At 53.0% G+C, this 51,301-nt stretch overlaps 2 protein-coding genes across 4 annotated transcripts; both read right to left on the bottom strand.

Annotated features, from left to right (window-relative positions):
• Positions 1–8,077: 8,077 nt before the first annotated feature.
• DHX34 (DExH-box helicase 34) lies at positions 8,078–38,894 on the bottom strand. 3 transcript variants are annotated; one of them, XM_058529702.1, is made up of 17 exons: positions 38,862–38,894; positions 34,562–35,555; positions 32,014–32,325; positions 28,840–29,094; positions 26,525–26,627; positions 24,932–25,149; positions 23,065–23,239; positions 21,014–21,207; positions 20,189–20,290; positions 18,319–18,558; positions 17,651–17,824; positions 17,150–17,267; positions 14,662–14,768; positions 12,185–12,460; positions 11,191–11,367; positions 10,868–11,006; positions 8,078–10,177 (listed from the first exon to the last, which is right to left on the bottom strand). In XM_058529702.1, exons 2-17 carry the CDS (start codon positions 35,333–35,335, stop codon positions 10,044–10,046), a joined length of 3,498 nt encoding a protein of 1,165 aa, XP_058385685.1. In that variant the 5' UTR covers positions 35,336–35,555; positions 38,862–38,894; the 3' UTR covers positions 8,078–10,043. The 3 variants fall into 3 exon arrangements, with proteins under 3 accessions (XP_058385685.1, XP_058385684.1, XP_058385686.1); XM_058529701.1 differs by lacking the exon at positions 38,862–38,894 and adding an exon at positions 35,823–38,768; XM_058529703.1 differs by lacking the exon at positions 38,862–38,894 and adding an exon at positions 36,068–38,768.
• Positions 38,895–42,408: 3,514 nt separating this feature from the next.
• C5AR2 (complement C5a receptor 2) lies at positions 42,409–50,544 on the bottom strand. Its single transcript, XM_058529700.1, has 3 exons — positions 49,366–50,544; positions 47,060–47,262; positions 42,409–45,124 (listed from the first exon to the last, which is right to left on the bottom strand). Exon 3 carries the CDS (start codon positions 45,107–45,109, stop codon positions 44,096–44,098), a length of 1,014 nt encoding a protein of 337 aa, XP_058385683.1. The 5' UTR covers positions 45,110–45,124; positions 47,060–47,262; positions 49,366–50,544; the 3' UTR covers positions 42,409–44,095.
• Positions 50,545–51,301: the final 757 nt, after the last annotated feature.

Raw genomic sequence — 51,301 nt, 5'->3', positions numbered from 1 at the left:
GTCTAGGTCGCGTGTCTCTGCCTGTGTCTGTCACCACCAGACTCTGGTCACTACATGTGTCTGGGTGGGATTGTGTGGCGTAGCGGGTCTTTATAACTGAGCCTCCTTGTGTGTGTCCGTGGCTGTGTCTCCGTAGCATCTTGTGAATTACGTGTCCGTGACAGTCTGACTCCGGGTCATCCAGCTCTGATGCCTCAGGATGTGGGCAGGCGATGAGCCTGGCTCCCTCCAGAGGGCGCTGGGGAGCCATGGAAGGTGTTGGTTTGTAACAGCTTCATTGAGATGTAATTCACATACCATGAAATCCACTCATTTAAAGCGCGCAGTTCAGTGGCTGTAGTATATTCAGAGTTGTGCATCTCTCACCACAACCAACTGTAGGACATTTTCCACACCCCGAAAAGACACCTTCTACCTCTTAGCTGTCACTCCCCATCCCCCACAACCCCCAACCCCAGGCAACCACCAGTCCACCTTCTGGCTCTGTGGATTTGCCTGTTCTGGACATTTCACAGAATTATGTGGTCTTTTGTGTCTGGCTTCTGTCACTCAGCATAATGTTTTCCAGGCTCATCCATGTTGTAGCCTGAATCAGTACTTCATTCCTTTTTATGGCTGTGTAATATTCCACTATCTTGGAAGGATTTTGAGCAGAGAAAAGACAGAGTCAGGTTTGTGCTTTGCCCCTCGGGCTGTCCTGTGGAGGGGGGAATTGAGGGGGTGTTATGGATTGGACTGTGTCCCCCAAAGAGATAGACTGAAGTCCTAATTCCAGCACCTGTGAATATGACTTTATTTGGAAAAAGGGTCTTGGCAGATAACCAAGTTAAGATGAGGTCATTGAGTGGGCTCTAACCCCGTATGACTGTGTCCTTACAAAAAGGAGACATTCAGACCCAGACAAACACACACAGAGAGAGAAGACAGCCCACGTCAAGACGGAGGAAGGGAGTGACGAAGCCAAAAGCCAAGGAACACCAAAGACTGCCAGCAGAGCGCCAGGGGCTGGAAGAGGCCAGGAAGGGTCCCCTACGGGTTTCAGGGGGAGCACGGCCCCGCCGACACCTTTATTTTGGACTTCTGGCCTCCACAAGTGTGATAGAATGAGTTTGTGTTCTGAGTCGCCCGTTCAGTGGTACTTCATTATGGCAGCCGTGGGGAACTGGCACAGGGAGGGGCCCGGCCAGGGCGTGGACGTGGGAGGGAAGGAGCGGGCAGAGCAAGACTACTTAGGAAGATGTGCAGGGAAAGAATATTGGGCACAGAGCCACTTTTTAGAGATGAAGGGGCCATCCAGTTAATATGTGTCACCTAAAGATGGTCAGTGTGCATGTCCCCAACAGCTCACGGCAGGCTGGTAAACGGCAAAACACAGCTGGCTCCCTCAGAGGCGGTTACCTTAGCGTTGGGGGTGGGGAGTGGAGGTGAGGGGCAAGGAGCGAGCCATCAGCTGCTGATACGCCTGAGGTGAGGACCGAAGAATAACGGTTGGAGGTCGCCGTTGACCTTGACCGGAGCAAGTGCAGTGCGGAGTGGGGGGCAGCGGGGGGCTGGGCAGAGGCTGACAGGGAGGAGGTGAGGGGAGCGGAGGTGAGGACGCGATGTAAGTGCTCCACGCAAGCTCCAGGGGCTAGGTACAAGGAAGTTCGTTTCTGCTGAAGCCTGGGGACGACCCCAGGTGTATGGAGTGGTGATCGGCAGACTGCATGGTGGTCCATCCCAGGTGATCCCCGTGGTGGAGTGATGGTCCACCAAAAATGAGATGGATTTCATTAAAGGAAAAAAACCGAAGCACAAAGGACAGGGCTTAGAGGTTGACTGGATGCGGCAGGCAAGAGGGAGGAAAAGTCTAGAACTATACTCAGATTTCTGACTTGGGAACTGACCCGGTCTCTCTCTGATGTCACAGACGAGCACACCGTGGTGGCCTTTCTCATGGCACTGGGGGCGATCGTAGCTACTGTTTGCCGAGCGAGCACCTGTGATGTGCTAAGCAGTTCTGAGCACGTGGATCAACGCACTCAACACTCACCTCAACTGTGTGAGGTGGGAACGGGTATCATCCCATCCACAGGCGGGGAAACACACAGAAAGCGGGGAGGATGGTCTCCTGCCCCCTCCAGCCCTGAGCTGCAGCAACGATCAGCTCCAGGGGTCAGCAAACTATGGCCACAGGCTGACTCCATGGTTGTGCAAGACCTGTCCACTGGACACTCTGAATGTGGCTGAGAGAAGTTAAAGGAGACCTGAAATAATGTGTTAGAGGGAGAGATATACCATATTCATGGATTGGAAGACTTACTGTGGTTGAAATGTCAACATGTCAATTCTCTCTAAATATCTATCGAGTCGGGAGAATCCCAGCTGAAATCCCAGCAGACTTCTGTAGAAATTGACAAGCTGACTCTAAAATGTATACGGAAATGCACGGGACTTAGAATAAACAATTCTGACACGGAACAAAGTTGGAGGATTTACACAGCCTGATTTCGACTTCCTATAATGCTACAGTGATCAAGACAATGTGGTACAGGGACAAGCTTCGACAAACAGATCAATGGAGTAAAGCCTAGAAATGGACCCACGTGGATCTAGTCCATTGATTTTCAACAAGGGTGTCCAGTCGATTCAAAGGGGAATGAATAGTCTTTTCAACAAGGGTGCTGGGACAGCTGGACGCTCACATGTAGACAAATGAACCTTCACTCTAAACTCACATTATCTCGCAAAGTAACTAGACTTAAAGGTAAAATCTAAAACTATAAAACTTCTACAAGAAAACGTAGGAGAAAAACTTCATGACCTTGGGGGTAGGCAACAATTTCGTAGGTAGCGCACCAAAAATACAAATAATAAAAAATAAAATAATAAAAATTTAAATTTAAAAATAATAAATTAATAAGTAACAAATATAAATAGAATCATATAAAAATAAATACAAATATAAAAATGAAATAAATTTAAAGTTATTAAAAATAAAATAAAAATAAAAAGATAAAATAATAAACAATAAAAATAATAAATAAAAATAATTTAAAAGTACAAATAATAAAAGAAAATGATAAATTGAATTTCATCAAAATTAAAAATTTCTGCTCTGCAAACACTGTAAAGAAAATGAAAAAGCAAATACAGACAAAGAAAATATTCACAATACATATATTTTAGAAATATATTTGTATTTAAATATATAAACTATATATTTATTATATAAATAACTCTTTCAAATCAATCAGAAGACTCCTTTATAAGAGGCAAAATATTTAATATAAACTACAAAAAGTAGATAAACAAATGGTTAATAAGCCCATGAAAAGATACTCGACACCCCTAGTCATCACGGAAATGCAACTAGAACTGCGATAAATATCACTAGAACGGCTAAAATAAAAAATACTGACAATGCCAAGTCAGTACATGGCACAGTCAGAGCTCTCATACATTGCTGGTGGGAGGGTAAATTGATAAAACGACTTCGGAAAACAATTTCAAAGAATCTGCTAACACCGAACCCGTGCGTGTCCTGTGACCCAGCAGTTCCACCCTTGGATACCCACCTCCCAGAAATGCACACACGTGTTCACCAAAACCCAGGTCCTGTGTGTTCAGAGCAGCATTATTTGTGCTGGAACCAAGCCAAATGCCCATCGACAAAAGAATAGATAAATGCATTGTGATTAATTCATACAACAGAATGAATAAAGCAGAGCTCCGTGCAACAGAATTTTGAGCAAAAGAAGCCAGACATAAGAAAGTACATTTTTTTGGAAGTTCTAGGATGGGCAACATAGGCAATGGTGTTAGAAGTCAGAATGTTGGGGGCCGGCCCGTGGTCTAATGGTTAAGTTCAGTGCACTCCACTTTGGCGGCCCAGCTTCAGTTCCCAGGTGTGGACCTACACCACTTGTCTGCCATGCTGTGGCAGCGACCCACATACAAAACAGAGGAAGATTGGCACAGATGTTAGCTCAGGGCCAATCTTCCTCAGCAAAGAAAAAAAAAAGAAGTCAGAATGTTGATCTTTCCTGGGGGCGGGGGCGGGGGCAGGAGGAGCACCAGCCAGGCTGCTGGGGGGCTGGTCATGGCTTGTTTCTTCGTCTGGATGCTGGTCACCCAGAGATGTTTCAATTTCTGGGAAAATTCATCAAGCTGTTCAGTTATGATTTGTGTACTTTTTGTATATTACACTGCAAGAAAAAGTTTCAAAAGATTGAATGAATGCACACACACTTTGCATGTTGAACCATCCTGCTAAATTACCTTCCAGAGAAGTTGTGCCGATTCCCCTCAAGGAGGTTGAGAGCAGCCGTTTCCCCACACCACCCAGCAGTCAGCATCAGCAATCTTTTTAATCTGGACCAATCCAGTGGGTGAAAAACCATGTCCCCATGAGGTTTAATTCGCGCAGTTGTGAGAATGCCAAAGCCACAGCCCCACCTGGAGTTTTTGTGCACGTACCAAAACGGACACATTTCCCCAGGTAATGAATGGGTAGTAAGGACGTCCGGTACTGTTAAGGGTCTAGAATTCTCCTTTGAGAGGCTGTGACCCCTGGATCCTCACTTCCCACAGATGCCCTGATGGCCATCTCTGGGCATTAAGAGTCTCCTCCCTTCTTCCAGCAGGTTCCTTCAGACTCACTCCCCAGAATGGATTGATTGGGTCAGAGACCGGGGCATTCTTAAGGCTTTTTTTTTTTTTTTTTTGCTGAGGAAGATTGGCCTTGAGCTAACATTTGTTGCCAATCTTCCTATTTTTGCTTGAGGAGGATTCACCCTGAGCTAACATCTGTGCCCATCTTCCTCCATCTTATATGTGGGTTGCCGCCACAGCATGGCCACCAATGAGTGGTGTAGGTCTGCGCCTGGGAACCAAACCCAGGCTGCCAAAGTGGAGCATGACGAACTTAATCACTAGGCCACTGGCCTGGCCCCTTGCTTAAGGCTTTTTGGCAGACACTGGATGGAAAAGTTTTAAGTGGGTAAAGTCACCATAAACAAAGCCAAAAGACAAGCAACAGACTGGGAGAAACGTTTGTAACATCTACGATGAAGCTTAAGATCCAGAATATATAAAGAGCTGCTGCAAACCAATAAGAAAATGACAAAGAGCCTAGGAAGAACATAGTCAAAAGATCTGAGCCAGCACAGAAGAGCAAATACAAATGGCCTGGAATAATATGCAAAGATGCTCAGGCTCACTGGCAATCAGGGGAAATAAAAATAATGTAAATAGGCACAGCCTGTTTGGAAGGACATTTGAGAGAATCTATCAATGATCTGTAAAAATACACCTTCCCTTCCGTCCCCAGGAATTTATCCTACAGATATACAGATATCTGGAAACAACACATGCACAAGGATACTCATGCCAGCCTTGTTTGTAGGAGCAAAAGATTGGAAACAGCTTCAATGTCTATTCATACTGGCCTGGTTAAACAGATGTTTGGCACATCCGTATAATGAACCACCGTGCAGCCACGCAAAAGAATGAACAGGCTCTGTGCTGACTCAGAAAGAGCTCCAAATTATACTAAGTGGAAAAAAGCAAGTTGCAGAAGCATGTGATCCCATTTTTTGAAAAATCAAAACATTTTATTTCCATATGCACATCATTGAATAGAATTACACACCAGATGCAGTGGAATAATGCATAGCGCATCTGACTAATGGTCATCTCTGCGGGCGGGGGGGTGAATGAAGACGGGAAAGGGTGGGTTTTCTTTTTACATCAATTTTATTTAGGTCTAGTTCACATATAATGAAATGTCAATACATTTTGACAAACACACCTGTGTAGCCACCACCCCAATCAAGATAGAGAGCATTTTCAACACTCCAGAAAGTTCCCTGGTTGCTCTTCTGGTCAATGCCTCGGCCCCAGGCAACCACTGATCTGCTTTCTATCACCATTTATTAGATTTGCCTTTTCTAGACTTTCACATAAATGGAATCACACAGCACGTACTTTGTGGTTTTCCATTGTCTGACTCTGCCACGGGCTCTCCATTCTCTGGATGTTTGGGTGTTTCCAGTTTGGGGCTGTTATGAATAAAATTGCTGTGAACATTCACATATAAGACTTTATGTGGACACGTTTTCATTTCTCTTGGGTAAACACCTAAGAGTGGAATTGCTGTCATATGGTAAGTGGATGTCGTGAAAATTAACACTGGAAAGGGAAACCTTATTTAAAATGCAGTCGGGAGGCCAGAAGGGGGCGCCCTCGCCAGTCTGTGTCAATTACAGGAAGAATCACCAATGACAGACCCCAACAGGAAGAGATGTACATTGCATCCCAACAAGAAATCCACCAGCCCAGCAGTCAGCCGATGAGAAACCATCACCACCCTGCAGTCTCGCTTTCCACTACTGGACTTTTGTTCAAAACAACCCCTCCCCACTTCCTCTTTCTTCTCTATAAAATAACTTCCTCTCCTTTGCTTGCTGGACTGCCTATGGCTTTTGCTCTAGTTTGCTTGTCCTGAATTGTGGTTCCTTTGCTAGTCCCGAATAAACCCATTTTTGCTGGTACAATAACTGGCCGTTTTATTTCCTTTAGGTCAACAATGTTTAAGTTTAAAAGAAACTGCTGGTTTTCCAAAGTAGTTCTATTTTCTCCCTCCCACCAGCAACAGGACAGCTCCAGCAGATCCACTGCGTGGTTGTGCATTTGCGCTTCCCTGATGACTAAGGAAGCTCAGGGTCTTCTCCCCTGCTGATGGGCTATCTGCATATTCTCTTTAGTGACACGTCTGTGTCAGTGTTTGGTCTATTTTCTCTTGGGTCGTCTTTTTCTTCCTGATCTGTAGGAGCTCTTGATATATTCTGGATCCAGTGCTTGTGGAACGTCTGTACCACAAACACCTTCCTCCTATGCGTGCCTCGCCTTTCCATTCTTTTAATGATGTCTTTTGATGAACGGAAGTTAATCTTACTATACTCCGACTTGTCCAGTATTTCTGTAGATTAGCATTCTGGTGTCCTGTTAAAGATATTCAGCAGCTACCTATTGGGCACAAGATCCGTCCCAGGCACCGCTGCTCCCGGCACTGGGGACAGAAGGTGAAACCCCGCCTCCGCACATGCGCAGAGCGGCGCGAGGGGGCTCTGCGAGCGCCGGAATGCCCTCGGGCGTTGTCGCCGCGCTCCAGAGGGCAGAGGGGCTTTACCGCGATGCTAGAGCAGCCGGGGCTTGGGGACCCCTCGCTTGTCCAGGCCCCCTGGACCCACCCTGGATTATATCAGAACATTGGGAGGCCACAGACACTCATCAGTTGGGCAATGGCTGGATAAATTACGCTGTGGAGCTCTACTTGGCTGTTAGAAAGAAAAAGGAAAGCTCTACACACAGCAGAGAATTGCAGTTAAGCGCAGGGACTCGGGAGCCAGACAGTCTGGATTCAAATCTCAGCTCTGCTACATACTCGCTGTGCAACTCTGGGCAGGTGACTCAGCCTCTCTGGGCCTCAGCTACTCCATCTGCAAAATGGAGGGGAACGAGAGTATCTATCCTGCTGGGTTGTTTCAAAGATTAAGTGAAGTGGGCACTACCTGAGCGTTTGCTATTATACCAGAGGGCATGCAGTTTCTCTTGTAAGTTGGACAGAAAGACAGATGGCTAAAAAGAAGTGGAAATTCTGCACTCTGTGCGGAAGACCCCTCCCAAATGTTCTCACCTTTTGACGCCCCCCAATTGCCCTCTGAGGAACAAACCCTAAGGAAGTGGCCGGAAGCTTGGGGAAAAGCATGAGGCAGAGGCAGGCCCGTCAGAGTGCGGTGTGGGATGGCAGGAAGCGTGGTCACGGACGCGGGCCCGGCCCGGCCACTGACCGAGGGCTCGGACGCCTGTGTATAACTGGGCCGGGTTTCTGTTCTGATGCTCTGTGGAAAAAGCCAACACATTGCGCCCCTTTCCACGCCGAGGTCCAGCAAACACACCCCACGCTCGAGGTCTCCTAGGGAGATTCCAGGGGATTCTCTTTCCTTACTTTTTCCAGCTTTTCCAAATTTTCTATAAAGGAGAAAACTTTTTAAAAACAGGAACTCAAAAAATGGACAACATTCCCGCAAAAAGATGTATGCCAAGATATTTCCTATTGTGTTACTGGAAGGGAAAAGAGCAGCACCAGTCCACAGGCAGAAGAGGAAACGGGTTTCGACAATGATTTAAATGGCACACTCAACAACGGGATATTTCACAGCTCTTAGAAAATCGAATTTTGGAAGAATTCATAATGACCTGGAGAAATACGCAAGATTAGCCACAGAAAAGTATGACACGGAGGACAGAATGACAGTGGAACCCTGACGAGTTAAATCACACGTATGAACACGAGGAGAGAAAGGCCTGGGAGGGCGCGGCCCAGGGGTGACGGGGCCTGAGCAGCTGGTGAAGGACGGTGGTGGCATCTTCCTCCTCGTCTGCGCTTCCGTGTCCTCTCATTCCCTCCCTGTTCCTCGCTGCGGGGACACGGGCTGGGCCGGCCCCCACCCTCCTCACAGCAGCTGCGTCTCCCAAACGCCCTTGCAGCTGGATTCTGGTTGAGGAGCAGGTTTCAGCAGTGAGAGTCCCTCCAGAGACGCGACCCCAGCGTCACACCAGGACGGGGCGTCCCTGAACCCAGCGGCAGCCCTGGCTGGGGGGCTCTGTGCTGTCGTCCTGGACGTCCTTCCTGAGGGCCCGGCCCAGAGCCCGCTGCTCCAGCCTCCCGCGGTTTCATAAGCACCCAGTTCCCTGGATTAAATCCCTTCCTGTTTAAAACACCTGGAGTGGTTTCTGCATAGGCTCTAATCCTTGCCCGAGACAGCCATGCGTTGCTTTCACACACAGGAAAAAATACCTATACACGTGGGCTTTCCAAGGTTTCCATAGCAAGACAAAACCTCTGGGAAAACAGGTGAGCTGTGTTCACTGGTCAGAGCAAAGAAATGGTGGAGCAGAGAGGTGCCGAGGTTTACCCAAGGCCACACGGTGTGGAAATTTGCCAAGTACACTTTCTGGGTTTAATATGGCAAGTCACGCTGATTGATTTTCAAATGCTGAACCAACTTTGCATTCCTAAAACAAACCCCACTTGGCTACGACGTGCTGTTCTTTTTACATATTGCTGAATATGAGTTGATAAACCTTTGTGAAAGATGTCGGCGTCTGTGCCCATAGAGGACACCGGTCTGTATCTTCTTTGTGGTGTCGTCTTCATCTGCTTTGGCATTAGGGCCCTGCCGCCCTCATAACACTCCTCCAGAGGCGGCCTCTTCTACACGGCCAGTGAGCCGTCGTCGACTACGTTATTTCGTCCTTCCACGTCTGCTCGAGGCCCCCAGTGAACCAGCCCAGCCTGCTCTCCGTGTCTGTCACTATGAAGTCCTTAACAGACACACACAGTTTATCTATTTATTTCTCGGTGAGCTTTGCTAGTTTGCGTCTTTCAAGACATTTTCCCATGTCGCGGAGTCGTGCGGTTTACGGGCATCCAGTCGTCACAGCGTCCCCCGTCCCTTCCGTGTCTGTAGGGCAGGCGTGGCCGGGAGAACGGAGGGACGCTGAGAACGGCCCACAGACCCCGCGCAGGAACGGCCCGGTGACCATGCCGTGACTGGGCCCTGACGTGCAGCTGTGGGCCCACGCGAACGCTGACACCCCCAGCTCTCAAAGGGACCCCTGTGGACGGGCCCGTGCCGAGTCTCCCTGGTTGGAGGGAAAGCGGAGGCCATGAGGAGACGGAGGAGCGAGCGGCGGCCAGGGAAGTCAGCATCCTGTCCCTGGAATCTGAAGTCCCTGCTGGGCCTCAGCCCCCCACATCCGCCCAGGACGCCTCGGATGGCACGCTGCAGCAGGAGGGATGAGAGCTAGACCAGGGGGGACCAACAAGGGGCAGGAGCAGGCTTAACGGTCCGAGTCAGCACAGGAGACTTTATTCCCACATTCCCTCCCCCTTCCCGTGGGGTGGGGGCCAGACCGTAGTTCTGAGCCCAGGCTGCGGGTTCGGGTGGGAGTCCTGGTCCTGGACTGGGGGCAGGCGGGCTCCCGGCAGGGCTGGCTCACACATGCTGCCTCCGGTGCCGCAGAACCTCCGTGGGCGTGAAGAGAAAGTCCTGCTGGCAGGCCTCGCAGTGGTAGGGCCTCTGCAGAGCAGACGCCTTCTGCGGGGGCTCGGGGGCAGCGTCCTCAGCCCCTGATGGAGAGGAGAAGGGAGGCAGTGAGGGGGCGCTGCACTGCGTGCTCACCCCACCCAAAGCCCGGGCACCTGTGGGGCTCAGACTCCCTTCCAGCCTTTGGGGAATCTGGCTCTGCCTCCTCCAGGAAGCCCTCCTTGATTAATACACACACACACAGGCAAGTCTTGACTCTGTGTCCCAGGGGGTGAGAGAGACGGAGAGGAAAACACAAGGAGAGAGACAGAGACTCAAAGAGACAGACAGACAGGGCCCTGCGGTGGGGACTGTGTGGTCCCGCTGCCCTCTCCCCCACAAGCCCTGGTGTGTGACACTGTGTCAGGGTCTGCCCACTGTGGCGTCCCCTGGGGGACAACAGGGTGGATGTGGCCAAGGCAGAGACGGCTACAGGACAGAGGAAAGAACAAGAGACACAGCCGAGAGAGACAGAGAAACAGACACACAGAGACAGCGATGCAGAGAGACCAAAGAGACAGACAGACGCACAGAAAGGAGAAAGAGCTGCGCTCCAGGCCCCCCTCCTCCCGGGCTCTGGGTTTGTGACAAAGCCCATGTGGCACCAACCAGGGCCAGCGAGTTGAGGCCGTCAGTGCCCAGAGCGCCCAGCGAAAGCCCAGACGCACAGGAAACTGGGGGATGGACGGACAGCCGGGCAGACACGGGCGCCCCGGCCCCCCCGCCGTCCTCACCTGGGGGCCCGTCCCGCGGGGCCTGCGGGCAGGTGTTCTCGTGGGCCATGCGCTCCAAGGGCGTGAGGGGCATGTGCAGGCCACAGTGCGGGCAGGTCCAGAAGGTGCGCAGACAGTCGCTGTACAGGTCTGCGTCGCTCTGCGCGGGAGGCTGCGTCAGGACTGCCCCGCCCCCACCGCCAGCCTGGGACCCCTCCCAGAAGCCCTCAGGGCCCCTTCTGAAACTGCACCCGGGACTAAGCGGGAATGAGGTTGCCGTGGGGGGTCTAAAATCCCACTTTCAGGGGCAGGAGGGTGAGGGGCCAGGTGGGGTCCATGCTCACCGTGAGGCAGTTGTACGTGAGGAAGTCAGTGACTGCGTAGCCGCCTTTGGTGGGGTGGGGGGACAGGGTGGAGCTGCCAAAGAGGCCAGGGAGACTGAGGGCAGCCGTGATGGTCTGGGGTCCCACGTAGAGGTTCTGGACTTCCAGCCCCGTGAGCCGCCGGAGGCTGTAGGGAACCTGAGGAAAAAAGGACAGGAGTTAGGGGAGATAGACTGAGGGAAGCATTATCAGGGCACCTGGATCCAGCTGTGCCTGAAGTCCACCCCTGAACTTTTCTGTTATGGGGGCCAATTGCTTAAGCCAATCACAACATGGTTTTAGACACCCATGACCAGAGGCTTGTCTAAAACATGCCCTAATGCCCTATATCCCATCTTAACTGCCTTCCCCAGGTCCCTTCTCTGCTCCCTGTCACTTGTGGGATCACATCCAGATCTTAGGTCTGGCCTTCAAGTCTGACCACTTTGCCCCTCCCCCTGGCATGTCACCCTGTTCCTCTTTCCCTGGTTCACTGGGTCCCTCCACTCCTCCAGGAAGTCACCCTGGATTGCACCCTTCTCCCCATCCACACATGCTAGAATCAGGATCAATTCTCAGCACCCCACTTAAGAGGTGGGGTTTGGTTTCAAACCTGCTCTGTCCAATTTTTCCCGTCTGTCCTCCACGAATAGAGACCATACAGCTTCCCTCTCACACCCTGCACACCCTTAACTGTTCCTGAGCGGTAACCTGCACTGTGCACACAGTAGGTGCTTAATAAGCCTCTGCTGAGTGAGGGCCACAGGGGTTAGTAGCGTGGCCTCTGGAGACAGGCTCCTGGGGTCAGATCCTGGCTCTAGCCTTTACCCGTGTGTGACCTTGGGTTTGTCATCACCTCTTTGGTTTGAGAACCCCCACATGTGCCCACGTTAAATGAATACGCCTTCTGGAGCCCTAATCCCTGAGGCCGACGCCCCTCTGGCCAAGGCGGCGCAGGCCCCCGGGCGGTGGGCACCTTGGATGCCGTGAACCGCAGCAGCTCCCTGCTCAGGGCCGCCACCTCCTCACGGTTGACGGGAGCCTCGTCGTCCTCGTCCTCCTCCGGCCGCCGGGCCTGCTGGGCCAGCTGCCGGTCCAGAACACTCTCCCAGCGGGCGCGGAGCCGCAGGGCGGCCGCCAGGAGCCCCACAGCGCTCTCGCTACCCGCCAGCTGCAGCTCCAGCCAGCCGTCGGCCACCAGGCGGGAGCAGTCACCGTTGGTGTCCAGGGACCGGCTGAACAGCAGCAGCGACTGGAAGAGAGGGGGCAGGGGACAGGCCGGGGGCGTGAGGGGCACGACGCCACCCGAGGCCCCGCCCGGCTGGGCTCCCGCTCGCCCACCCGTCGTGCGTCTTCCTGTCCCTCCAATGTATCCATCCACCCACCAGCCACCCCCGCAACTAACATTCGCCCCGCGCCAACTCTGTGCCAGGCGCTCTGCCAGGGGCTGGAGACACAACTGTGGACACAACAAAGTCCCTGCCCCGGGGGCTGCCAGTCTACTCGACAGACGAGAGATCACAGAGGAAAGCGCAGAGCGTGCTCTAAGTCAGGGTGGCCACTGCCCGGGCGGGAGGCGGACGGCGGGGACAGGCTGTCTTCACAGGGCTGGGGCCGCACACGTGGAGCCTCGTCGACCCTCACCAGACGGGGCCCCTACCATGGGTGCACGTCCCTCTGTCTCCAGTTCATCCTCAAAACACATACACAAATATTGGACGCTAGTGACTGGGCCGCGTGCTGAAGGGCTGGAGGGTGACAGGCACCGATGGCGGCACCTGACTTTAAAATGCACCCGGAAATTACAGAGAACGCCCACCGATGACGAGGGAGGGAGGGAGGCAGACAGCGCGGCAGAGACGGGATAAAGCAGGAAGACCACGCGTTATCTGCAGGACCTCGGGAGTGGAGGACAAGGGTTCACTAGACACTTCGTTTAACGTTTCTGTTTGAAACTGTCATAATAAGATGTTGGGGCCAGTCCTACGGGACGGGGCGGGGGCAGTGGACGGGGCAGGACTGGCCGCAGGCCGGTGGGGCTGGGCAATGGCACAGGAGGGCTCAACACGCTCTTCTGTCTCCTCCGTGGATGTTTCAGACTCTCCACCAGGAACAGCCGCACAGAGGGCGAGCAAATCTCTGTTTCCTTCCTGAAGTCTGGCTGGCCACCAGCACTCTGTCCCCTGCCCCGCTGTCCCCTCCTGCCAGCACGGATGTGAGCACCTGGCCTTATCTTGTGTTTGTGCTTCTGTTCCCCGTCTGCCTCCCCCACTCACACGAGCCCCCCGAACGCAGGGAGTTCCATCGAGCCCCATCATGACGGCATCCCCAGCATCTAGAACAGTAACTGGTGCGTGGCGCAGGCAGGCACTCAGCGTTTGAACAAATATGTAAATGAGCAAATTAGAGTCCACTTTCACAGCGTTGGTCGACTAAACCTCCCTAGGCTTGGGGAGCCCAAAGGGTCTCTCTTCCCTCTGTGTTCCCTGGGACAGAAGCGAGGGGGTCTGGGGACTGGGGACACCCACCTGATGGGCAGGGGAGGCCTGAGGTGGGGCGTGTGGCCCCGGAGCTCTGGCTCAGCCACTTGTTGCTGCGTGACTTAGGCAAGTGACATGCCCCCCCCCACCACTGAGCCCCGTCTTCTCTATAAAGAGAAGCTCAGGGCTGCAGGAGGACCCCGGAGGCCAGGCCCAGAACCGCGGGGCGGCGGCAGTGAGCTCGCAAGGTGTGCCCACCTCTGCTGTCAGGACTCTTGCTCCCTGGCTACAGACACACAGACAAGCACATCCGCAATCTGAGCGCACCCTTGGCCTCCACCCGGTCCAGCCGTGTCCTCTCTGGCCTCATCTCTGGCCACTCTCCCCCTCACCGACTCTGTTCCAGCTGCTCCCCGTGCACGCCAGGCATGTGTGTGCCTCAGGGCCTTTGCACTGCTGTTCCCTCTGCCTAGGACGCTCTTCTCCCAGAGATCCCTATGGCTCCTACCTCTCTCCCTTCAGGTCTTTGCTCAATTGCGCCTTCTCAAGGAGGCCCACCCTGATCGCCGTATTTCACACTGGACCCTGTCCCCCCCCTCCCCGGCACCCCACCCCATCTCCTATTCCTCCTATTTGCCCCGAACACTGGTGCCCGTGACACCGCATTTAGCGCTGTGCTGTCTCACCCCTACTGTCCGTCCTCCCTGCTGGATGTGAGCCCCAGGAGAGCAGGGAGCAGTCTTGCCTTGTTCACTGCTGTGCTCTCAGCCTTCAACAGCCCCTGGCACCCAGCGGGCACGCAGCAACTGATTGTTGAATGAATCCACGAACGAAAAGACAGCAGCCGACGTGCAGTCTTAGGCTGAGGCCTGCAGCCGCCCGGGGGAAGGCGGCTCCTCCAGGCCCACCCTGGTCTCTGCCCTGGGCACCCGCCACCAACCGCGGGCGCCGGTAGGCGTGGGGCGGGACCTACCTGCAGAGCGGGGACGCGCATGCAGTTCACGAGGTACGGTTTGTTGGTCTCCAGCAGGGAGACGAAGGCGAGGAGCTGGTGCCTGGCGCTCATCTTGTCTTTGTCGTCTGCAAGGGGCAGGAGGACAGCTCAGCGGCCCCCTAATCTCCCATCTGTCCCCCAGGGCTGCCTCTCCCCCACGGCCGTTTACACCTCCATGTCAAGGATACGCTCATGTGTGTTAACAATAAAACGTCTGTGGCTTATTTTTAAAACTTTGCCACGACGCATATGACTTGGGCTATTTCGTGATGTTAACAAATACTGTTGATTTTGTTAGGAGTGATAATGGCATTGTGGTAATGAAAAAAATAGTCATTATTATTATTATCATTACTAAATGATACGATGTCTGGGATCCGCTTCACAAGGCTCCAGCAAAAAGGAAAAAAGCGAGAGGACAGAAAAAACAAGGGCGGCAAATGTGACAGCTGCAGAGCTGGGCAAGGGCACCGAGGGCCGACATATTCTCTCTGGATGGTGTTTGGAAATCTCCAAAATTACAAAATAAAGGAGAAAAACAATGTAATAGGAAGAGGGTAAACTGACTAGGAATTCACAGCAGTTAAAGACCAGAGAGGAAAGGTTCAAATTCTATCTTAGATGTTTAAAACTATAAACCGCGGACAGCTAATTTTCGACAAAGGTGCTAAGAACATGCAATGGAGAAAGGAAAGTCTCTTCAATAAATGGTGTTGGGAAAACTGGACAGCCACATGCAAAAGAATGAAAGTGGACCATGTGCTATCGCCATTCACAAAAATTAACTCAAAATGGATCAAAGACCTGAATGTGAGACCTGAAACTATAAAACTCATAGAAGAAAATATAGGCAACACACTATTTGACACTGGTTTTAAAAGAATCTTTTTGGATGCCATGCCTACCCAGACTAGGGAAACTAAAGAAAAAATAAACAAGTGGGACTTTATCAGATTAAAGAGCTTTTATAAGACAAATGAAACCAGAATCAAGATGAACAGACAACCAACCAGCTGGGAGAGAATATTTGCAAAACATACATCTGACAAGGGGTTGATCTCCATAATATATAAAGAACTCACACAATTGAACAACAAAAAAACAAACAACCCGATCAAAACATGGGCAGAGGAAATGAAGACACTTCTCCAAGGAAGATATACAGATGGCCAATAGGCACATGAAAAGATGTTCAACATCACTAATCATCAGGGAAATGCAAATCAAAACAACACTAAGATACCACCTCATGCCCGTTAGAATGGCTATAATCACCAAGACAAAAACAACAAATGTTGGAGAGGATGCGGAGAAACAGGAACCCTCATACACAGCTGGTGGGAATGCAAATTGGTGCAGCCTCTATGGAAAATGGTATGGAGATTCCTCAAAGAATTAAAAATAGAGATGCCCTATGATCCAGCCATCCCACTACTGGGAATCTATCCAACGCACCTGAAATCAACAATCCAAAGAGGCTTATGCACCCCTATGTTCATTGCAGCATTATTCACCACAGCCAAGAAGTGGAAGCAACCTAAGTGTCCCTCGACTGACGATTGGATTAAGAAAATGTGGTATATATATACAATGGAATACTACTCAGCCATCAAAAAAGACAAAATCGTCCCATTTGCAACAACATGGATGGGCCTGGAGCGTATTATGTTAAGTGAAATAAGCCAGAAAGAGAAAGACAAACACTGTATGATCTCACTCATATGCGGAATATAAACCAACACATGGACAGAGAAAACTGTATTGTGGTTACCAGGGGCAGTGGGGGTGGGGGGTGGGCACAAGGGGTGAAGGGAGTCATATATATGGTGATGGACAAACAAAAATGTACAACCCAAAATTTCACAATGTTAGAAACCATTAAAACATCAATAAAAAAAAAAAAAACTATAAACCGTATCCTTTCGGGTTAATAGTCACCGTTTTCAGAGAGCATGTTACTGTCTCGACAAACAAGGGGAAGGATGAGCTGTGTTGCAGAGCTCAGGCAGAGCTGGCGCTCGGATGCAGGCGTGACGCCCCCGCCGCGGCACAGGCCTGCCCTGCACAGGGCGCCCTCACCTGCGGCGGCTTCTGCAGCCTTCCACGCCCGCAGGGGCTGCAGGAGCTCTCTGGGCCCAGCGAAGCCAGGGGCTCCCGGGGCTCCCGGGCCAGGTCTCCTGACAGCTGCTCTACTCACTATGACCTCAGGCCCTGGGACGGCCACAGTGCTCGGTGGCCAACGCCGTGGGGAGGGTGGGCTCAGCGTGGGGCGGACTCGCCAAGGCCACCCAGCGAGGTCTGGCTTCTGGGAGCTCCCCTCCTGCAGGTCCCACGTCAGCAGCCCCAGCAAAGGGGAATGTGGGGAGGGCAAGGGGGAACTCCAGACGGCGAGGGGTCCCTGAGGTCGCTGTCCCCGCCCCTCACATCCCCCGTGGAGGGGGTTCTCAGCCCCCTGGGCTCCCCGTACCTCGGCCCCCTTCGCCGTTCCCGGCCTCCTGCTCCCGTGTGTGCAGCACCTCGGGGCTGTTGGCGAAGACGCAGGTGGGGTGCAGCACGGTGCCCTGCTTGGCCTGGGTGTGGAAAATCTGGAAAGGCCAAAGGCAGGGGCCAGGTGACAGAGGCCCTCAGACCTGCTCCTCCCACTGCCCGGAATGCTTTCCTCCACTCTCTTGGCCAGACTCCCCCTCTATATCTCAACTCAGAAGGCCCCTCCTCCAGGAAGCCCTCCCTGACTCCTCCCAGGCTGGTCAGGCCCTCCTCTGTGTCCCCTTAGCCTCTGGACGCCCCATCCAGCCCCAATCACTCCGGGTCATCTGTTTGGGGACGGCTCTGTCCCCTCCACTGGACTGGAGCCCCACAGGGGCAGGGCCAGGGATGTTTCGGTCACCATGTCCCCGGCACAGAGCAGGAACTGGGAAGGTGTGCTGAATGAGAACACAGCGGGGACGGGGAGCGGAGGAAGGCCCACCTGATCCGAGTCCTTGCGGCCGCTGTTGAACGGGTCCGGGACGGCGAGCTGCGGGTAGAGGCCCCGCGCCAGCACCAGCTTCAGCAGCGCCGTCTGGTCCCGGGGCAGCGCCGCGGCCGAGCTGGCGGCCGCCTGCAGCTGCTCCAGGTTGTGCCGAAGCTTAAACTTCACATCCTGGGGGAACACGGGCAAAGGGGGGTTCCTGGGGGCCTCCCCACCACCTGAGGGGCTGGTACCAGGATACCCGCACCCAAGGGGTTCTGTGGACTGCAGGGCCAGGTCCTGCCACGGACATCTGTCTCCTGAGGGGAGGGGAGGGTCATGTCCCCTCAGACCCCCGGGGCAGGGCCGTGTCCCCTCAGACCCCTGGCAAAGGGCCATGTGTCCCCTCAGACCCCCAGGGCAGAGCCGCATACCCTCAGACCCCCGGGGTAGGGCCGTGTCCCCTCAGACCCCCAGGGCAGGGCCACGTGTCCCCTCAGACCCCCAGGGCAGGGCCACGTCCCCTCCGACCCCCGGGGAAGGGCCACGTGTCCCCTCAGACCCCCGGGGAAGGGCCACGTGTCCCCTCTGACCCCCGGGGCAGGGCCGTGTCCCCTCAGAGCCTCAGTGCTGGCTGTGTCCCCACTCTGGTCAACTCCGCCCGAGACAGCCCCGCGGCGGCCCACCTGGATGTCCACGCTGTCGCCGGCCCCCCGGGCAGCCGCACTGCCCCGGTCCTCGTCGCTGGAGCCGTCCTGGTCCTCGTGCAGCCGCAGCACCTTGCGCCTGCGCCCCCCGCCCTCCTCGTGCTGGCGCTTCAGCTGGTAGAGCGCCTGGCGCTCCCGGCGCTGCCGTAGGCGGCTGTAGCTGTCCCCTGGCGTGGGGACCTGGGCCCCGGCCAGCAGCCCGTGGTCCTCCAACAGCTCCTGGGAGCGGGGAGGCCGGGTGAGGGACACGGGGCAGGCCAAGTGGGCTCCGGACCAGACATGGGCTCAGGTCTGGGGCCTGCCACCTGCTGGCAAGCAACCCCACCCTTCTGAGCCACAAATTTCCCCAAATGGAAAACGGGGACCTCCCAGTACCTCCTGCCAGGGCCGCTGGAGGCTGAAACTGTGTGAGAACAACCCTGTGCCCACTGCGGGCACAGATGGCTGCTCCATCAGAGAGCTGTCACCGCTGTTGGCCAAGGGAACGCCTGGGCCCGGGACAGGAGGAGAGAGGAGACCAGTGACCACTGCCCAGGTCCTCCCCGCGGGCTCCTGTCACGGCTCTGACCTGCCCCCTCAGGCCTGCCCCAGCCCCTGTGGGTTTTCCCTGTGGTTCTCAGAGCCTGGTCCTCCGACCAGCAGCAGCATCTGGGACACCCGGGAACCGGTCAGAAATGCCAAGTCCCGGGCCCCGTCCCACACGACCGCATCAGAATCTCAGGAGGTGGGGCCGGGAACCTGGACTTCACAGACCCTCCAGGTGATTCGACACACACAGGGACCCCCTGCCCTCCCCCCAGCCCTCACCTCTGTACACAGTCTTCGAGTGACCCTATGATCTGACCTTCTGTTTCTCCGAGCCCCGACCAATGGACGACGTAGGATGTCGTGTGTGTGTGTATGTCTGTGTGTGCGTGTGTGTGTGTCTGTGTGTGACACAGAGAAGAGGGCCCACCTTCCATGAGTTTCTCAGTGTCTGGGGCCCAAGAAAGGTTGAACCACAGTCGGGACATCAGTGGTCCCCAACGTGTGGCCCCCTAAAATGGCATGGGCAGCGCTGGTCGGGTGACGGCCCACTCTGGCCTCAGTTTGCCCATGTGCAACCAAAGGCAGCGGGTTACACCGCGACTCTTGTTATATTTTCATCCCACAGCATCTCCTGACCACTGAAAGGCACGTAGCAGCAGATCTTTCTGTACTCGGCTGGGAAGATGTGCGTGGAATATTAACGACACAAGCAAGTTGCAGAACCACGTGATAATGATAACAGTGAAAAGTGCCAACGCTGGGATGGGACCACCTATGCCAGGCCCTGTCCCAAACACTCCACGGGTATTAGCTCACTTAACCCCAGGAACGCCGTGAGGCAGGTGTTATTTTCATCTTCCCGTTTTCAGAGGGAGAGCCAAGGCCCAGCGAGTGCAGTGACTGGCCCAGGGTCACAGTGTTAGCAGACGGCTGGGCTGGGATTTGCTGCTGGGACATCCGGCTCCAGATGTGGCGTCCCCAGGCATCGCCCCACGCTGCCTCCCAGCACCCAGCCTGCATGGCCGGCTCAGCACCCTGCTCCAGAGAGCAAGGTTCTTCATGAGGATGCGGTATGTGACCGTTGACCCTGTCCACTCCTCCAGGAAGCCCGCCTGGATTTCCACCCCTGTGCCCTGCCCAGGCCGCCCCCACGCCTGGCCGTGTGATGGTGGGGGTGGTGGGTAGGGTGGGACTCTGATCCCTCTGTGGGAGAAGGAGAGAGGCTGTGTTCTGGAACGTGCTCACGCACACTCTCAGCCTGTCTGCCCCCCCCAGCCCCTCGTGTGTTCCTGCCCCGTCTGCCTGGGCAGCCGGCCCTCACCTTGAACTGGCGCCGCAGGTTGGCCATCTCGTACAGCCGGTGCTCCTCGACACCCCGGCGGCGGCACCACTTGCGCGAGTTTCCGCTCTGTTCACACTTCACCTGGCAGAGGGACAGACACCGGAGGGACAGACACCAACGTCAGGGCCTGGCCAGCTGGTGGGGGGCGCTGACCCACCCCCACTCCACCCCAGCATGGGCCCAAACCCCAGCCACTGGGAGGAGGCGAGGCGGGTGGGAGACCCGTCAGCACTCCCTCAGGGACACCTGCTTTCCCCTCCTTCCAGGTCTCAGCCCAACTGCCCCCTCCTACCATCTGCCTCCTCCTACAGGAAGCCCTCCCGGACCACAATGGATCAGACACCCCTCTGGGCTCTCTCAGCCTCTGCGACTCCCCACTGTAGCCCACTCTGGGTGCCACTGTCCAGGGACGGGTCTGTCCCCTCTCATGGGACTGTGGGCCCCAGGAGGGCAGGGCCAGGTCACTGGGTCCCCAGCGCCACTCAGCACAGGGCCAGGCCCAGCACAGGGGCTCAGGAATGTGTGCGGATACACAGACGCCACCCTCGCAGTCCGCGCTTTCTCCAGATGACACTGGTTTCCGTCGGCGCTTTAGAAACCCCGGCTTCCCCCTCAACCCGGGGCCTCTGCACGCGCTGGTCCCGTGAATGGTGGAGACGGGTCCTCCCAGGTGGGCCCAGTCTGTCTGTGGAGGGCTCAGGGCCCCTCCCTGGGGTGGGGGCACGAGGAGGAGTCACAGCCTCAGGAGGCCCTGACCCCGGACAGAACAACAGCCAGACGGGGCAGCCCCGCCGCAGGCCTCACCTGCACCCAGGCGTTGAAGACATTGAAGAGCGTGAAGGGGTCGCCCTGGTCGCTCTCCAGGGGCCGCCGGGCTGCCGCGCACTCCGGGCTGCTCTGGGCGCTGCGGGTGAAGGGCGACTGGACGCTGAGGGCGGCCGCGATGGTGAGCACGGGCTCCGCCAGGTGGAACGTGGAGCCCAGGATCAGCATCTTCCCTGGCAGGGCGACCGCGAGCTGAGCCTCTGGGCACCGGGACAGCCTCCCCAGCCCTCGGGCCCTCGGGGTCTCCTGCCCCGCCCTCCCTCTGCGTCACCCACAGACAGCCTCAGGAGCCAGGCGGACACTCAAACACACGCTGCTTTCCAGGCACGTGACCTTGGGCGAGGCCTCGGTTTCCCCCTCCGTAAATTGGAGACAGCCCAGATTCCCGCCTCCATGGGCACACAGTGGGCACTGTCCAAGTGGTGGCTACTACTGTCGCCATGTCACCTCCTGCCCAGCTCTTCCCTTTACAACCGATTCCCCTGGAACACCCACCCCCCCTCCGCGCTTTCTTCTTCTTCCTGGCACTCATTTTGACCCGCCTGGTATCCGGCTCTCCTGCCTCTACAATGTGGCCTCCCTGGGAGCTGTCACCTGGTCTGCCGGCACACGGCAGGGGACTCCTGTGCCCACCTCGGGGCGAATCTTGTCCTGCCATCTGTGTTTGATTCAAGGTGGAGGCAGGGAAGGAAGAAGAGGGGGGATGGAGAGGAGGGCGGAGGAGGCAGGAGGACAGGGAAGGACGGAGAGAAGGCAGGGAAGTGGAAGGAATCCTGTCCCCAGGCAGTGAGAAGCTGCTCCGTCTGCTAGCGCTCCTCAGCAGCAACCTGGCCTCCCCGGGGCTGCACCTCCTGCGAGCTCAGGCCCCGCCCACCTGCCTCGACCGACCGACCGACCGTGTCTCACATGTCTGACTAATCCTCACTGGTCCCCTTGGCCACCATTCCAGAAAGTTCCTGTGACACATCTAGCCTCGTAAGATAAAGGTGGGCGGGAAAACAAGGCTGTCCCAGGACCCCCAGCTCTGTCACCTGGGGCAAGTCCCCCCACCTCTCTATGCCTCCGTTTCCCCATCCATGAAAGGGGGTAACAGAGCGTCCACCTGCTCTGAGGATGAACTGTGTGTCACCCCGTGAAGCGCTCGGAGCTCTACCTGCACAGAGTAAGGCTGGTGACTGAGCCATCTGGGCCCAGAACCGTCCAGCACTGTATCACCTGTGCCTCCTGCCCCTCAGGTGTCAGCCTGGCTGGCGAGTGCCTCCCAGCTCTGCCCGCTCTGTGACCCTCGTCTGGAGGGTCGTCTGGAAAGCGAGAGGCACTCATTCCCACCCCTCGGGGAGAGGATGCGCCTCACACACTTGGCATCGCGCCTGATCCAGTGAAGATGGAATGATCTAGGTCCATAAAGCCTTTCCCTGACACACAGAAAATGCTCACGGAACGTTCTTTTCCTTCCCAGATCTGATTCCCCTTGCTCTAGCCCTGTTTCCTTCTGAAACAAACAAAAGCAAGCATCTCCACAGCCGTGGACGGCCCTCAGAGTCAGTGGCATCCGGCCCCGCCCGCACTGAAGCTCCTGTGTTGCAATCACAGGGGACTAACGACATTAACACAGGAGGAAGGCTCTGCTGAGCGTCATGCTTGCGAAGTGGTGTCACGGGTGGCACAGCTCAGTGGGAACGTGCTGTGGGCTGTGGATTGTTGGTGGAAACAGAAAGTCTTGAGTCAGGAGAATTAGGCGAAATGAACGCACCTCAGCCATAAGCTCCCGGGGAGGGGCAGGGGTGACTCAGGAATGACCAAGAGGAAGAGGCAGGCAGTTGTGACATCCTTACAACCGCAAGAGAGGGGGCACGAGGGTGGAGCTGGGGACAGGATGTGCAGAGAGAGGCGTCTGTTTTGTTTACTGCTGTCTCCTCATCGCCTGGAATAGGAGCCGCACAGAGGACTTGTGAATCAATGGACAGGCTCGCCTAGGAGTCCCTCAGAGCAAGGGGGTTCCTGTGTGACCACGCCAGGGGGGTCCTCACCAATCACGACGTCCACAGGGAGCTGGGCCAGCAGGGACCCGATGGGCGTGAGCGCCTCCGAGCTGTCCAGGGCCCCCTGGTCCCGGAGGTAGAGGATGGCCGTTTCCAGGCTGGCTGGTGGCGGGGGCTCAATGAAGGGGAAGGTTCGGGGGTCCCCCACGCTCATGCTCTTCATCTGGAATGAGAACCCAACTCCCCGGGGAATGGGGAGCACATGAGGCACTGTGGAGCACCGGGCAGGCTCAGGGGTCACAAACCGGGGATACTTGAAAAAATCCCTCCATACAAATATCAAATCTTTATGTCGTACACATGAAACATAGTGTTATATGTCAACTATATCTCAATAAAACAAAATGCAAAAAACTGTGCCCACTGTACAGAGGCAGGAAAGGAGGGCCACTGTCTGTCTGTCTGTCTACCCAGCATCCCTTCCCCTAGCCCCTGGCCATGGAACGAGCACAAGATCTAAGCTGGACCAACCTCAGTGTCTCAGCCCCTGGTCCTAGCAACTGACTGAGGCATGAGCACGTGACCTGAGCTGGGCCAACCAGAATCCTTCCCTGGGAGTTTGCAAACTGGCGCTGGGAGAGAGAAGTTCCAGCATCCTCTCTGGTTGTGAGGGGTCAGGATGGAAATCCAGGGCTTCTGTGGGTATTGTCTCGATTGCCGGGAAATTAGCCCATCCACGGCAGATGGAGAAATCCTTAGAATTGATTCTAAGCTAGAGCACCCCCGACAATGGATACACAAATCCATAAAACCTCTTTCCTGCATACGATAGTTTGAGCTGGGTTTCTCTCACTTAAACCAAAAGAACCCCGATTAATTCACAGGCCCAGAGGGGCGGCGGGTCGTGGGGAGAGTGAAGTGAAATGCACCATCACCAGGCCTGGCATGGCGTAAGCAAACGGCACCTCTCTAACGAGTGGAGGGAGGAAAGGCTGGCATGGTGGCTGCTGTGATGGTGAGAGCGAAAACAGAGCCGGGGGTCAGCCAAAGTCCCCCAGAGCGGTGACTGCTCGCCCAGCCCTGATCTGGAGGGCACCAGATGTTCTGGCCGTCTACCCGGCCACCAGCCGTTCCACCTCGCTCCCTGCTCACCAAGCCTGGATGGTGTCTGGCAGATCACCCAACACTCACTGAAAGCCCTTTAAACTAGAAGCTCTAGGGTGGGGGAAAGGCATGATTCCTTTTTAACTCTCCAGGTGATGCTAGTGGATAGCTGGGGCCCAGAAGCACTGCTGATCCATTGTCCTGATCCCGGACAACGACAGGTCAGAGTGGACACGGGTGACCCGGGTCTGCTGACAAGACGGGATGGGAGATCAGCCGGGGGAAAGGTTCTGTGGGCTTAAAAATGAGACCCACAAAGAGGGGCAGCTCACTGCTTCTGCCTCTGGAGGCGAAGGAGGCGGCGATGCCCACACCGCCAAGGCCCCGCGGCGTTCACGAGGCGGGCTCCAGGGCCTGACAGCCTCAGACGGAACGCCGGCTGTGCCGCCTGCCAGCTGTGTGGCCTGGGCCCAGCCACTTTCCCGCTCTGTGCATCCGTTTCCTCCACCAAGAGAGGAGTCAAGACATCAAATGGACTGAGAAACCCCAGTTTTAAAAGCCACTTCTTGACGGGTTTCCTGCTACAGCTGAAAGCACCCCGATGGAGTCACGAGGGTCTTCCCAGGACCCTGTGGACCTGGGGAACAGTCCTGCCCTCAACCTGGGATCTGACATGGGGACAGGAGGAGCTCCCCTCGTGGCCTGGCCAGCCCAGCGCTTCCGGGCGCTGACAGCCCGGGACTGTCCTGCCTGCTCCCGGCTCCCCCGGCCCCAGCACTCGGGATCCCGCCCCCTCCTCGCCCGGCCTCACCTGCAGCACCAGCGCGTCCAGGGCGACCCTCCGAATCTCCGGGACGGGGTAGGGGGCGAAGGCGTCGTAGTCCGACTCGGCATAGAGGCGGAAGCAGACGCCGGGGCCCGTGCGGCCCGCCCGGCCCTTGCGCTGCTCGGCACTGGCCTGGCTGATCCAGAACTCCTGCAGCCGTTGCAGCTTGGCCTGCGGGTCGTAGCTCATCTCCTTCACCTTCCCTGGGAGGGGAGAGCGCCTGGGTGCAGGAGCCACGGGGGCCTCCACACCCCTGACCCCCTCTGCACAGTCACTCCTTCGCCCACACCCTCACTTACTCCTTTCTTCCATTAACGCTAACCCAGAGCTTATTCTGGGCCGACCCTGGCGTTCTGTTCATGAACCCTTCCGTTCCCGCACTCGCACACCTCATCTGTTCTCTCAAGCCTTTGCCTACTCAGAGGTTCAGTCACCCAACGAATATTACGAAGCCCCTTCAAGGCACAGGCACCGTACGAGGCACGAGGGACGCAGCCGTGAGCACGGCAAAGCCCCTGGTCTCCCAGGGCTGAACAGACACTATATTTTTGTTTTCGTTGTTGTTGTTGTTGCTGAGGAAGAGTCGTGCTGAGCTAACAGCTGTGCCAACCTTCCTCTTTTTGTATGTGAGCCGCCACCACAGCACGGCCACTGACAGACGAGTGGTGTAGGTCTGTGCCTGGGAAATGAACCCAGGCCACCGGAGCGGAGCCACTAGGCCTCTGGGGCAGGCCTAGACACCATATTTCATCAGGTCTAAGGCCTGTCTTTTCTCACGTTTGATTCCCTCTGAAAATGGGGTGCACCTTAAAATCAGCAGCATGTCAAGGTTTAACGGGCAGCATGTGAAAATGTTCTTAATGGTACAGAACATTATGGAATGTTTATCATCGAGGGTATTTCCCAGTCGGTACAATTAAGGAACTGGTAACATTTACTGAGTTTCACTCTGTGCCAGGCACTGCCCTAAGCACCCAAGTGTATTCCTAACTCATGTAATCCTTCCACCCTGAGGGAGGCACTGTTATTGTTATACGCTGTTATTGTTATATACGCTGTTATCGTATATAACCAGTCACACAGGCAGCAGTGAACCTGGCCAGGCTCGCTCCAGCGTCTCCTAACCACTATGCTATGCTGACTTTCCAGAGAACAGTCTAACTGGGAAGACAGACGATAAACAGATCCACAGATATAAAACACAATGCCCATACTGTGAAGAAAAATGAAGCCTCATAAAGGAAGCAACGGTGGAAGGAGAAGGGGGAGATTGCTCAGATAAAGGAGACAAGGTGAGCCTCTAACAGGGAAACATGCATGCAGGCCCTGAAGTGAGGGGAGGGAGTGAGCCGTGTGGACATCTGGAGAAAGACAGCCCTCAGCAGAGACAATGTAAGTGCAAAGGCCCTGAGGCAGGAGCAAGCCTGGAATGTCTGGGAAGGATGAAGACGTTGGGCTCCACAGCCCTGACCACCACCTACTCCCCGCGTCGGTCTGGAGTTCCCTTGCTACATCCGCACAGCTGCAAACCCCACACTGCTCTCCAGGCGCTCGGGGCAGCTGGGGGGCAGCCCTTACCAGAATCTACTACGAAGCGGATCCCGTCAATGGTGACCGAAGTCTCAGCGATGTTGGTGGAGAGGATGCACTTCCGGACTCCAGCAGGGGCTACATCGAAAACCTGGGGGAGAGTGAGGAGGTGGCCTCAGGGCCCACCTCAGCCCTTACTGACCCGTGTGTCTGGCTGCCCCACGGGCCTCTCACCCCCCATGTCTGAAACAGCCTAGTGCCTCCCACTGAAACCTTCCGTCCTCAAGTCCCCATCTCAGAGATGGCTCATCACCCACCGCATCACCTGGGCTGTCCTGGGTCCCTCCTTCCCCCTTCCCCCTCCCGCCACACCTGAACATCTTGAACATTCCCTCCTCCCCAAACCCACAGCCCCTGCTCCAGTCTAGGCTCCTCCTTTCCACAGCCCCTGCCCCAGTTTCTGTCCTGGTCTCTGGCCTCTAGACTCATCCCCTCCAGTCCATCCCTCACACGCCACAGAGGGATCAGCTACAGCAGACTTCTGCCATCTCAGAACCGTCCATGGCTCCCAGTGCACTTGGGACGACGCCCGGGCACCACACTGGGTCTTCAAGGCTCCCCGTGGTCCAAGCCTGCCCTCCTCTCCAGTCCCATCTCTCTTGACTTCCCCTTCACAATCTGGACCCTAGCCACCCTGCATGCAGTCTCCCAGCCGCCCTGTCTTTCTCTCACCGCAGGCCCTTTGCACACGCCCTTCTACTGGACCCAAGAGACAGTCAAGCACAGCGGTTATGAGTGGGGTCAGTAACTACAGGGCAGCCCATGGGCCCAATCCAGCCTGCCACCTGGTTTTGTGCATACGTCTTCATGGAACCCCGCCTCACCTGGTCAGTCGAGGGCTGCTTTTGTGCTGTAATGGTAAAGCTGAGTAGTTGTGACAAAGACTATATGGTCACAAAACCTGAAAATATGTACTCCGTGGCCCTGGACAGAAAAGTCTGCCAACCTCTGGTTAAGAGCTCTGGGGCCAAGTTACCGAGTTCCACAGCCTGCCTCTGCCACGTACATGAGTCTGCACCAGAGCCCACACCTCTGTTTCTGCATCTGCAGAATGGGGATGACAACGGGACCCAGCAGACAGGCTGCGGCGAGGATTGAAGGAGACGAGGCGGACACAGAGCTCAGAGCCCTGGCCGCACGCGTGAGTGCTCCACACATGCTGGTCGGGACGCTCTTCTCCCTGCCCCCTTCCTAGGCCGAGGCTTTCCCAGGTCTCAGTTTTGCAAGTCCCCTCCTCCAGGAAGCCTTCCCTGAATCCACTCTCAGAGTATCCTAAGCCTTTCTCTTACTGTTTGTAAAACTGTTGATCACTTGTCCATCTCCAACACACCAGCAGCCACCTGAGTGGAAGGACCATAGCTTGGCTCCCACTGTGTCCCAAAGAGCCCCAAAGTGTATAAGGGGAGGCGCTCAGAGGTTGTTTCTTCAATCAATGAACAACTGAGTGTGACCTCAACGGATTTTTCCCAAGGTGACTATGGTAGTTAACCCCCAAGATGGCCCAGTGAGTCTCGCCTCCTGGGACTCACACCCTCTTCCAGTACCTTCCCACCAAACAGGGCAGACTGGGTTCACTAACAGGATTCCGCAGAAACAATGGTGTGTGATCTCCAAGGCTACACCATAGAAGACACTGTGGTTCCTGATTTGGCATCCAGCGGAGAGCCAGCCACCACGTTGTGAGACACTCACGCAGCCCCCTAGAGAGGCCCCCAGCCAACAGCCGGCCATGTGAGTGCACCATCTCAGGATCCTCCAGCCCCAGTCCAGCCTCCAGATGATGCAGCCCCGGCTGACACCTGACTGCACCTCACAAGCAACCCTGAGCCAGAGCCCCCAAATTCCTGATCCACAGAAACTAGGTGAGATGATGCATGTTTATTGTCCTAAGCAGCTAGATTTGGGAGTAATTTGTTACACGGCAAGAAATACCTAATACAGTGACCCAAAGGCCTCTCTCCCAGCACCCTCCATTCCAACCAGGTGGTCTCTTCACCTCTCCCCACGTCCAACTCACAGACTCCCACCTCCACACCTTTGCTCACAGTGGCTCCCCCCCAGGGGACTGCCTTCCTCCCTCTTCTACTCAAACTCTTCCTCGTTCTCCAAAACTCAGCTCTAATGCCTCCTACCCACCAGAGGCTCACCCTGGCACATACTCCCCTCCCCCTAAAAGACGCGAGCAGCCCCCTCGGCAGCCCCCAGCCCTGGGTTTGTGGAATCGCATTCCCCTGACCCCCTTCTCCTCCTCCCCAACACTGTAGCCGCCCACCTGCCCCACTCGGCCTGGCCGCACGGGGTACCTTGTCCTGGTCGGCCACAGAGAGGGCGCTGTGCAGTGGCAGCACCACCCAGCGCTGGGTGTGGCTGGCGTAGGTCTGGGCGGCCTCGAGCACGGCGCTGATCTCTGCCATGCCGCTGAGGAAGACAAGGAGGTCGCCCCGCTCCTCGGGCGGGTACTTGTTGTCGATGGCCTCCAGCACCCTCAGGAAAGGCCGCGGGTCCAGCTTCTCCAACTTGGATGTTGTCGGCTCCACTTCCTGCGGCTGGTACACGACCTGTGAGGAGACAGCCCCAGGGAGGAGGGCACTCTGTCACTCCAGCTCAGAGTGGCGGGGTGGGGAGACCACAGGCTGACAGAGAAGACACGGATCACTCAGGTAGCAGGTGGCGCACACAAATAGGATTTTTTTTTTTTTTTTTTTTTTTTGCTGAGGAAGATTAGCCCTGTGCCACTCTTCCTCTACTTTATATGTGGGCCACCACCACAGCATGGCTGATGAGTGGTGTAGGTCCGTGCCCAGGATCCAAACCCACGAACTCAGGCAGCCGAAGCGGAGCACACGAACTTAACCACCAGGCCACGGGGCCAACCCCAATCAAGTAGGACATTTTGAAGAGGATCTAATAAAAGGGCAAAGTATCGAGGTAACTAGAAGGTTTCCCGGGTGGTGGTAGTGTTCAATGTTTTTAATCTGGGTGCTGGCTCCACACAGGTATTTAATTTGTGAAAATTAATTGAGCTCTACACTTGTGATATACACATTCTTTTGTGTTTGGAGCAAAAAAACTTTAAGGGGTGGAGCCAGGATTAAAACCCTAGAAATCACTTCTCAGAAAGCGTCCTCACTCTTTTTTTATGGCTGCTTAGAAGATGGATGGATGGGCATGTAGAACCAGAAAGCACAAGGCCAGTGCATTTCCTGCTGCTGGAAACTCCGGAACTGTTACCGTTCTTAGTCCAAAAGCACCAGAGGGAGTGGTTATCAAAACCATAAAGGAGAGGGTTGTGGAGAGAGCCATCTCGAAGGCAGCATGACTTCGGTTACAGCTGTGACTTCCTACTGGAGACCTCGAGGGAGGGAGGTGACTCTCCTTTTCCCACTGACCACCCAGAAGCCAGAGGAAACAGGGTCCATTAGTGTCCCCCACACAGGGCAGCCTCCCGGGGAAGACAGGAAGGTGGGGAAGGGGAAAAGGAGATCTGGAAGGGCAAAGAGAAGCAATCTGGCACAGGGCCCTGTCTGTCTGGGAGCAGGATTCCAGTCCTGGCTCCGCCACTCCTGAGTCGTCCCGTGAACAACGGACTTCATGTCTCTGAGCTTCAGTTCCACCCTCATTGGTAGGAATCCCTGGCACAGAACTACCGAGGCTGCTGTGAGGGACTCACGTGAGCTCCTGTATGTTAATTTGTAGCATGTAGTACACACTCAATAAATGTCAGTATGATCATCATCCAGCCAGCCCTGGTGGTCTAGTGGTTAAGATTCAGCACTCTCACTGCCACAGCTGGGGTTCATCTCCCGGTCAGGGAACCACACCACACACCTGTCAGTTGTCAGACTGTGGCGGCTGCATGTTGCTGTGATGCTGAAAGCTATGCCACCAGGATTTCAAATACCAGCAGGGTCACCCATAGTGGACAGGTTTCAGCAGAGCTTCCAGACTAAGACAGACTACGAAGGAGGACCTGGCCATTCGCTTCTGAAAAATTTGGCCATGAAACCCTACAAACAGCAGCAGAGCTTTGTCTGACAAAGTGCCAGAAGGGGAGAGGATGGCACAAAAAGACCAGGGTCGGGGGGCCAGCCTGGTGGCATAGTGGTTAAGGTTGCACACTCCGCTTTGGCAGCCTGGGGTTCACAGGTTCGGATCCCAGGCACAGACCTATACACTGCTCATCAAGCCATGCTGTGACAGTGTCCCACATACAAAATAGAGGAAGATCAAAAAAACAGAGGAAGATCAGCACAGATGTTAGCTCAGGACAATCTTCCTCACCAAAAAAAAAAAACAAACACCGGGCAGGGTTCTGCTCTCCTGTCCACAGAGTCACTAGGAGTCAGAATCGACTCGACAGCACTAGCAACAAATGATCATCGTCACTATTACCACAAAATGTAAGCCACAGCAAACAGGTGGAGAAAAAGCGCAAAGTTCAGGGCAGAAGTTGCCGGGGAAACTGAAGAGATGGGATGCTAAAAAGGATCTCCACCTAGTTGGGGTAGAGCAAATTGTAAGAGGACCTAAAAAGCATTATTTTTCACGAACACCAAATTCCCTTTCCTTTCCCTAAAGGTCTGTCTCTTAATTTCAGCAGTGGCTGTACCTCAGCGGGGGATGCTGACTAAAATGCAGTGGCGGCAGGCCTACCCCCAGGACTGCTGACCACGATGAGATCAGGTGTGCTGAGTGGTGTGGGAGACCCAGTGGTCCCCAGAAAGTCTGCTCTTTTCTTCCCAGGCACACCGTCACCGAGAGACAGAACATTTTCCAGCCTCCCTTGCAGCTAGGAGGGGTTCAGGGATGAGAATAAAGCAACTGAAAGGTCGTGTCCAACTTAAACTGCCTTCCCCAGACTTTGGCTCCTCCCCTCCTCCTGCGAGCTCTGACCACACAGACCAGGACAACTCCCTAGGACAGTGGTTCTTATCGGGGTGGTTCTGCCCCCCAGGGGACGTCTGGCAACATCTGGAGACATTTTGGATTGTCACAACTCGAGGAGGAGAATGCTACTGGCATCTAGTGGGTAGAGCCCAGGAACGCTGCTAAACATCCTAAAACGCACAGGGCAGCCCCACAACCTAGAATTATCCAGCCCCAAATGTCAACAGTGCTGAGTCTGAGAAACCCTGCCCTATGAGACGGGAGAGCAATGAGAGAGGAGGAGCCTGGGTCCCTGAATGACCACATGGAACAGAGCTGCCCACCAGCCTGGACCAGCCAAACCATTATATAAGAGAAAGAAACTTCTTACTTGAGGCTTTATGTTTTGGGGTCTCCTCTAACAAGCACTAAGCACTCTACCCAGCACACTGTAAATGCTCAGAAAATAGCAGCTTTAAAAGAGAGAGAGAAAGAACGTCCTTAATTGAAGAGACAGGACATAGAGCAGCAGGAAAGAGAAGGGCCATGGCCGGGTTGGCCGGAGACCAGGTAGGAGGCATGGGGATGTGGGGGGTGGGGGGAGCACTGACCGTGATGGGGAAGAGCCTTCCCGGCACCTGCACCACGGGGGCCTTGTCGAAGTAGCTGGAGAAGAGCGAGATGTTGATGGTGGCCGACATGAGGATGACCTTGAGGTCAGGCCGCTGGGGCAGCAGGCGCCGCAGGACGCCCAGCAGGAAGTCATTGTGGAGGTGCCGCTCGTGGACCTCATCCACGATCAGGACCTGGTACTGGGGCAGGCTGGGCTCCCGCTGGATCTGCCTCAGGAGCAGCCCCACCGTCAGGAACACAATCTTGGTGGCCGCCGAACGCGTGCTCTCAAAGCGGATCTGGTAGCCGACCTGGGGGGGGGGGGGGTTGGTCAGGAGAGGACCCCGAGACTGGCACCAGCCCCCTACCCTGCCCAAATTGAAAATCCGAGCAAATGCACCCCCCTGCCATCAGACTCTGAAGTCCCACAGGCTTGGGATGGAATCCCACCTCTGTCACTTAGGGCCCTTGACTCTGGGCAAGCAATCCCATCCCTTAGATGCATATTTTCTTCTCCTCGATGCCGTGAGAATTATACGTGCTAATGCACATAAAGTATTTGGCACAGAGTCTAGCACATGATACTAATGAATTAAAACAGTAATAACTAACGTTTATTTGAGTCCTCACTATGTGCCAGGAACTACTTTAAATGCTGTGTGTATAGCAACTCACTTCATCCTCACAACCACCACACAATGTAGGAACTATTATTATCCTCACCTCACAGATGGGGAAACAAGTCACTCTTCCAAGGTGACACAGCTAAAAAGTAGTATTGAGAGGAAACGTGTCTTAACCCCTACCTCACACCATACACACACACACAAATCAGTATCAGATGAATTATACTTCTAAATGTAAAAAGTTTTAGAAAAAAACATAAAACATCTTCATGACCTTAAAGAAGGCAAAGATTTCTTAAACAGAACTCAAAGACTGCCAACCATAAAAAAAAAATGACAGACTGGATTAAATTCAAATGAAAAGACACCATCATCAAAAGACACCACTCAGAAAATGAAAGACAATTCAAGACAAGATTTGCAATACATAAATCCTACAAAGGACTCACCCAGATTCTATAAAGCCCTACGGATCAAGAACAAAAAGACAACACAAAAGACAAATGGGAAAAGACCGGAACAGACACTTCACAAAGGAGGACCTCCAAATGGCCAATAAATACGTGAAAAGGTGCTCAACGTCCTTGGTCACCAGGGAAATGCAAATTAAAATGTGATATCACTACACACCACCAGAAAAGCTAAAATGACAAAAGTTAAACAGATAACATGCACAATATTATAAGCCAATATGACCTCGATAAAATTTAAAAAATATAAAGATTAACGATAACGAGCCCTGCTGACAATGCAGAACATACCACTGGTAGGAGTGGAAATTGGTAGGACCACTTTGCAAAATGGTTCGGCAGTACCTACTAAAGCCAAACACATGTGCAGATCTGATGACCCAGCAGTCCCACTCCTAAATATACACCCAACAGAAACACGTACCAAGACACCAAAAGGTACGTTCTAGAATGTTTACCTTCACACAAGACCCTAAAACGGGAAATCCCCCAAATTCCCATCCACAGTAGAGGGGACAAACACACGTGGTGCCTTCACAATGGAATACCACACAGCGGTGAGAATGAACGGGGTACACCTATATGAGACACTATAGATAAATCTTGCAAAACTAATATTGAGCAACAGAGGCCAGACACGAGAGAAAACACATTTTTTGATTCTACTTATAAAAAGTAAAAAAAAGAGGTAAACACAATCTGTGATATTCTATCTTTAACTCAAGTGTCATAATCTAGCACTAAGAAAAGTGACAACCCTTGGCACCTCAAGGTTGTAACTGGAAGGGGGCACGAGAGGGTTTCTGGGGTGCTGGTAAGTTTTTTAATAGGGGTGCTGGTTACATAAATGTATTCAATTTGTGAAAATGCACTCAGCTGCATACGTATGATATGTGCCTTGTTCTGTGTTTACAGTCTTATAACTTCAAAAACAATTTTTTTGAGTATGTGAGGAAGATTGGCCCTGGGCTAACATCTGTACCAATCTTCCTCTATTTTGTGTATGGGTCACCACCACAGCACGGCTGACAAGTGGTGTAGGTCCACGCCCGGGATCCAAACCCACAAACCTGGGCTGCCAAAGCGAAGCACATGAACTTAACCACTCTGCCACTGGGCCAGCCCCAACAACAATTTTTAAGTGGTAGAGCCTGGATTAGAACCCTAGAAATCATCAGGAAGGAAGTATCCTCATTCTTTTCCTATGGATGCTAAAAAAACAATTTAGGACATTTCCAATTTTTTACTGTGTAAGTGCTATACTGGAGAATGTTAGTGTCTTTGTCATTTGGAACATATTCAGGCCAATCTGTCGATAAATTTCTAGAAGAATCATCACTGGGTCGAAGGGTCAGTGCTTTTGTAACTTTTCTCGATACTACCATATGGGCAAGCAACTTATTCCTCAAGCTCACCCCGGAAAAGCTGGAAACCTGTTACCTCCCGCTCACCTGGGAGCCATACTGACTGAGGCTCTCAAAGCCAACACGCTTGGCCAGGGAGATGCAGGCGATTCTCCGGGGCTGGGTGCACGCCACGTGACTGAAGCCAGCAGCCAGCAGGTACTGGGGCACCTGAGTGGACTTGCCACAGCCCGTGTCACCCGCCACCACCACCACCTGGTGCTCCTTCAGCGTCTGCAGGATGCGGTTCGCATACTGGGCGATGGGAAGCGCTGCCCGCTCGCGCTGTAGCTTGGCCAGCCGCCCGAATGACTGCTTCTGGCCGAAGTCCAGATAGTGCAACAGGGCTCGGCGGAACTCGGACACTCTCTCTGGTGGCAGGCGCCCGCCCAGCCCCCGAGAGCCCCGCGGGTCAGGGCCAAGGATGGAGAGGTTGATGCGGTACCGCGCGTCGTAAGTGCGAGGCAGGTCGGCCAGCGCTGGGATGCTGTGCTTAGGATGCTCGGCATCCCTCTCCTCCTTTCTGGCAGTCTTGAGATTCTGGAATTTCTGCAAGCGTTCAAAAAAGGTCCAGAACTTCTGGCACTCCTCGGAACCCTGGCGGATATAATCCTCATCACGGAAGAAGGCATCTTCGAAGAGACGACGGGTGTCTGGACAATTAAAGTCCCATTTCTCCGGGGCCTCCTCCTCCCTGGGAGCCCGGTGTCGGTCTCGGGGATCCCTGCCCTCCCTTGTCCTGGGAGGAGGCATGTTGTGGCTGATCACGGTGCTGTCACAAAACTGGCCTCGGTTCTGATCGCCTGGACCAGATCTTCCCATCCATTCCCTGCCTCCTGCAGTGAGAGCTCAGAGCCTGCGATAAGGAACCACTTTCCCTTCAAAGAGCCAATCCGCCTCCTCACTGACGGTACAGGACCACCGCAGGCGACGACGGAGTAAGTGGCCAGGGGCCTGGGTCAGGCTGGTGACACACAGGGCACCTCATGACTCCTGCAGCAATCTCTGGGATGGACACAAGTTCATCCTGGGTTTTCAGGCTCTGAATGTTTTGGGGAGAGAACAGAAGATGCTCGTTCATTTTTAGAAGCGTTTACTGAAAGCCTGCTGTTTTGCAAGCACCGGACTAGGAAGGGGGATGGTAATGAGTCAGACCAGCTGAGCCCCCACAGAGGGTCGTGGTCACATGCGAGAGACAGACATTTCCCCAGACTCAGACAATCCAGGGACTGGGGCTCTGGGAGCCTTCCCTGACCAGGCTTGGAAGTCAAGGAAGGATCCTCAGAGGAGGGGACATTTAACCAGAGACCTGAAGGAGTGCAGGTCACATGGCCAATCGACAGCAGAACCTTGTCACAGGAGGCAGTAACCCGAGAGAGGTGTGGTATGACGACAACAGTAAGGCGAGGGTTTCTAATCTGGGGTCTACTGAGCTTCAGGACACCAGGAACCCTTTGAAATTACGTGTGCAATTTTGCAAGAGTTGCGTTCTTTATGTATGGTTTTTGCCTGCCTGACACGCCCCTTTCTTCTTTTTCTGATAACACGACACACCTTCCTTTGGAGAGCAGCCCTTCCTGGATTCCACGCGGTTCTGACCGCCTTTAAGCCAGAGAACCCTCATTGGTTGGGCAGGTGACAGAGGCCTGGCCAATCATGGGACCCTTCTCCCCGTTTCATCAGTGATTGGTCTGAAGAGTGGACACATGACCCGGGGAAAGCCAATCAGGACCTTCCTCTGGAATTTAGACTGTTACTAGGAGAGAAGAGCTCTCCTTTTATCTACTGTGGCTAGGCAAAGATGACGTAAACCCAGAGCTGTTTGCAGTAGCTCCTGAAGATGAGTCTTTCTAGAAAGCTATCCTAGAGAACAGCCTGCCCGTGGGCACAAACAGGCACGCACCAGGATGGTCACTGAGCCATTACGAGGAGAGAAGGGGAAGAGGGCAGAGAAGCTTGGCAACATCCTTTAGTGCTTGAGGCCTAGTTCCCTCCCGCCCTCCACTTACCAGCTACACAAGAAAACGTCTTTCTGCTTCAGCTGCGTGAGTTCTCACTAATAAAGAGCATGCCCTCGTATGTGCAATTTTCCGGAGGGATGTCCATCACTCAGATTCTTTAACGGGTTTATGATCTTAGAAGGGTTCAGAGCTTTCCATGGTAATGGTTTTGGAGTCAAGCAGATCTGGGTTTGCATCTCAGCCTCGTCATTTACTAGATGTGTGACCATCCACAAATTAACTTCGAGGCTGTTTTCTTCATCTCTAAGATGGGGACATACCTATCCCAAAATACTGCAATGTTTATCACCCAGCCTGGCACAGAGGAGCTAAACAGTAACTAGTACTCAAAGCCAGTGCTTTCTCTGCATGACGACTAACAGAAGGAACACAGTGAGAGGAATCGGGGGCATATAACATGAGAAAAATTACACTCAACAGGCCACAACTGGCCTTCATAATGCTATTAGCGATGCTGTCAGCTACTCCGCCTTCAGTCTCTCAAGGGCCATCACGGAACAGAGTTCAGAGACTGGATCTCTGCGGTCTCAGGGGGACCTCAGGCCAACCCTGGGGGTTATTAGAGCCAGTTAAGGGTTTCGACTGAGGAAGAACTTGTGCACTGCCAGAGTTGTTTCCCCCAGAAGCAGTAACCTGCGGGGAGGGCACATCACTTCTTGGTAAACACCTGGGCTGGGTGATGCCACCGCGGCTTCAAAGAGAATTCCTGGTCTAGGAAGGAGGAAAAGGAAAAGGCCTTAAAAGGCCGCTGTGATACTGGGCCAGTGATTCTCAGAAAAGGATGGGGACAATAAAATGGAGGAGAGCACTCGTCTCAGGCTGCAGGCTGCCTAACGCCTCACCGCTCTCAAGGAGTCTATTCTCAGGCTACCTTTTAGACTGTCTGGATCTGCTAGTTTCTCTATACCTGTGTCTCCGACCACCTTTTGGTCTCTTGCCCTACCTTTCCTAGGCTGACAGCTTTTCGAGGTTTTCTGTGCTTCCCTATCTCCCTCCTCTCTAGCTCTCCATCCTCTGGTCTCAGTCTCTTGTCTTTTCCAGGCCATCTTGCTCACCACCCTCACCTCTCTTCCCTGTCCTAGTCTGGTCCCCTCTCTCTTCATTTATCTGATCCTCTCCCACTGATTCGGTTCTTTACTCTGATTTTCTCTCCAGCTATCTTTCTCCACTTGACTCCAGTCCCCTTCAGTTCTCCATCTGAGTTTCTCATCTTCTGTTTTCATCTTTTCTGACTCTCCATCTTTGTCTCCCCAGTTCTCACTCTCCATCGCTGTCTCCGCCCCCGTCATGGCGCTCTCTTCATCTCTCTCCACTTCTCCATCGAATATTTTGCCTCCCAATTGTTGGAAGCTTTAATAACAGCGAACACTTCCTCACGTCTCAGGTACCACTCTAAGTCACTCATATACATTTATACGCACACATCCACTTCTCTCACAACCCTAAGAAGGTGCTATTATCACTATTTCACTGAACCACAGAGAGATTAGGTAGTAAGTGGCAGGCGAGGAACTCAAATCTAAGGGTTCAGGCTTTACTCCTCTCTCTCACTGTTCACTGATTCCCCCCCGTCCGGCTGTATCCCTCCGTTTTTAAGCCTGACGCCGTCCTTTCGGTTCTAGTGGCTCTCCCTCCATTTCTCCAACGGCACTGTCTCTTCATCTCTCTCCGTGTCTGCACACTGAGGATCACTCCCCTCGTGCGCCTATCATCTCTCCCGTTCCCCATCCATCTCGCTCCTTCTCGTCTCTGCCTCTCTCTCCAGGTCTCCCTCCCTCAGCTGGCTCCTCCCGTCTCTCGATCCCTCTGGGGGCAGTTCTGGCAGTTTCTCCCTACTGCGCTGTCTCCACCGGTCCGCGTCTGTCCGTCTCTCCCCAGCCCTCGGTCTCCTGTTCCTCCATCTAACCTGTCCTCCTCTCGGGTCTATTTCTATTTCTCATCCGCCTCCGTTTCCTCCACCTCCCAGTCCGCGGTGCGATCACATGTCTCTCCTCGCCTCGGCGAGCGCCCCGGGGGCAACCAGAGCCCCTCGCCCTGGCTCTCCTGGTTCTCAGCTTCCCTGCCCTCTCAACCTCCCTGCCTCTGGTCCCTCAGTCTCTCGAAGATTCTTTTCGAGCCTCCATTTCTTTCAGCCTCGGGCGTCTCTGTCCCCCAGGTTCTCAGGGACGCTCAGGGCTCAGGCTCCATCTCCGTCCGCTCCTCCCGAACTCGGCCTCAGCCGACACACGTCCTCATCTCGGGATTTCCCTCCGCCCCTCCGCTCGCCCCCCCAGCTCCCCTGACCCGCTCCGACTCCCGCCGCCGCCGCCGCCGCCCCGCCCCCTCACCTCACTAGTCGCCACCAATGCCTCGACTTCCGGTACCCGGCGCCCCTCGCGCGCCCGAAGCCGGTCCTGCGCCTGCGCACGCCATCCTCAAGGCCCGGCCCCGCCCCTCCGCAGGCAGAGCAGCCAGTGGGCAGCTACGGGCGCCCAAGGCCCACTCTGCGCCTGCGCACAGCACGCTCTGGCCCCGCCTCGAGTGATGCTGCGCCCTCTAGGGGCGGGTAGAGGCGCTGCGATGGATACTTGCAAGCGCCTCCTCCCCCGCCCCGCCCCGCCCCCTGCACAGCCCTCTGCACCCCAGGATCGCCGGGGCGCCGGGAATTTAACCCATCGAGGGAGCTGCCCAGCGCCCACACGCTATAAAACACTCTCATGGTTTATTAATTATAAGTTATAATTATTAAGGCATAATTCTATTAATGTGTAATTCACCTTATCAATTCATTAACAAATAATCTAACTCGACTCCCCAGCTCCCTGAAGGCGGAGGCCAATTCTTTCTGGGAGGCCCTATGTTCTCCAGCGTCCGCACAGGGATTAAGTAGTCGGTAAAGGTTTGTTGAATGAATGACCAAATGAACAAGAAGAGTGAGTCCTCTTTAGTCCTAGACGAACCAGTCATTGGGGGACTGAGCCTCGGTTTCCCTATTTATAACGTGAGGATAATACCTCCTTTTCAAGATGGTTAGGAAAAATAAATTTAAAAGTATCCCGAAGGTACATAAACTGTTTTCTCACTACTGTACATATAGGCGCTCAATAACATTAGAGCTTTTATTTTTATTATAATATCCTTCCCATGATTCTTTTTCCTTAGGACAATATTGCCGTTAAGATGGTACAGCCTTCAGTTCTGGAGTCGGTTCTAGGCACTGAGGATACAGCAGTGAACAAAACAGATAAAGTCTCTGCTCCCATCAGACGCATAAATAAAAATAAATAGAATGTCTCGCAGTACTGCCAGTGCTCTATGGAGAAAAACAAAGTGGGAAAGGGGCAAGGAGTGATGCTATTTCAAGTAGCATGGTCAGAGGAGACAGCTCTCAGAAAGAAGCATTTGAGCAGAGAGCTAAAAAAAAAAAAAAGTGAGGCAGTGAGCCACGGGGATCCCTAGGGGAGAGTATTCTAGATCGAGAAAACAACAAAGACTGAGATGGGAACAAACTTGGTGGGTTCAAGGACCAGCCAGCAGGCTTGTGTGGCTGGAGTGAGGGTGGGGGAAATAGAGGGAATGAGCCAATGAGAGGAGGAGGATAGATCATATATAGCCCATGGCGAGGACTTTGGCTTCTAATCTGTGTGAGGTGGGAGCCATTGGAGGAGTGTGAGCAGGGGAGAGACATGAGACGTGTTCTGACTTAGATTTTAACAAAATCCTCTGGCTCCCATGTGGGGAACAGACTGTAGGGACCAAGATGAGAAAAGGGGGCCAGAGAGGAGGCTGCTGCAATAGGTGAGAAGTGGTGGCAGCTGGACCAGGATGATGGCAAAGAAGACAGTGAGCAGAGGTCAGATTCTGGAGATATCTTGAAGGTAGAACTCAGAGGGATTGGCTGATGGGTTGGCCATGGAATGCAAGAGAAAGAGAGGCGTCAAGGATGACCCTGAATTTTTGGCCTGAATGCCTGAAAATATGGAGTTGCCATCAACTGATATCAAAAAGATATGGAAGAAAGGCTGAGAGAGAAAATCCAGAGTTCCATTTTGAGCATAAGTTTGAGTTACATATTGGACATCGAGTTGGGATGTCAAGTGGGAAGTTGGATGTAATTATCAAATCTTTGGGAAACAATTTGGACATACAGAGACCAAGTCATATGTCATTATCAAAAGGAGAAGGGGAAGAAATTGCGTAAAAACTCTACTTAAAATTTTCAAAAGAGAACTACAATTTTTTTTAAAGGAAAAAGGAGGAAGTAAACAATAAATATGCAATTAAGAAGAAAGTCACAACCTACCAACACTAGAATTGAGAGGCAAACTTGAAACTAGTTCTTGGAAAAACCATTCAGACCGAGTTCCTTGGAAACTTAAGGAAATCAATACATTCGTGGTGAAAATGAATAGAACAAACAAATTTAGGAACAAAAAAGGGGAAGTTACAACAAACAAAAAGCAAGATTATCTTTAGTGATCAAGGGACTTCTATGTAAAATTGCACAGAAATACATTTGAAAGCTTTTGTGAAATTGATTCTTCTTAACAAAAAGTAAGGCTAATGCAATAAGAAATGAAAACAAATTTTGAAAAACACAAAAGACTTTTATAAAATGTAGCAGAGAAGAACTCTCCTAAATGGCACCCGGCCCCAATGGATTAACAGTAAGATTTCTCCCAATTTTTCATGAAGCTAAATAAATTTTCCCAGGACATAATTCATTCTACGAAGCAGTCTTGGTCTTAGTAATTCATACATCAGAATTCTGAATAACATATGTATTGTTGAGGACCTACTATGTGTCCCTGTATCAGATAAAGAAAAAAGAGATCCCCACTGTCAGGGAGCTCACAGTGTAGTTGGAAGCAAACAGGGCATAGACAAAGATAGTTTGGCTCTCTCTAAGGCCTGGGATGGGTCTATGAGAGACAGAAATTAAAGTGGCCCAGTTGTTACCCTTGGGGAATTTACAGTGTAGCTGAGAACTTGCGTTCTGGAAACTTGGAGAAGAGAAGAACACTGCTTCCTCCCTGAGAGGGGAATGAATCAGGGAGGGCTCCCTGGAGGAAGTGTCTTTTGAGCAAGGCATTGAAGGAAAATCTTGATGATTCAGAGCATGGGCACTGGAGTCAAGTAAATGTGGGATGGAATCTCAACTCTATCATTTCCTTGCTGTGTGATCTTGGGCAAATGACCTCCCCTCTCTGGGCCTTGGCTTATAAAATGAAGCATCTCCCTGGGTTGTTGTAAGAATTACCTTAAAGGGGAAACTATGTGTAAAGTGCTGTCCTGGAGTAATGACTCTTCACGCAGGTGCCACTACTGTGTAATTTAAAAGATCTGAGCAGGTGAGATTCTGCAGTAGCCCTGTCTAGTAGAACTTTCTGCAGTGATGGGAATATTCTGTATCTGCATGCCGCATATGGTAGCCACCAGCCACATGTGGCTATTGAACACTTGAACTGCGGCTAGTGTGACTGAGGAACTCAATTTTTTTTTGCTGAGGAAGATTCGCACCGAGATAACATCTGTGCCAATTTTCCTCTATTTTGTATGTGGGTCGCCGCCACAGCATGGCCATTATTCTGTCTGCTATTCTCGTCTGCAACGAGTGGTGTAGGTCCACACCCGGGAACCGAACCCGAGCCACCAAAGCAGAGCACGCCAAATTTAACCACTAGGTCACCGGGCCGGCCCCAGGAACTAAATTTTTAATTTGAATTAACTTGAATAGCCACAGACAACTAGTGGTTACCAGACTGGGCAGCATAGATCAGAAGGGCATTCCGGGCAGTGGCACTAGTTTAAGAAAAGTTCCAGAGGCATGAAAATAATACAGTCCAGAGGATCTGTGTTAGTTTCCTGTGGCTGCTGTAACAAGTTACCACAAACTTAGTGACTTAACACGAATTTATTCTATTAAAGTTTTGGAGGTCAGAAGTCTAAAATCAAGGTGTCAGCAAGTCTGCGTTCTTTCTGGGGGCTTCGGAGAGAATCCGCTTCCTTGCCTTTTTCAGCTTCTGGAGGCTGCCTGCATTCCTTGGCTTGTGGCCTCTTCCTCACATCACTCTGACATCTGCTTCCGTTGTCATATCTCCTGCTACTGACTCTGAGCCTCCTGCCTCCCTCTTATAAGGACCCTTGTGATTATATTTGGCCCACAGGGATGACCTAGGAGACGCTCCCCACCTCACGATCCTTAACTTCATCACATCTGCAAAGTCCTGGTTTTACCATGTAGGGTCACATACTCACAGGTTCAGGGGATTAGGATGTGGACCTCACTAGGGGCCATTATTCTGTCTGTTACACGATCTGAGCAGATGGAATATAAGTGTGTCCAGTGGTGGAGAGAAGCCTTGAATACTAGGTTAAGGAGCTTGGACGTGGCCTTTTCTTCAAAGTAGATCCATCATCTGTCACTCTCTCACCATCTTTCTGCTAGTACCCTGATCCAAGTCACTATCACTTGCTTGGACTATTGCCGTAGCCTCCTCACTTCCCTCTCCCCTCCCCTAGAGTCTAGTTCCCACCAGCAATCAGAAGGGTCCTACTAAAATCTAAGCCAAATCAAGAAAAATAAAATACAGAATGCTCAGTTAAATTTGAATCTCAGATAAACTTTTTTTTTTTTTTTGCTGAGGAAGATTAGCCCTGAGCTAACAACTGCTGCCAATCTTCCTCTACTTTATATGTGGGTCGCCACCACAGCATGGCTGACGAGTGCTGTAGGTCCGTGCCTGGGATCCGAACCCACAAACCCAGGCCACCAAAGTGGAGTGCACTGAACTTAACCACTATGCCACGGGGCCGGCCCCAACAAACAATTTTTTAGTTTAAGTATGTCTCAAATATTGCATGGGACATACTCATGCTAAAACAATTTTGTTGTTGTTTATCCAAAACTCAAGTTTAATTGGGTGTTGGTATTTTATCTGGTAACGGTAGCTCAGAACCTCTCATGGATCCCTGGACACTTGCTATGGCCCAGAAGGTTTTCAAAGTCCAGCCCCCACTACCTCTCTCCCTTCATCTCACACCACTCTCCCTCCCGCTCACTCTGCTCTATCCACACTGGCCTCTTCACCGTACCTGAAATATGCCAAGCACATTCTGCCCCAGGGCCTTTGCACTTGCTGTTCTCTCTGCTTGGAATGCTTTCTCTCAGATTTAAGCATGACTCGTCCCTCCCTTCTTCAGGTCTTGGTTCAAATATCATTTTACCCAAGGGGCCTTGGCTGGCTACCTATATCCCTGCCCCACTCAGCCCTCTTTGTCACCTTTCAGTTTCTTAGCATTTATCACCACCTGACATGTTCCACATTCCTTTATTTCTTTGCTTATTGTCTGTCTTCCTCCACTAGAATGTCAGCTCCTTGAGGGTAGGGATTTGTGTCTGTTTAGGTCACTGCTACATCCCCAGGGCCTATAATAGGGTCTTTCACACAGCAGGTGCATAATGAATGTTTTGAATGAATAAAGGAATACACGACAATATCATTGAGCCCCTGGATCCAGCTATGCCTGAAGCCAGTGTTGTGAAATGAGAGAGGAGGCTACAGACCAGCTTCCCTCTGGCCTATACCTCCAGCTCCGAGACCAGGTCATGGCTGGTGGATTTCTTGCTGACTACACTTTCCTCCTTGCTCTGTGACTCCTTCAGGGCCCAGTGACACGCGGCTGGCAGTGACCGGCGGAGTTGAGCCCGCCCGAAATACAGGAAAAGCATGGGATTGAGGCAGCTGTGAGCAAGAGCAAGGCCCACGACCAGGGGTTCAGCCCGCAGGGCCCGGGCGAGGAGCACTGAGTGCGGGGCAGCCACGGTGAGTACCAGCCCCAGCACGTGGTAGGGGGCCCAGCAGATGAAAAACCCCACCACGACGGCCATGCCCAGCGGCCAGCGGTGTTGGGCCACGCGGCACAGGAGGGCGCCGTGGCAGCTGGCCACGATCACCAGTGGCCCCAGGAAGCCGAAAGTAAACCGGATGGCGGTCACTGTGTTCTCAGCAGTGGCCGAGCCACCATAGTCCACCACACACTCCAGCCGGCGTGGGAAGTGCTCCTGGTGCAGCCGGCGGTAGACGGCCGAGGGCACTGTCAGCAGCAATGCCAGCACCCAGGCCACCCCGCAGGCTGCGTGCACCCTGCGTGTCCCCCGAGCCGCAGCCCACCAGAGGGGCCCGAGGGCCAGCAGGTAGAGGTCGGCGCTGAGAGCGGCCAGCAGCAGGACGCTGGCGTACATGGACAAGAGGACGACGGAGGGCAGGGCCTGGCAGCCCGCCGCCCCGTACGGCCAGTGGCCCCCGCGGGCGATGGGCACCACCAGCACGGGCAGAGACAGACAGCAGAGCAGGTCGGCCACGGCCAGGTGGAGGAACCAGGTGACACCGGCCCTCTGGCGGGCCTCTTTCCCGGTCACCCAGGCCAGCATGGCATTGCCCGGCACCCCCACCAGGAAGACCGCAGCATAGAGCAGGAGCGGGGCCGTGCCCAGGGGGTCGACCAAGACGCAGGAGTCGTCAGCGCAGTCCACGGGGACATCCGGAATCTCGCCGTAATGCTCATAGTCGTGGGCGAGAGAAGCGTTCTCCATCCAGGCCCCAGACACCTGGACAGAGAGAAAGGCCGGGAAGCCCCACCATGAATCAGAATCCTAGAGTGTAGGAACCCCAGCCCATTAGCATCCTGGAAACTAGACCATGACCACGTTAGAACTCCAGGACCTTAAGATATTGGAAACTAGAACAATCAAATTAAACTAGCTAATTCCAAAATGTTACAAGCAGCTCATTAGCATCTTGGAATTCTACAATATTGCAACATTGGAATTCTAGATGCCAAAGGGGTAGAACACTGGCTCAAGAGCATCCTGAAATTCTAGAACATTACAGTGTTAGAACACTAGCGTGCTAAAAAGTCTTGGAATTCCAAAATGTTAAGCTATCAGAACCCTAGCCAATTATGCGGAATTCTAGAGAGGCACTGTGGAATTTCAGCGTTGATGGAAATGTTCTATATCTTTACTGTCCAATATGGCAGCTGCCAGCCACTGAGCCTTTGAAATGGGGCCAGTGCAACCAAGAAAGTAAATTTTCAATTTTAGTTAATTGCAATTAATTTAAATAGCTACACATGGCTAGTGGCTACCTTATTGGACAGGGAAGTTCTAGAGCATTCAAATGTTAGAACACTAGCCCTGGAATTTTAGAATTTAAAATATTGGAATCTGAATATCCACCAAGAGGGGAAAAGGTTAATATATATTCACAGCAAAAGTATTTGTCTTGGTCCTCCTCATCTCTGTTTTCAAATCTTGGTGCAATGAAAATGTATCTCTGGAACAATTTTGTCGTCTTTTTTTTGAAATATAAACTAGATCGTAGTAAAACATGCAGATGGCAAAGTGCACATCACACAGGTACCTTTGCTGGGTTTCATAACCTGAACAATCCGTGTAACCAGCAACCAGATCGAGAAACAGAAATTTCTGGAATCCTACTAGAGCAATTTTCAAAAGTAACGATAGTGTTAGGAAAAGAGGAAAAATAAAATGTTGAGTTCTCTACGGTTCATTCATTCATTCGACACAGCTCCTGAGGACCGTCTCTGTTCCAGGCGGGGGACGCACAGCGGGGGCAAGGCCCATAAAACCCACTTTCCCTGGGAGCTGCCGCTCCAGTGGGAGGAGTCAGACAGTAAAGGAATAAATACAAAATATGCAGTATTTTAGAAGGGGATCAATGCTATGGCCAAAGAAAAAAAAATGTTGGAATTTTAAATGAGTCGTCAAGAAGGGCCTCAATGAGAAGGTGACATTTTGAGCAAAATGACAAAGGAGGTGAGGGAGGAAGCTATGTGAGGATTTGAGGGAGGAGAGTTCCAGGCAGAGGGAACAGCCAGTGCAAAGGCCCTGAGGTGGGAACATGATGGTCATGTTCAAGGAACAGGGAGGACACCGGCTGGAGTGGAGCAGATGAGGAGGATTGGGGGAGGTAAGAACAGAGATATCAGGGGCTTCATGGGGCATTGTAAGGACGTCGTTTTTTTTTTTTAATAATTTTATTTATTTATTTTTTCCCCCAAAGCCCCAGAGGATAGTTGTATGTCATAGCTGCACGTCCTTCTAGTTGCTGTATGTGGGACGCGGCCTCAGCAATGGCCGGAGAAGCAGTGCCTCGGTGCGCGCCCGGGATCCAAACCCGGGCCGCCAGCAGCGGAGCGCGCGCACTTAACCACTAAGCCATGGGGCCGGCCCAGGACTTCGTTTTTTATTCCATGTGAGATGGGAGGTATGGGAGGGTGCTGATCAGAGAAGCAGCATGATTTATCATAGCAATAGTAATAACTATTATTATTATTAATAATAATATTATTATTATAAGCCACTCTCTACCGAGCTCTTGTGTTCTGTGCCGGGCATTGCTCCAAGCACCTCTAAACGTTGTATCATTTAATCCTTATAACAACCCTCTGATTTTAACACTATTATGATACCCATTTTGCAGATGAGGAAACCGAGGCACAGAGAAGTTAAGTAACTTACCCAAGATCACTCAGCTAAGCAGGTAACAGAGCTGAGTTTCCAACTGTGTTAGTCCCACTCCAGAACTCCAAGCCCTAGAATATCATCTTCCAAAAATCTTAGATTCGGGAGAGTCGGAAGGCAGTATAGCCAGTGGTCCTGAGAAGCCCCGGGCTGTGTGACTCCGGCTAAGCAGTTGCAGCTGCCTCTCTCGGTTTCCTCGGCTGAGAAATGAGAATCACCAAGGTGAACCTACCTCACCGGTTTGGGGAGGCCCAGAGGAGAGAATACGTGTAATGCATGTGGCGCAGCACAAGAGCTTGGACAGACAGCAGACCATCTAGCGTGGTGTCAGAGAGACCCGGCCCTGTGGCTCTCTGCTCATTCTTCTAGGCTGGCTGGCACGGGGCTGCAGCCGAGATTGATGCAACAGGAAAGGCAGAAGGGAAGCCCCGGCCCTTCCTTCCACCCCCTTCACCCAGACAGGCAGCCACGAAGAGGCCAAGCCACTGTGTGCGTGTGTTTCGAGTCTGGCCCTCCGCTTTCACATTATTTCCATCAGTAGAGTAAAACGTGTGCAGGCTTTAAAACCTCAACCCCCCACCAGCTGTGTGGCTTTTGGCAAGTCACTTAACCTCTCTGTGACTCAGTTTCCCCATCTGTAAAATGAGAATAATATACCTACCTTAGAGAGTTTTGTGAGAATTCAACAGGTTAATAGGCGTGAAGAGCTAAGCCCAGCGGCTAGTCCACAGCGAGTGTTAGACACGTGATAGCTGCTGACACATCTTCCAGGCACACCCTCCCTCCCCACCCCACCTGGTTAACATCCAGGAAATTTTCTGCGTGTAAGCAACTCAACCAGTCTGTGGTATTTCCCTTTGAATATATGAACAGAATGGGAGGATTCAACACCCACTGTGTCATCTGTTAATCTTTTCCACTGAATGTGTCTGCCATCTGTTTCCCTGTCTGCACCCACATCAACTCCTTTCTTCACAATGGCTTCAAAATCAGCCCCCTGGCGGGCATCTCATGCTTATTAACCAGCCTCGGACTAAGGGACATCTAATGATAATCATGAGTAGCGTTATTATTTTTATATTATTTTGTACAATAAATAAATTATATTTATATATTTGTATCTATATATAAAACATAATTACTATCATTATTATTTTATAATAATTTGAATGATAGATGACATTTATTGAGTATCTGTTATGCACCAGGTGTAACCCTTTCAACAACCCTATCAGGCAGATATTATTATTAACCCTGTTTTCCCAGAATAGCAGGATTATTATTACCCCCATTTTCCAGAGCGACAGCTGTTCCCTGCTTTGGGCCTCCCTGTGTCCCCAGCATCTAGAACACTATTGTTACTTTTAAGACTATTGTTACTTTTAACACTATCGTTACTGTGCGCGCTCTTGGCGTGTGTATGTTTGTAAATCAGCCAGTTCTTGCTGGGCCTTTTGCTCCTGGAGGCCATGGGGCAGAATCTACTGAACACATGAAACCTCGCCCCCCTCCCAGAGAAGCACACATATGCTCGCCAGAAGACAGGTTCTAGAATGTTCTCAGCCCCCCAAGATGGAAACCATCCAAATATTCACCCACAGGAGAATGAATAAACATATCATGGTGTATTCACACAGTGGAATATTCTACAACAATGGTAATGAAGAAACCACACACGAGAACGTGGATGGATTTCATTGATACGATGTTGAGGGGAGAGAGCCAGATGCACAGGAGAATTTAAGGAATGATCCCATTCACATAAAGGTCAAAAATGGGCACAAGAACTATGGGGGGTGGTGACTGGCAGGGGGACCAGAGCAGGTCTGGAACTGGGTTCGTGCTGTCTCTTGACCTGGGTGCTGGGTACCTGGGTGTGTTCGTCTCCTGTAAATAACGGAGCCACCCAGATCTGACATGCCTGCTTTCTGTCTGTATGTTACACAGGAAAAGAAAGCTAAAGAACCCTGCTTAAGAAGTGGAATTGCTCAGTCAAAGAGCTTGTGCATCAGGCAGGTTACCGTTTGGTGGATTCTTCCCGAAGCTGTAGGAGTTCCTCCAGGATTGAGGATGGCTGGTTCCTATACAGCAGAGTGTGACAATATATTGGCATCCTTTGACAAAAGCTTTTCTGTTGGGCTGCCCAAGGCAATCCCAAGAGTCTGGGATTCCGATGTGGATTCCAATGAAATGGTGATAAGATTCCACTTCCCAAATTCTGGTCCTGATTCCAAGATTCTGAGAATAATGAGTCTAAAAGCCAAGATTGTGAAACCCTCCACCCTCTTTCCCTCCATCCTTACCGTCTCTTGCAAGAGGGTCTCCAGTTTGGTTGAATGCCACTTGGGAGCACGATCCGGGCCCACAGCAGAGATCCGGGTGGTCTGGGGTCTCTCCTCCGCGTCTGGCAGCTAGTGGATTCCTAGAAGTTCGTCCCGTTTGCGAGGGCTCCTATGGGACACTGCTGGGCACTGCCACTTCACGGGCCCCAGCAAATCTTCATAACCAGGGAGAAACAGGAGTGGCCCTGTCCTACTCCTAGGGTGTGTTTGTCCTGTATTCTTCCCATGAGTCACATATCCCAAAATTACGGGCAGCAGATGAGGCTGGAGAGGGCTCCCGTGGGTGGAGAGCTGACAGTGTCCCCCACCCCACTGTGAGTGTGGCTTGACCTTCCTGGCCTGGGGCAGTTGGCCTGGACTCGGTCTTCCCACAGGGCCCTCTGAGGTCTTCCTCACCAAGCACCCACTGCCCGCTACCCCCCCTCCCAGCCTCCAACGGCGTGTCCAGCCCTTCCCTTCAGATAAACATTCCTCTCGCCTCCCACAGTCTGAGGGAGACAGCTCAGGGTCACATCTTCCACAAAAAGTCCAAGGCTGCCAAGAGCAGGGCCTGAGGCCTCAGAGGCAGACACAACACAAACAAATCCTATGCCCTCTGTGGGGCTCAGTTTTCCATCTTTAAAATGAGAAGCTGTTGACCAATGCAGTTCTGAACCTGCCTCCCGGCATAGCACGGGGGCTGACAACACAGACTCAAGAGCCAGAACAATAAGATTTATACTCCAGGTCCACGGCCGTCGGGTTTCCGGGCCTCAGCCCCTCTGAACCTCAACTTTCTCATCTGTGAAGTGGGCATTTTGCCACGAGCATTAAACGGATGAAGAGATTTAAAACACACACAACAGTGCCAGGCACATGGGATACGCTATGGACATGATTGTTACATTAATGACAACAAAAAGAATATAGTATAAATTCTTGAAATTTACATTAAGAATGCAGGTTGAGCAAGAGTGAGTGGCTCTCCACCTTCCAAGCCTTATTCAGCAGTTCTGTGTTTGCACTTCTCTCTGTGTGTGGTCTAGAGGTTCAGGGAATCTATTTATATATTCTTTTTGTTGTTGTTTAGAGAAGAAAATCGTGTTGTTAAAGGAAGTTGTTTCTGAGTCAAGAGACTGCGACCATGTGACCCGGGGCATCTCCCAGCCCCTCTCTGGGTGACCCTGTCTTGGCTGAGCCAGGCCCCAGATCCCTGTGGAAATAAACATCCCCCCCCCATGGGGCCCCCCCGGTGGCGCAAGGGGTTAAGTGCACGCGCTTCGCTGTGGCGGCCCAGGGTTCGCCGGTTCGGATCCCGGGCGTGCACCGAGGCGCCGCTTGTCAGGCCATGCTGTGGCGGCGTCCCATATAAAGTGGAGGAAGATGGGCATGGATGTTAGCCCAGGGCCAGTCTTCCTCAGCAAAAAGAGGAGGATCGGCAGATGTTAGCTCAGGGCTGATCTTCCTCACCAAAAAGAAAGAAAGAAAGAAAGAAAGAAACATCCCCTCTGCCTGCTTCCACCAGATTCTGGGAGGGCTCCTCGCCTCCCACATCCTGCCCACCCCAGGCCCCTGTGGTAACCCACCCTGGTCAGAAAAAGAGACTGAGACAGAAGACGCCAAGCATGGAGGCTGTCTTTTATCAGCTCAAACTTTGTCTGATCTGATGAGTTTACGAGGGTGTGTTCCTCAGATCGCTTGATCTTAATAAACTCTGCCGCTGTGTCTCTGCATGGACGTTTCTCAGATTCTGGGAGGCTAAGGTTTTCTGGTGTCCCTGGAGGCGGGGGCTCTTACCTGGAAGTCTGGGGGATGCTGTGGGCCTAGAACAGAGTCCCCACAGGCCTCAGAAGGCTGCTCTCGGGGGGGTGGGATTACTTTTACAGCTATCCTGCAAGATGCTGAGCGCCGGGCCCCT

This window comes from Diceros bicornis, chromosome 34, assembly GCF_020826845.1.
Source record: "Diceros bicornis minor isolate mBicDic1 chromosome 34, mDicBic1.mat.cur, whole genome shotgun sequence".
Classification (NCBI taxonomy): Eukaryota; Metazoa; Chordata; class Mammalia; order Perissodactyla; family Rhinocerotidae; genus Diceros; species Diceros bicornis.
This window is presented reverse-complemented; position numbering and strand designations above follow the sequence as displayed.

What these genes read in the sequence shown, in the direction of transcription:
- DHX34 (XM_058529702.1), bottom strand. Translation starts at nt 35,335, where the DNA reads ATGGGAAGATCTGGTCCAGGCGATCAGAACCGAGGCCAGTTTTGTGAC. An exon ending in TCTTCAACGCCTGGGTGCAG is followed by an intron (nt 20,291 to 21,013) that starts GTGAGGCCTGCG and finishes TCCCTCTGCCAG; the next exon opens with GTGAAGTGTGAACAGAGCGG. An exon ending in TCACGTACAACTGCCTCACG is followed by an intron (nt 11,007 to 11,190) that starts GTGAGCATGGAC and finishes CCTCCCGCGCAG; the next exon opens with AGCGACGCAGACCTGTACAG.
- C5AR2 (XM_058529700.1), bottom strand. Translation starts at nt 45,109, where the DNA reads ATGGAGAACGCTTCTCTCGCCCACGACTATGAGCATTACGGCGAGATT.